Raw genomic sequence first — 72,089 nt, 5'->3', positions numbered from 1 at the left:
TAATCAGGAGGTTTTTGAAACAATATTTCAGAAGGTGTTTTCCAATCTATGACAGGTGAAGGCATCAAATTTATAAGGAAAGTTGCTGTGAGTAAACAATCACCCCAAAACTTAGTAGGTAAGCTGGCTTGGATTTTTAGAGATCTGGCTACCTCTAACAAGTGTCTATGTTTCCTCTCTACACGACCATTTTGCTGTGGTCTTCCTATTATGCTAGTTTGGTTGATGATACCCTTGTTTTGGAAGAGGTTAAGACATTGATCTTGAATGATTTCAGTACCATTGTCAGATCTTACAATCTTGACTTTTGTATTAAACTGAGTTTCAACTTGTAGTATGAAAGCAGATATGGTTCTGTAAATTTGCATTTTGTTGTGTAAAAGATAGGTCCATGTACACCTACTATGGTCATCAAGAATGGTTAGAAAATAGGAGGCTCCTGACATGGTTTTAGACTTATAAGGACCCCATAGATCTATGTGGATTAAAGCAAAACAATGAGATGCTCTACTTAAGCTTCTTGAAAATGGAGTTTTATGATGTTTGGCAAAAACACAGACTTCACAAAAATATTCATTTAGATGATCACAAGAGCAGACATGTTTCATTTTGGATAGAGAGATGTGACCTAATCTTGCATGTAGTAAATCAATTTCTGCCTTTGTGAGATGTTTATGCTTTGAAGAAGTAGTGTTCACAGGAATAGAATTTACTACTGCTGTATTAGTGGCTTTAATAGGCAAGGAATAGTTATGAATATAATTGGTAGATGATGAACTGAGAATGTATAGACCTTTGTGTTTAGATCCTATAGCTAGAATTTTGGAAGAAAAATTGTTATCATAGAAAACACACTTGTTTGCATAGAATCTGACTTCAATATTAGAATGAGCTGTCAATTTTCCTATGGAAAGCAGATTATGTTTAAAAGTAGGCACATACAACACATCTTCAAGAATCAAATGATCATTAATCTTCACACTACCAATTTCAGTCACATAAGAACAACTTCCATCAGGAAGTCCAATTTCCACCATATTATGTAACTTATTTTTATGCACAAGAAGACTATCATCAAAAACCGTGGTCAGTTGCACCTGAGTCCACAATCCACATACTAAAACATAAAGCTGAATTAGAATTAGTACCTGCATAGTTAGCATATGAACATCCAGGACTGTTGGAAGATTCTCCAACAACCTGCTTCCCTTTCATAGCTCTCATAACTTCTTGTATTATTGATTGCATCATCATTGAATCAGAAGTACCAACACCTTCATGTGACTGAGAAGGACCAGCTATATTATGTTCAAGAGGATTATCATCAATGTAATCTATTGTATCAACAGATACATGTGCAGCAAGCTTCCCATTGCCAGGCTTTTTAGTAAACCAATCTGGATATCCTTTAAGCTTGAAACAGATATCCTTAGTGTGACCATGTTTCTTGCAATAGTCACAGAATTTTTCTTGCAAGTCTTTCTTCCAATCTTTCTTATATTTGTCCCTAACATAATGAGACTGTTTTTGAACTGCAAAAGCATTCATCTCATGGCTTCCTGGTCCAGCATTCAATCCACTAACCTCCTTCTGTTTCTCCATTTGCTGAGCTAGATAGAATGCCCTACTAAGAGAAGGTAGAGGATCCATAGCCAAAATACTACTAATAGCATTATCAAATCCACTATTCAAGCCTAAGAAGAATTGCATCAATTTTTCTTCTAATTCAAAATCAGATACTCGCTTCAGGAAATTGCAGCTGCATTTGGATAGAATGCCACATGTGCATGAAGGAAAACTTCTCAAATTTTGTAGTTCATCCCAACACCTCTTCAATTTTCCATAATAGTTCATAATAGTTTGATTCTCTTGTCTGAGATTATCTAATTCACGTTTCAATTGATAAATCTGTGGTCCATTACATTGACCATAACATTCACAAATCTCACGCCACAATTGAGCAAAAGATTCAACAAAAGTGAAATTCTCACTAATTTCTTCACTCATAGAATTTACTAACCAACATGTTAGTAAATAATCACATCTCATCCAATGATTGTAATCTTTATCAGATTCATCAGGTTTAGGAATAGTTCCATCAAGAAATCCTAATTTGTTTTTAGCAATCAAAGCTCTCTTAACATTTCGTTTCCAGCTAATGAAATTATATCCAGTAAGATTTATAGCAACAAGCTTGTTCATAGTTTGATCTGAACTAGTTATGAAATAAGGATCATTGTAAGCAACACTTACATTGTGATTATTCGAAGTTCATAAATTAGATTGATTATCAAATAGTATACACTTTTCTGAATAGTAAACCTTATAAGTTGTTACTATATTGAGCACCACATTTTCCTTTAACATTACGAAAATGAAGATCTTTTTCATCCAATTCACTACCTTGTATACGATAAACTGGAATTCCATATGAAAGTATATACCGAATGAGTAATGACATAGCAATATACCGAAAAGTAAGCACACCAAGTTCGTAACATATTATAATTTAACATAAGTCATTTGTATCTTCGGCACAAGAGATGTGTCCAGCCCGCCAGGGGCGGATTTACTATGGGTTCATTGGGTTCAGGTGAACCCAGTGATTTTTGGAAAAAAATTGCCCGATTTTTTTTTTAAATTAAAAATATTTTAGATATTAGATATATACTATATGCGTACATGAAAGAAGCATGTGTCCCAGTGGTTTTGTGTCTCATGGGCCGCGGGATTTGAACTTTAAGGTCTGGGGTTCGAAACCTCAACCAACCTTTTTTTTTTAAACGTTTTCATTTCTTTTCCCCCACACCCCAGCCAACATTTTTCGTTTTCCTCCCAACCCAAAACCCTAACTACTAACTCCCTAGCAGCGACCCAAAGTCACGTCTGCCGACTGACCATCCGTCAGCGACGCTGCGACGACGGCTTACGGCCAGTCCCCACCGCGACGACGACCAGCAGGTAGTTCGCAGAAACTTTTCCGGCCGTTTGAAAGGTAAAGCCCGAACCTAGTTTTTTGTTTTTCAATTTTAATTATGAATTTTACTATTTCAGATTTTAGTCTTTTACACATTAGATGATTAAAATTTAAAATATGTAATTGTAGTTATGTAATTTTGTTAATCATTTAAATGTTGTGATTGTCTTTATTGAATATGAATACTTGAATGAATGAATGTGGATTGTAGAATGTTGAATGAATCATGAATGAATGTGGACTTTGGAGTTTGGATTGTGAAATTGTTACTTGTTAGTATTACTTAGCACTTAGCCACTTACTCAATATTCAATTACTCATAAAATGATTTTGTTGCTTTATGAATTTTAGATTTAAATGTTTAATGAATGAATGTGAATTGTGGACTTTGCAGTTTGGATTGTGATTTGTGAATGTTGAATAAATTTTCAATGAATGAATGTGGATTGTGGATTGTGGTCTTGTGGATGAATGAATGATTAACTATTATGTGAAAAACAAATTGCGGAATAGTATGGGTGATCAACTATTGAATGATAGCTTAGTCACATTTCTTGAGAGAGATCTTTTTGTTCAAGTTAGTGATGATGATGTATTAAAATGTTTCCAAAGTATGAAAACTCGTAGGATGCTTTTGTAATTTTTTTTATTGATGTAATGTAATGAATTAACATTCTATTTAGCTATTGTAGTTTGATATTTGAATTAATGTATTAAACTTTGATTGAATGTATTTTTTTTTTACCGGAATCCTGGATACGCCACTGCAGCCCGCCCCACTTAAAGTCTTACCCCCAAACAAACATCAACCAATGACCTAGTATTAAATATAGGTGTGTCACGCACCTTAAAAAAATATAACAATCCTCCAAACTATGTAGTAGGATAAATCAGGTTCGATCCCACTGAGAGAAAGTTATTCTATAATTAGCTCTTAACTAGTGGTAAAACTAAAGAAAATTAATATCAATAATAGTCGAATCACTAATCAATATATAAATAAAATAATCTAGAGTTAAGTATCCCACTAGCATGAATAGTACAAAAATAATTCCTACGTACCCCGAACTACTTAATCAATTAAATGTTCACAAGGAAAAGTACATACTATAAAATAACATAAACCTCTCGCGAGTATCTATGACTTCCCTAGAGGTGTCAATCTGGGTCACTGGCTGGGTTTGGGTTGACCCAAGCTGGGTCGGAATGATTTGGGTCGGAATAATCTGGGTGAGAGTGTGTCATGGGTCGGAACTGGGTGGGTCGGGTGAAATTGGGTCGGGTTCAACTGGGTGAGGGGCTCTCGGAACTAGGTCGGAACTGGGTCGGCTGAGACTGGGTCGGCCGGTATCTGGGTTGGGTGAATTTGGGTCGGAATGGAATAAGGTGAAGTCGGCCCAAATCGGCTTTCGAAGTAACTTGGGTCAGAAAAAATCGGCTTTCGGAATGACTTGGGTCGGAAGAAATCGGCTTTCGGAATAATTGGGTCGGAAGAAATCGGCTTTCGGAATACTTGGGTCGGAAGAAATCGGTTTTTGGATTACTTGGGTCGGAAAAAATCGGCTTTCGGAATGACTTGGGTCGGAAGAAATCGGCTTTCGGAATGACTTGGGTCGGCTGAAGCCTCAAAATCGGTGGCGTATTGACTTGGGTTTGAAAAAATCGGCCCTTGGAATGACTTGGGTCAGAATGAATGTCTCTCGGAACAAGGCGACATCGGGTGCGATTGGGTCGGCTTAGGGCCTTAAGCTGACTTTTAGAATAACTTAGGTGGAGTTTGTTTGGATGTAGCCGTCTTTCGGGCGGACTTAGACTTTTGGAGAGCGTAATGTTTACAATTGTCGTTTTGGCGTTTTCATATATTATATTATATTATATATAAAAATTAAGTTACGAAGTCGAAAGTGACTTCCCTAATATGCACCTCAAGCCTACTCCCGTGGAATCATGCAAATTAAAGACATCAAACACGACACTCTAACTTCATAACAATCCATTCTATCTAATCTTGTGGAGAACTTTATATCTTTAATTGAAATACTCAAATCCGTCAAAATCCAACTCACGTTGTGATCAAGACATTGGAATGACAGCAATACTAATTATCCCTAATCTAGAATTAAAAATCATACAATCAATTAAGCAAGAAAAAATAAACAACTAATTTAGGAATTTAAAAGAATACACACTAGTAGAATAAATGATTATTGTTGCGGTCATTAAGTGGCCTATTGTGGCGGTTTTGGCCGTGCAGCAATTAAGGGGGCAGCAATAGGTAATAAATATATTGTTGCGGTTTAAAACCGCAGCAATATTTGAACATATTGTTGCGGTTTCTAGGAAAAACCGTAGCAATATTAGTATTTTATATCAGAATAGTACAACATATTGCTGCAGTATATAGTGAAAACCGCAGCAATATGCCGTATTTAATAATAAAAAATACGCATATTGCTGCGGCTTTTACCTAAAACCGCGGCAATAGACGCTAGGCATATAAAAAAAATACAAATTTCTCGAGGCGTAAATATTTTGTGATTATAGTAACATTATAATATGTTACAGATCTACAACAATCCACTGTTACAAACACTAAATACAAAAGAGAAACTACAAAATTAAGAAACTTAATGAAAAGACGAAGAAACCTTAAAATATGAAAATCAAAAAAAAAAAAATGTGAAAAAACTACATCACTATACAGTAATGAAACTGTAACTATAACATTAAGAAACTGTAACTAAAAAACTACAAAAAAAACAAAAAAAATATATTACAAACAAAAATCTGAAAATCGAAAAAATAAAAAATAAAAAACATCACCAAACTACTGTCAAGGCTCATCTTCAGAACATGAGGAACACACGACAAAGCAAGTCGAGCGAACGACGAAGGAGGTCGAGCGAACGACTAAAGAAGGTCGAGCGACGAAGGGCCGACGAACGAGCGAGAAGTCGAGCGACGAATGATGGCCGACGACACTACAAGAAATGCAATCAAAGAGGGCAATTTATTTGAATAATACAGGGCAACTAGTTGATTGCCTTATTTAATAGTATCAAGGAAGACAAAACTATTTTCCCCTTTTTGATATTAACTAAGAAGACAATTATATTATTTTGCCCTCTTTGCTATCACTTAAGAAAACAATTTCAAAATTGCCCTGTTTGATACCAATTAAGAAGACGGTTTTTCAATTTCGCCCTCTTTGATATTAACCTAAAACAACAATTTAAAGTTTCGCCCTCTTTCATATTAACCTAAAACAACAATTTAAAGTTTTGCCCTCTTTAATATTTACCTAAAACAACAATTTTAAGTTTTGCTCTCTTTAATAACCTGAAGGAAAAAAACAAAAAAGGATTAAAATGACAAAGTATGAATAATTTTTGTTAAAAACGTTCTATTCGATTTCCCGCAGACAACAAAGTGTTCTACAAAATCTTCAATCTCACTAACATAGTAACATGTTCTACAAAATCTTCAATCTCCTGTGATTTTGGCAGAAATCTTCAATCATAATCTTCAATCGAACATTGAAAGGGACCAGTTGTTGGAACATTTATAGGGTAATGGGTTTGAAACTCATATGGGTATGTACTAGAAGAGGAGGAGGTCTAGTATGCAAAAGGCTAGAGTGCATCAAGTGGCAAAACGCATTGATAAACCAAGGGAGACAGAAGACTGGCCGCGAGTCGCGACAACCGTCGCGAGTCGCGACCAGTGGCCCGTCGCGAGTCGCGACAGGCGTCGCGGGTCGCGACCAGCGCCTCGCGACTCGCGAGCTTCTTCGCGAGTCGCGACGTGTCTTCTGCCTTGGAATGCGAAAAGATGCCTTGACGGTTTTATGTCCGTTGTGATGTTATGGCTCATTTTAATGACCTTTAAGGTCCTTAAATCAGTGATTAAAGGCCTTTGATGGGTGATTAAAATGGGGGTTATGGGTTTAACTACTCTAGTCAATGAAAGGTTTATTTTTCCTATATAAACCTTGGGATTCCTATGAGTGAGGGTTAGAAGAAAATCAGAATTTTCTATACTCTCAAAACTTCTTGCTTTGCTTAAGAGAAACTTGCAATCTTCTCTTGAGTGTTCTTCACAAACACAAAAACACAAGTTCTTGTTGATTCACTTAGAAGATCATCTAAGTGGATTGTTTCTCTCCATTGTATCTCATTAGTTATTTCGTGTTAACCCGGTGATCCTAGAGGGGCGAAATTAAACTAATAGGAAAGCGTAGTTTCCGTGCCTTGGAGTGGATATCCGGTTCTCTCATTGATCACTCACTAACAATCTATTAGTTTAATTTTCTCTTTTCGGATATGGCTCAACACTCAAGGACATGACTATGAACTTCCAAAAGTTGGATAAGTTTGAGGGGGTGGGCTATCGAGGTGGCAAAAGAAGATGCACTTCTTGTTGACCGCCTTGAATGTGGTGTATGTTTTATCAACTCCTATGCCACCACTCCCGGAAGATGGAGAGGAAGAGCCTCTTGAGACTACTAGGAAGAGGATAAAGTGGGAGAATGATGACTACATTTGTCGTGGTCATATTCTCAACTCTCTCACCGACCCGTTGTTTGATCTCTACCAAAATGTGGAGAGTGCAAAGGAACTTTGGGATGCTCTTGAGGCCAAGTACATTTCGGAAGATGCTTCAAGTAAGAAATTCCTTGTTAGTAATTTTAATTCTTTTAAAATGACTAATGATCGGCCTATTATGGAGCAATTCCATGAGGTTCATCATATTTTGAACCAAATAAGATCACATGGTATGGTGATGGATGAGGCAATTGCGGTTGCCTCAATCATTGACAAATTACCAAATTCTTGGAAAGATACAAAACATCTTTTAAAACATAAAAAGGAAGACATGTCCATGGAGCAATTAGGAACTCATCTTCGTATTGAAGAGGGGATCCGGGCTCAAGATGGGGTTAAGGATACTACTCCTAGTATTCCTAAATCTACCGTTAATTTGGTAGAGGTTGGTGGGTCTAGTAAGACCAAGAAATCCAACAACAACACAACAACAACAACATAACAAAACCAATGTTGCAAACAAGAAGAGGAAGACCCTCTCTTGTTGGATATGCAATGGTCCTCATCTTAAGAGGGATTGTCCTTCTAACAACAAGAAGAAGACAAAGAACACACAACCTAGTGTTGTTCAAAACCAAGGTAACAATGCACATGTTAATGTAATTGAAGAAATGCATTTTGTTGCTATGATTTCTGAAATTATGTGTGTGCAGGTTGATGATTCTTGGTGGATAGATTCGGGAGCCTCTAGACATGTGTGCAATAACAAGGATTTCTTCAAGTCTTTGAAAGATTTGGATGATGGTCCAATCTTGTATATGGGGAATGATTCTACGGTAAAGGCTAGAGGAATAGGCCAAGTAGAATTGTTGTTAACCTCGGGAAAGACTTTAACTCTCCGGGATGTTGTGTATGTACCGGAAGTTAGGAAGAATCTTGTGTCAGGAGGTCTCTTGAATAAGTATGGTTTTAAAGTTGTTTTTGAGTCGGATAAATTTGTACTTTCCAAGGGTGGTATTTTTGTTGGACAAGGTTTCTTTTGTAATGGAATGTTTAAATTTAGTATTGATAATAAAATTGGTACTAGTTCTATTTACATGCTTGATGTTTCTTCTCTATGGCACAATCGTTTATGTCATGTGAATTATCGTAGATTATATGACATGTCTAAAATGGGGTTGATACCTCCTTTCGATTTAAAGTTAGAGAAGTGTCACACTTGCTGCTAAATAAAATTACAAAAATCCTTATCCTAGTGTGACTAGACAAACGGTATTGCTTGAATTGGTGCATAGTGACTTGTGTGACTTTCATAGTTCACCTTCTTTAGGAAATAAAAATATATTGTAACTTTTATTGATGATTTTTCAAGGTTTTGTTACATATATTTATTATTTACTAAAGATGAAGCACTAGAAAAGTTTAAGACCTTTAAAATCGAAGTGGAACTCCAACTTAATCAAAAGATTAAAAGACTTCGAACGGATAGGGGTGGTGAATATTATAATCCAAGTTATTTTAGTTCCATTGGTGTAATTCATGAAACAACCGCCCCATACTCACCTCAAAGTAATGGTATAGCGGAAAGGAAAAATAGGGTCCTAAAAGAAATGGTTAATACCATGCTTTCTAATTCGGGTCTTAATGACGGTTTTTGGGGTGATGCAATTTTAACTGCATGTTACATTTAAATCGAGTTCCTAATAAAAGGAATAAGACTACCCCTTATGAACTTTGGTGTAATAAAAAGCCTAATCTCAATTACCTTAAGGTATGGGGTTGTAGGGCAATTGTCAAATTGACGGAACCTAAAAGGAAAACTTTAGGTGAAAAAGGAATTGATTGCATTTTTATAGGCTATGCGGTACATAGCAAAGCCTATAGGTTTTATGTCATTGAGCCCAATGACTTTGTCTCTATTCACTCCGTGATAGAGTCAAGGGATGCAATATTTGATGAGACTAGATTCTCATCGATTCCAAGACCAAAGGACATGATACCTAGTACTAGTTCCAATGTTGTAGATGACATTTCAAATGATCATGATACTACAACACCGGAAATTAGGAAAAGTAAAGAATTAGAAAAGAGAAATCTTTTGGACCGGATTTTCAACTATATTTAGTTGAAGGGTCAAGGGAGTCAATTTCGACTCAAATTTCATATTGTTACAATATGGAGGAGGATCCTAGGTCCTTTGATGAGGCTATGAAGTCTCATGATTCTGCTTTCTGGAAAGAGGCAGTGAATGATGAAATGGATTCTATAATGGGTAATCACACTTGGATTTTAGCTAATTTACCTCCCGGTTGCAAACCCCTAGGTTGTAAATGGATTTTTGTAAGGAAAAAGAAAATCGATGGAACCATACTAAAACATAAGGCCCGGTTAGTGGTCCAAGGTTTTAGGCAAAGATATGGTATCGATTACTTTGATACTTATGCTCCAGTAGCTAGAATAGCTACTATTAGACTATTGATAGCATTAGCTGCGATTCATGGTCTAGTAATTCACCAAATGGATGTAAAAACTGCTTTTCTTAATGGTGAATTGGAGGAGGAAGTGTACATGAATCAACCTGAAGGGTTTGTGGTTAAAGGTCAAGAAACTAAAGTTTGCAAATTAGTTAGATCTTTGTATGGTCTTAAACAAGCACCTAAGCAATGGCATCAAAAATTTGATGAAGTTGTGTTGTCTAGTGGGTTCAAAATAAATCAGTCCGATAAGTGTGTATATAGCAAATTTGATAATAACGGTAAAGGAGTTATAATTTGCTTATATGTTGATGATATGCTTATTTTTGGGACTGATTTGGAACAAGTGGAAAAGACCAAAGTCTTCCTTTCCTCTAGCTTCTCCATGAAAGATTTGGGTGAAGCGGATGTTATTCTAGGTATTAGAATAATAAGAGGGAAAGGGTCGTTTTCTTTATCACAATCTCATTATATTGAGAAAGTGGTCAAGAGGTATAATGAGTCAAATTCGACTCATTTTGCTACTCCTATGGATCCTAGTATTCACTTGGTTCCGAGTAGTGGTACTCCAATTTCACAATTGGAGTATGCAAGCTTAATTGGAAGCTTGATGTATGCTATGACTAGCACTCGGCCGGATATAGCCTTTGCTATTGGCAAGCTCAGTAGGTATACTAGTAATCCTAGTATGTTGCATTGGCAAGCATTGAGAAGAGTGTTAAGGTACTTGAATAAGACCTTGGATTATGTCATAACATACAATAGAGAACCTTCTATCTTAGAAGGTTACTCGGATGCTAGTTGGATTTCGAATAAGGAAGATTATTCATCCACTAGTGGTTGGGTGTTTCTTCTTGGAGGAGGTGCCATTTCATGGGCATCCAAGAAGCAAACATGTATAACGGATTCCACTATGGCATCGGAATTCATTGCTTTGGCTTCTTGTTGCCAAGAAGCGGAATGGCTAAGGAATGTGTTGAGTGAGGTGGACTTATGGGTGAAACCATGTCACCTCTTGCTATCCATTGTGATAGTGCATCAACCATAGCTAAAGCATATAGTGAAGTCTACAATGGCAAGTCAAGGCACATTGGAGTTAGACATAGCTATGTGCGGGAAATGATAAGGAATAGTTGTATAACTATTAATTTTGTTCGGTCTAGTTTGAACTTGGCGGATACGTTTACAAAACCGTTGTCAAGGGAACTAGTGAACAAAATGAACAAAGGGATGGGTCTTAAGCCTATTGATCAACCTATGGTGAAGGAAAACTCTATTTGATGTCTAATACAACGTTAGATCTCAAATTCAAGGAGGATAGTACTTCTCTAAGAGGTTGGGAGCACTTGTTTAATACATCCCGAGGTTAGTGCTTGTTGCTACAATGATAAAGAGGTTGAATTTTATTCTTAATAAATCTTTGATAAGGTGCTCAATTGTAGGAGCATGTCCGGAAAGATTTACCTATGTAAGCTAGAAGTTTGGCCGCTTCATCAAGTCTAGGCTTGACTTGGAATGCTTATGAATGGATATGGACACCAAGGCTTCATAGGTGTCGGAGGTTTTAAGAACCTAGTTTATGTTTGTGTGTATTAGTAACTTCAATAATTTGTAATGGTTATATGATTCAAAGCTTTGTCTATCATTATGATCTAAATTATTGTAAAGATTACTTTTACTAAATGGAAATTCAATCGTTAGATATTTCCATGATGCATGAACATGTGTGTTTGCGATTTATAGCAAGTTGAAAAACTTTTCAACATTACCCTATAAATGGGAGGAGGATTGTTGGAACATTTATAGGGTAATGGGTTTGAAACTCATAGGGGTATGTACTAGAAGAGGAGGAGGTCTAGTATGCAAAAGGCTAGAGTGCATCAAGTGGCAAAACGCATTGATAAACCAAGGGAGACAGAAGACTGGCCGCGAGTCGCGACAACCGTCGCGAGTCGCGACCAGTGGCCCGTCGCGAGTCGCGACAGGCGTCGCGGGTCGCGACGTGTCTTCTGCCTTGGAATGCGAAAAGATGCCTTGACGGTTTTATGTCCGTTGTGATGTTATGGTCTCATTTTAATGACCTTTAAGGTCCTTAAATCAGTAGATTAAAGGCCTTTGATGGGTGATTAAAATGGGGGTTATGGGTTTAACTACTCTAGTCAATGAAAGGTTTATTTTTCCTATATAAACCTTGGGATTCCTATGAGTGAGGGGTTAGAAGAAAATCAGATTTTCTATACTCTCAAAAACCTTCTTGCTTTGCTTAAGAGAAACCTTGCAATCTTCTCTTGAGTGTTCTTCACAAACACAAAAACACAAGTTCTTGTTGATTCACTTAGAAAATCATCTAAGTGGATTGTTTCTTCTCCATTGTATCTCATTAGTTATTTCGTGTTAACCCGGTGATCCTAGAGGGGCGAAATTAAACTAATAGGAAAGCGTAGTTTCCGTGCCTTGGAGTGGATATCCGGTTCTCTCATTGATCACTCACCTAACACCAGTTCTCCTTATCAATTCATCTTCACTACAAGTTTTAGGGATTGCAACGAATCTCGTCAAAATTAATTCAGTTTTTGAAACCTTCGAATTCTAGCGACTTTGGACGTTTCTCGCAGATTTTCTTAGCAATTTCCCAATTCGATCGCATCTTCAGGTAAATCATTCAATTCCTCTTTTTAAATTATATGTATGGATGATTGTTTAAGCATTTTTGTCAATTAGGGTTGCTTAACTTTTTCCACAAAATCAGACGAATTTAATTAGGTCTAGTGATTTGATAATGATTTTTTATGAATTGAGTTCCTTGATTAAGCAACTGAGATGTTACAACAATCTTCTACAAACATAGTGTTATCGTACTGCAGACATATACAGCTCCGCAATGTGTTAGAAGCTTTGTTCACCTTTCAGATGCCATAGGAAAGAAATCATAAATATTCATTTTCAAAGAGAAAATGTCTGAACCTCCAAGTTGCAATTCTCTCTTTCTAGCTACATACTTCTTGTAAAACAACTTTTTGACAAATTATGCTTTCGTGGGACTAGTCATCTACTTCATTTTATGTTGTCATTATGTGCGTTTATTGCCAACCAAAACGTCCCTTTATGGTTGTTTTCATAAATGTCACTATTGCTCTTATCTTTGGAATGGTGATTGTGGTTGAAACTGTTTAACGAGATTCAGTCCAAATAGCGAGAAATAGGAGATTTAATTATGGCTGTTTTGATAAATGCTTGGTTTGTAGAATGTTGGAGTTTAGAAAAGTTAAACATTGGACTCTAGAATGCTTCCTGTTTGGCCTAAGGTGGAGTTGTTTGAGTGGAATGCCTGTATGGTTGTATCTCAGTCGAGCAATTAGAATATGTGACTTTTTACTCTCATGGTCATCCCTTTGCCTCTCCCTGTGCTACCCCCCAAAGAAAAGAAAAAGGTAACACTAATGGTAATGTAAAAAGGTGGCAGACGTAATAAGCATTGAACCTCTGCTTACTATGCTTTATATAGTATGTAATTATACCAAATCTGTAATAGAGCTATTGTCTAAATGTTTTGACTATCTGCTTTGTTCAGATAATGGAGGTGTTTTGGTTTATGACTGTTGGTGCTATTTGATTGGCATAAAGTCCTTGAAATATGTTTGATATCCTTGTTGTTTTTGTACAGTTCAAAAGTTTTAGAAGAATAGGTTGCAGTTGTTTCTTTGACAGTTGAAGTAAATTCTGACAAAGAGAACATATCATACTTAGTATATTAGACATGTTCTGTTCTGTTAATGTTAATACTCGGTAGATTCTTATAAACAAAAATATGACTAATATAAATGACTTGTTATGTAATGTTCTGTGATCAGTAGACATGTTCTGTTCTGTTCTGTTATATCATCATCTTATATTTCAAATAATCCACATTTTTACTATCATCATGAATTTTTTGATGGATCATCGAAGGCATAAAGATGGTAGTTTTGATGAAGAGGGTGAAGCAAAGTTCAACGAATTTAAAAAGTTACACGAGAAAGAAATTCAAGAGAATGGCATTGATAATATTTCCATAGACGAGGCTTACATGATGGTGCTTGGCCATTATTCGGGGTATGCCCGGGGTCTTGGTAAAGGACATCCGGTGGTGGACAAGGGTGGGAAGAAAGGCAAAGCAGAATTGGAGGCTGAGATTCAACAACTAAGAGGTAATAACAATGCAATGCAAGCTGAAATAGATTTCCTAAAAGCTGAAAGTCAGAGAAAGGAAAAGGAGGCTAAATAAAGAGAGGAAAGACTGGAAAAGAAGATTGAGGTCATTATGACTTCACTTGGAATTTGATCAGGTAATGTCTCCAATTCATGAACTCTTTTCTTATTACAGTAGAATAGAAGCGATTTCGTCATTCGGTTGTCATACTTGCATTGTGATGAAATTTAAGGAGTTGCTAGAACCTTTGTTGTCTTGCTCTGTTCCCCTGTTCAAGCTAAGCTACTAAGAACTTAGGTTCAATCTTAATCTTAAACTCCAGAAGCTTGATGTTAATATGATCAGATTAGATCACTTGGATGTGTAGCTATGTTTTTGTAACTGAAAAGGGCAGCTTCACGTTTCACATCAGAATTCTAGAATCCAACAGATTTCACAGTACTAGAACAATTTGAGATTCACGAGAATGTCATTTTTTCTAGTTTTTATCTAATACCATCTGTAATCTAGTTTAACCCTAAAATACAAGCACTAGATATAGTTAAATATATGTTGAATTTTCTTATTAATATATGATAATGAATGTAAATTTTCATTCTTATTTAAGCATGCTGCAGAATTCCTTGAGTAATGTATCCTGCTTTTTCTTTGTTATAGGTGCCATGTGCCATGGAGGTACTAATGTGATCAAATCTCCTTCGACATATCTCTTTGTTCTGCAGTTTATCAGCACATGACAACTTTGGCTCGAAACCAGTGCGGAATTGTTATCAAATGATTGTAGAAATGTTAGTTCACTTGAGCATTTTCGATGAGTTCACTTTTGATCCTTTTATTTCCTTTTCTTTACATGTGTTTAGATGAATGAATTGTTTTAGTATATGTTGTTGCACTATCTCAAGTAAACATTATGTGAATATGATTTTGTTAAAACTTTAGTAAATCAATATAATAATATTTTTTTCCCTTGGTATTACCATGGTGTTATGTAGAATAATGTACGAGGTTTATCTCTCAACTTATATTAGATTGATCTTCGATGCATAATGGTTTTTAGATAATGACTAGCAGTGCTTGACAAAGTAAAAAGAAGGCAACATCTTATTTTTGCCCTGCTTGATAAAGTACAAAGAAGGCAATATCTTATTTTGCCCCGTTGATAAAGTACAAAGACATTGGCAATATCTTATTTTTGCCCTATTTGTTGTAGACCAAATAAGACAATTGTGTTTGTCTTCCTTGTTTTTGAGCAAAGAGGGCAAAAGTATTGCCCTTTCTGATGATCATAGAGGGGAACTTTATTTGCCTTAGTTGATGAAGCAAAGAGGGCAAAAATTTTTGCCCTTTTTTTATTGGATCAAAGAGGGCAAAAACATGAGTTTTGCCCTTGAAACCTAATACAACGGGGCTACAAGGGCAACGGAAGGGCAATTTTAAAATTGCCCTCGTAGCCTATGAAGGCAAATTTTGTATGAAAGAGGGCAATTTTAATTGCCCTCCTTGAAGCCGTTTGTTGTAGTGCGAACGAGCGAGGAGAGGCTACAAGGGTCAGAGAAAAATACCCAGGCAAAATACCGGTCATTGTGGAGAAGGCAGAGAGAAGTGATATTCCGAATATAAACAAGAAAAAATACCTAGTACCAGCTGACTTGACTGTTGGACAGTTTGTTTACGTAATCCGCAAAAGGATCAAGCTGAGTGCAGATAAAGCAATCTTCATCTTTGTGGATAATGTTCTTCCTTCTACTGGAGCAATCATGTCTGCTACATACGAGGAGAAGAAAGATGAAGACGGGTTCCTTTATGTTACTTACAGCGGTGAGAACACATTCGGGTATCTTGCTGTGGAGTAGTATGAATCACTTGATGGATTCTTACGGAGTTGAAGATTGGAATAATCGTTCTTTGAGTTTCATAGTTATTGGCGAAGGATGGCCGGCGAAGGAGGAAAAAGGAGAGTAGGAAGAGCAAGAGGAGAGAGAGAGGAAGAGGAGAGGAGGAAAAGCGGTTGTTCATGTGTGTTTAAAAGACTAAGGGGAAACCCTACTGTCGCGCGTTTTATATGAAAAAGAAAAATTCTATTGTTGCTGGTGTTTAAGGAACCGCAACAATAGGCTTATGAAATTAACGGCGATATTAAAATATTATTTTTTTTAATAATATTTTAATATATTGCTGCGGTTTTTGCTAGAAACTGCAGCAATATGTCTGGTTAATTATAGCTAGGGTTTGCTTAACACCTAGGTTAGAAAACTAATCACATATAATAATCCAATAGACTAAATAAAATATACGGGTATTTCACCATATACCCCTGACAAATTTTTTTTAAACCATATACCCTTTCAACTTTCCAAAGTCACCATATACCACTCACTTTTCAAAAAATACATTCACTTACCCTTAATGAATAACTTCGAGAAACTTCGTTAGTCATTAACCCCTAATCCTCCCTCTAATTCTAATTAAGTAACCTAACCCTAACCCTAACCCTAATATCTTAACCCTAACCCCCACCCCTGCAGTCCTCCTCCCCACCACCCTCGAAGCCCTCCTTCCCCACCACACAGTCCCCCTCCCCCCTTCCGCCACCCTGCAGCACCGCAACCCCCTCCCCTCTTCCGTCACCCCTACAGTCCCCCTCCCCACCACCCCCGAAAAATAGCTCAACCCCCCTCCCCTTGCAAAATCGCGCTAATTTACAATTCAAGTTTCCGGTGATTGCGAGGAAGGTAAGGAGAGTAGGGTGGTTGGAAGCGCAAAGAACAGGAGAGAGATTGGGAGATAGGGGGGATCAAGAGAGCAGCGATGAAGGTGAGGGGAGTAGGGTGGTTGGAAGCGCGAAGAACAGGACAGAGTTTGGGAGAGAAGGGGACTCGAGAGAGCAGCAATGAAGGTGAGGGGAGTAGGGTGGTTGGTCGGAGGTGGGAGTAGCATGAAGACGACAGTCAGTAGATGGAGAAGTGGTGGTGGTTGTTGTCGGAGTTCAAGCTCGTCGATGCGCCTGAGTTATCGGTGCGAGCAGGCCTGAGCTACGGCGAACGAAGGGGAGGGTGAAGGGGGAGTCAGCGGGGGAAGGGGGGGCGGTGGTGAGGAGGTGGTGGTGGTGAGGGGGTGATGGCGGTAGTGGGGGTAAAGGGTGGTTAGGGTTAGAGTCCAAGTTAGTGTATTAGATTAGGGTTAGGGTTAGGATTAGGGTTAGGGTTAGGTTAGTTAATTAGGGATTAGGGGAGGATTAGGACCTAATGACTAATAGAAGTCTAACACCATCAGTCAAAAGGGTAAGTGAGTGTATTTTTTGAAAAGTGGAGGGTATATGACGAATTTGGAAAGTTGAAAGGGTATATAGTGCAAAAAAAATTTTGTCAGGGGTATATGGTGAAAAAATCGTAAACTATAAAAGAAAGCATAACTAATCATCAATAATATAAAATAAAGGAGAATACATGAATTGATGATGGAAAGTTGAAGTCTTGAATAATTCTTCTAGAAAGTGAAACAAACGCTTTCATTATTGTGTCACATTCTAAAAGAGAAAATAAGACGTCTAACTTGAATATGAAAAGAATATCTTAACCTATTTAGAAAATCCCTAATATATAATTATATCTCTTAACATTTGTAGGAAACTAAGTTACAAGATAAGGAAAGCCAATTGAATCATTAATAGGCCGATTTAGCTAGTCCGAGCGCGTAGGAAGATCATCAAAACAGGGCCAACTTACGAAGCCCATATCTCCTAAATATAACTTGCCTTGGGTCGTGCAACTTATCATTGGAAACCTGTTCAAGCCTAGTTTCCAATGCCGCTAAATCATCTAACTTTCAATATCAAATCAAAAGTTATGGGTAAAAGACTAACACCGACTCAATTTCCACAATTCTTTCATTAAATTCCAATTTCATTATGGCTCCAAATTGCACCCAGAAATATCCACAATGATCCTTATTAGAGTATCTTCTTTCCAATTGCTCATAAATACTCAAGTTTGTCCAATCATACTCCAATTACGTTCTAAACACCTTAAATTCACCAAAGAACATTGAAAACACGCAAAAAGGAGTAACATCTCACAACTTATGTAATTATATGCAATTACGAACTAAAATGCACCTAAATGATCCTAAAATGCAACCTAAATGCATCTAAAAACTATAAAAAAAAAGGAGATACATCAATTAACTAGTATGCACTGACATACAAGGTCAAGACAAATAACTTCATTTAGTATGCATTAAGAAGTCACTTAGACTCCGTTTGGTAGGGTGTAAAACATTTTCCTAGAAAAATATTTTCCTCTATTTTCAATTTTACATTGTTTAGTTTGTAAAAGAGCATAAAACCATTTTTCATAGAAGGAAATTTTATCTCCCAATGATGTAAAATAATTTTCCCTTCAAAATGAACATTTTCCATTTAGTCAAAGTTATGGACTTCAACATTGTCAAACATGCGATTATATAGATCATGAACAATTATTTTGCCAGAAGAGTAGCACAACATTCTAAATATATTTTTTTAAATTTTTTAGAAAATAATGGGTAGTCAATCAATCAAAATATTTGCCATTTTAAAAAACTAAAATTCGAATAACTTAAAAAATTTAGGTTTGCAATAAAGAGGAAATACTAAAAAAATTTACAAAAAAAAAAAACAAAGATAACAATTTCATATAAGAATATCAAAATCTTCCTATCAAAAAGAAAAATTGTCAAAATAAAAATCGACAATATACATCCACAACATTATAGTCATGTAAGGAAATGATCATTTTAATGGGCTTATATATAATTTAAATTTGTGTAAGTCAATTACATAGAGGACAATAAGATTTGATCCAGACAACGTACTACATTTGAAGTTTTAACTATTGTATTAATGATAGATAAATAAGAGTTAGAATTAAAAATAGTTCACAACTAAATCAAAATTCGAAATAATACAAAAGAAAAACACAAAGATATGAAGGTAATCTTTGCAATTATGGAGAACATGAATTTAAATCAAATTTGGAAATAGAAAAGGAAAAAATAGATTAGAAAGATCCTTTTTTATTTGATTTTCACGAATAAATAAAGATAAATATATTTGCAATTATGAACTAATTTGCTAATCAAATTAAATAAACTTAACAAAAGAGGTGATTATGCATGTAGTATTCTTATGGACATTTTGTTAGTACTATCTTTAAAATATTAATTGTAAGTGCATGCTTTTTTAACTACTTTAGTCTCGTTTTATCCAATTTATTTTTGCGTATCTTAAATTCTTAACTAATTTGAAAGGGAGCCTAAAAAAGTAGAATAGAAACAATCGGATGCCTTCAACTATAAAAAACCCTTTCCCCCCTTTTTTTGAGTCATACACCCTTCTTTTTCTTTATTTTAATTTTGCTTGAGTATATAGGGCTTGAGTATATTTGTTGATTACTCTTTTTAACAAAACTTAGTTTGAGCCAAAGATATTCTTAAACCAAAGATTAAATCCCAAACAACTATGCCTGATATCTTAAAAACATATCCAAAAGAGTTAGCTAGTTAATATAAAATCACCTAGTTAAAAACAAACCCCAATATATAATATCCACCCATATTCGAAAATTATTTCCAAAAAACTCCCAGTCAATATAAAATCGAAAAAGATATTTGATATCATTTTGAACATCTACCCATTGGGTGGATTGCCTACTCCTAATATATCTTTAAAAATAATTGATGATTTTTGAGTTTGATTATGCCTTTCATTAAATTCCATTAGTAGAGAGTAATTTACCCACTAGATCAACTAAATTTTATCCCTTCATATTTATAAGAAAACACACAAAGATTATAATATCTTTCCTCAGGAAAATCAGACCTTTATGTTTTCCTTTCCCTAAAGACCATGGTAGGTCGTATCCCGTAGGTGGACATGAGAAATATTTCAAGTAATTACATTGGTCACTTTCAATTTATCTGAACCGTGTAAACTCAACTAATAATCCAATATATTGTTTCATCATCCAAAATATAAACTCTTCCATTTCCGGTTTGCTAAAGCACCCATTAAATATTAATATCTTTTTTGTTGGATAAAATTAAATAACTAACAAAAAGATTAACTTCCATCAATTAAACTAAATGATAGAAAAGATTTCATTCACCTTAATTTCAAAACTCGATTCGCCAACATCTCAAGTCGAGTTCGAGCTTGAGTCGAGCTCACTCGAGTCGAGTTCTCACTCGAGTCGATCTTGAGTAGCTCGCTAATTGTCTCGTCTCCTTTACACCCCTAGGCCATAGTTATACACCATTAATTATCTATCTCTATTATATAAGGGAAGGGGAGCAACGGTGTCCTCTTTTGAACGGACTATTTTGCCCCCTTTCTTTTCCAAATTACAAAAGGAATCTCAATACCAACATGGGCGTCAAACAAAGCCACCGAAAATTAATTTTCAACAATCACTCAAAAATCACTTATATGAGGAAACTTTACAAATCACTCATATAATTGAGAAAATCACATTGTAAAAATCACGCAAATCACTCAAATGATCAGGAAACTTTACAAAAACTAAAAATTAACTTACAAACTAAAACTAATATACTAGGACGTCAATACATACAAAAACATTCACAAAATTCACTTACAAATCATTGTTCTCAATAACCATTCACAATTACATACTCACAAAAATTACCTATAAACACAAATCTGAGAAAAACATAAGATTTTGACAGTGATATCACACATTTGTCCATCGGCGATTTGCGAACTTTCAAATAGGTACATAATTCTTTTAATCTTCAAAGTTATTTCACATTAGTCGACTGTTATGTAGTTGGAAAAATGGAGATAATAGTAATTAGTTGAAGAGGGGTTTTATATAATTAGACTTAAATTTGATTCATTTTCATATAAAATCAGAAAACAAGATGTGTATGAAATTTGATTCATTTAAGAAACTGATGAAAAGGTTAAATATTTAGTTCTTTTTTTTTAAAACTTCCAATATAAAATTTTTACCCAAAATTTTTGCAAAATATCCATGTTCAGAAATAAATTTTGAAAAAAAAAACAATATCAAACCTTTTTGCGAACAACTTTTGCAAAAATTCATTTTCAGAAAAAAAAATTACATTAATTTGCGAAAACCATTTCATGTGAAATCCGATTGTGTATGAAAATTTTAAAATTTCATTTCAGATATAATTGAAACTCAAAGCGTTAAAATTTAGAAAAGGGAAAAAATTAAAAATGCCCATTTCATGCGAAATAAGACTGTGTATGTAAAACTTAAAATTTCATTACAAATATAATTGAAACTCAAAGTGTTAAAATTTAGAAAAGGAGAAAAATTAAAATGACCATTTTATGCAAAATCAAATTGTGTATGAAAAATTTAAAATTTCATTTCAAATATAATTGAAACTCAAAGTGTGAACATTTAGAAAAGGAGAAAAATTACTCTGATCACCGATTTAAGTGGCAAATAAGTATATGGACAAACTGTTCCCGGTTAACAAGCAAGATTTTTTTTAAAAAATCCTCCTAAATTAAATCAGACAGGCAGTGTACAAGTTTTATTGCTCAAAATAAAAATAACCCAAACCAACCCATCATGATTCATTTGGATGTAATATCCTCGCATGCATCGCGTGCACAAAAGGCTAGTACTAATATATTAAAAGGCGTGCGTAAACCAGGATCGGTGCCACGTGGCGCTCTCCCTAGGGAGTTTTAGTTCATGTAATCCATGTACAATAAAAAAAATTAGAAATTGCATGGTATAAGGTCTTGATCCCGTGACCTCAAGTTCATGTATTAAAGTTTTAACCACTAGACCAAGTTGTAATTAGTGATATCATATCACAGTACAATATTAATAAATGAAATTTTTCTTACCCGAGGCATAGCCCGGGCCTAATAACTAGTTAATTATTAATATCTATTTCTAATGGATAGATTACATGTGGATAGACAAAGTTTTTATCTCTATAGTTTATAGGGCAACAAAATAAAATTTAATTTCTTTCCTTAATCTTTATGATTTTGTCAGTTTTATTTCATCCCACTATCAGTTTGCCACCTTTTGTCATACAAAACAATACCGTAAAATGGATTCTTCCATATCAAATATGAAATCACAGTGATCACACTATCAAATACTCCTAATATGATACTATCAATACCTCTTACCATTTTAGAAACAAAAACATCATCATTAAGTAAATAATAATCACCAAAATTTTCAGATCCAATATACAACTACTTACTACTATTATAAGTTGCTTCCATATGAAGTGAAAAACTCCCCCATCTAAACAACCACCACAACCACAACAACAAACAACATTTCATCAAAAACGACCATTTTCATTTCTCATCCTTAATTTTTTCAATTAAACAACTTCCCACAAAAAACTCAAATATCTCCCCTCTGCAAAATCGGACCTTTATTTTCTCTCTCTCCCCCTAAAAACCATGGCAGGTGGACTACATGCTCCCTTAAGACCATCTTCATCTTCTTCATCAAATCATTCTTTCACTGCAAAACTTCTTCTTCTTCTAACTCTTCTTCCTTTTACTCTTGCTGCTTTTGCTTTCATTCTTCAATGGCGTGGTGGTGTAACAGACCCTTCTACTCGTTACTCTTCAGAAGATCACAAATTCCCAGGCATGGATAGTTCTCCTCCTACAACTACTACTACAACTACCCATCATTCTAAGTCTGATTGTGGGCCTCTTTTGAGCCATCTCTCTCCTACTTTTCCCTATTATCGTGATTGGAAGTTCCATTATCAAACCGATCTTAAGCCTAAGGTGGGGTTAATTCATCTTCTTTTGGTTTAAAGTTTGTAAATTTCGGATTTTTTTGAATGATCTGATTCTGGGTTGTGTTTGTTTTGATTGGTTTTTAATTGGGTATTGCTTGATTTTTTTGATTGATGAGGTTTTTGGATTTTTGGGTTGTGTTTGTTTTGATTGATTTTGAATTGGGTATTGCTTGATTTGGTTAATTGATGGGGTTTTATGGGGCATTGACCTAATCATTTGAGTTTTTGGTTGTTTTAAATCAATGAGTTTTGGATTGCATGTTTTTGTGTAGTTTCAGCTGAATTGTGTGATTTGATTGTTGATGGATCGGTTCTAAGTTTGAATTGCATGATTTTATTTATTTTTCTATTTGGATGCTGATTTGATTGTTAACGGGTCATTTTTTAAGTTCAGATTGTATGATTTTCTTTAATTTCATGATTTGATTGTTAATGGATCGATTTTGAATCTGGAATGTGGGATGAATCCGACGCACTGGAATAGTAAAATCTATTACAAAAATTTATGTTCTGCAGCAATGTAATTTGTATATATGCGCATTTCATGCTATTGTTAGAATTCGATGATGTTTGAGAAGATTTTACTTGGTCTGTCTCAAATTTGTAAAGTAGGGGCAGTTACTATCGAACAACTTAAAAACAATTGTCCTTCAAATTTATAAGTTGAAAACTGTTCTGATGTTATTGCTGTGTCATTATCTGAACTAAAGACCTTAATTTTGCCGTTTTAGATTGCCATCACAACAAGTACCTCAGCAAGCTTGGAGCAGATTCTTCCATGGATGTTCTTTCACAAGGTTATTGGGGTCACTACATTTTACCTTTTTGTGGAAGGAAAGGCTGCATCTCCAGAAGTCTCAAGAGTCCTGGAATCTATTCCGGTGAGCTTTAAATTCTGTCCTTTGAGTATCCCCATTGCTACTTTTAAGAGATTTTGGTTGCATTGCTCTCTTCGAATACTTCTGAGAAAAATACTATATTTTCTATTGCAGGGTGTAAAAGTAATTTATAGAACAAAAGAGCTAGAGGAGAAACAGGCGAAAAGGTGAGCTAATCTTGCAATAAGAGAATTTGAATGTATAAGTGGCAGCTGTTAGCAAGCATTTTTTTGGCCTCATTGTTTAGGAAAATTATTTCTTCTGTCATTCATCTAATTTTTGCCCAACTCCCAACTATAAAGGAGAAGGTTGTTTGAGCCTGGTTGAAGCAAGTTCTTTCCTTTGGATGCTATGTCTCCAACTTCCGTCAAGTGGGTTAAAAAGCTTTGCTGGTCTCTTGGTTGATTTTTATTATTGGGATGTAAGATGTATGATTCTCTCGCAAAATCCCTCGTGGCTACCCTTGTAGCTTTACATTAATTCTAGGTGTTCTGGTCTTGCTTTCTGCTGTTAATTAGTGTGAGTGGCTTATACTGTTGACAGATCTTACCTAAAAAACACCTGATTCTTCGTCTGACTCTGAGGCTTGTAATATTGTGGTTTGGTATGAAACTTTTTCATGTTCAATTGAATATACTTTTCCTTTTCTGTCTGTAGCCGGATTTGGAATGAGACATGGCTAGCGAGTTTCTTTTACAAGCCGTGCAATTATGAGCTATTTGTCAAGCAGTCTCTTAACATGGAGATGGCAATCATCATGGCTAGGGTAGGACATTTTTTTTGTTGAGCTCTTGATAGCTTGTGTAACACTGTATTTCCTGATTCCTGATGATCTCGTTAATTTAGAATGATGGTGCGGAATGGATTCTTCACCTTGATACTGATGAACTAATACACCCGGCTGGTACTCGGGAGTATTCATTGAGGCAACTGCTGCTTGATGTTCCTAAGAATGTGGATATGGTTGTTTTTCCCAACTATGTAAGTAAATTTGCGTTGAGACAGCATTTACCTTCTGGTGATACTTGTTCCACTAGATGTGTTTTCTTGTACTTATTGTTGCTGTTGCTCATTTATTTATCATTCTTTTGTTTAGGAAAGCAGTGTGGAGCGCGATGATATCCAAGATCCTTTCAGTGAGGTAAGCTTCTTTGGTTGGAGATCTTCGATAAGAGTTTTGTCAGTAGTTGCTCTGTGCCTCTGTTTAGTCAAATCCGTTATGGATGCTTGTCTTTGTTGCTCCATGTAATTGATCTGATAGGAGGTAACCTATTGATGCTGATATGCTTGTGCTCAGTGGTTGTGGTTTTGTAAATATGGCATCTGAGACTTGAAAGTTTGTTCAGTGGTGGAAGTAAATCGAGCTTTTAGCACTTCCTAGTACATTTGGAATTGACTTTTACTATCAAGTTACCATAGACGCTTTATACTTTAGGTGTATATACATTGATTTAGATTTTAGTATCCTCTTTTGTGTAACTTGATACCTCATAGGCTAGAATTAATATTGAGCACAGTTTGGGAGGTGTTATGCAGCACTTTCTTAGCTTTCATTTTAGGCTAAGTGCTACCAAGATTATAATTGGTCAACATCATACCAAAAGAATTGAACAGTAGGATGTTTGGAAATAATTTACCGAATTGCCATTTGTTTTTCGCCTTTTCGGTTAATAGCGCTTGAATCTTTCCTTTTATCAGTGTCAACTGTCATATGATTGAGAACATATCAGTTTACAAATCCTTTTGCATTCATATTTTGTGCAACTCATAGCATTGTTTTTCATGCGACAGATATCTATGTTTAAGAAGAACTATGATCATCTCCCGAAGGATACATACTTTGGCATGTACAAGGAAGCTACTCGTGGAAATCCTAATTACTTCTTGACCTATGGCAATGGAAAATCTATTGCTCGAATCCAAGATCACCTTCGTCCTAATGGTGCTCATCGGTGGCACAATTATATGAAGACTCCAAAGTAAGGCAATATTTTCCTTTTCCTTTCTTTCCCTTGGTTTTAGCTTTTAATGTGTATATTGGTAGTCTAAGCCTTTGAAGCAAAGGATAAGATAGGATGTCTGTTAGAAGATAGTAGAAAAATCTTGTACCAACTCCATATATTTTGTTTTGAAGGTGTATTTAACTTATAGTGGTACTAGTTAGGGTTGATCTCCCCCCTTAGATTTAACTTGAACAGTAAAGATCCTTGCCAGTTTAGCAAGACGCCCATTACTAGGGAACAAGAGTACGCAGGGAAAATAAGTAAAGTTGACTAAATTTTGAATATGAATAAAAGTGGTTAGCATGCCTTATATTTAAAAACAGAGGGATTATATGCTTTTAGAGGGGGCGAAGTGCAGAAGAATATTATGGAGCTATTCTGGAATAGTTTAGGGCATGAATTGGATAGGGAGGGATTGCTAAAGCCATAGCATCGAAAAAATGTTTCTGTCAAAGCAAGGCACTTGAAGAGTTTTTAGTAATTCTTAGATATCAGAGCTAAGGATGAGCAGTTTCGCTGCAGGCCCTAGGAAAGGAGAGGGACCAAAGTTGTCCTTGGAGAGGGGGGGGGGGGGAGGCGATGGTTGTGCTATTATGTTGAATGTTATGAGAGCATGGGTTAGATATCTAGTGTTTGCTTTAGCAAGAGAATAGGATTATATTTTGCCTCTAAATTTCTGATGCCCTCACTTCCCTAGTTATGTTTTTACGCAGTATTTATCTATCTCATTTCCTTGATTGATGTTTTATCTATTTTGTCATTTGCCACTTTTGTTTTTGTAGTGAGATCAAATTCGAAGAAGCTGCTGTTCTGCATTATACATATTCAAAATTTTCAGATTTGACTTCTAGACGTGATCGGTGTGGATGCAAGCCCACGAAAGAGGATGTTAAGAGATGCTTCATGTTGGAATTCGATAGAGCAGTAAGTTTTATCAGTTTTCAGCTTCTTTCTGGTTCATTCTGTATTCATTTCCTTCCTTTCCAAGTCACACGAAGTGCTTTGCTAAGTGAGCTTATCTTGTTCTCTTATTTATTTGCCATATGACTAAGGTCTTACTAGTTATACGAGAAATTGTAGTTCTAGAACTCAAATCATGTTTCCTATGTTTACTAGTTACTACTTATTCAGTTAAACCCTTCTTCCAATAGCTGGAGTTAACACCTGAAATCCTTTTTCGTAACTCAGTTCTGGAGCTCTGTTACTGAACAAACTATGAAAAACCAGATTAATGTCAAAAAGGGGATTTGTTGCAGTCCACAATCCACTCAAGCAATAACCCGATTTTGTATGTGGCATCTATTTGGGTGTGGTTTTATTAAGATATATGTGAGTGCTCAAACGCAAGAAATTATCCATGAATATTAGTCTCTGCATTTCGAGTAACATATGTTGCCAATGGAATTGAGCTTTAAGATTGCTTTGTCAAACCAAGTGTATCCTTTGTAGTTGACTATGACATTTTCTATGTAAGATAATCTGGGAGGAGAGGCTTTGGGTGCTTACCTTTATGAATATGTAGATGAGAATCTTAAGAACCTCTACTTTGCTTAGTATGGAGAATACGGGCTTATTATGATTCTCTAACTAGTTGGTGCATCACAATATGTAGAAATTAGAATCTATCTTGAGGAACTCATGATCTATTACGAAAATATCATCTACTTCCAGGGAAATGGGTAAGGAATCTTGGGATGGGAACATGAATAAGTAATTGGAATATATATATTAAATTATTTTGGTTCCCTTAATAAACCGCAACTTTATTAAAATACCCTTACCAAATGTGAACACTCTCCCTTATCTTTGATAGCAAAGGGTCATTCTGTTTTGCAATTGCAATTCTCTTTCCTTTGCTGGTAATCGAACCATGGGAATAGACCTCTATCATTCTCAATCCCATGTCTTATTCCCTATCCCACGAAACAGACTTGGGAGCTTAAACTTCCATTTGTCCTTTTCTGATCCAAGCAAACATCCAATTAATGTGATATTGACTCATAACGATATGGTTACAATAAGAGTTGACAAACCGATTGTGCTGGATAGAAAGAAGTGTTGATGGTGATAAACAAGTTGAAAATCCCTTTTCTTTTTCTGGCCTTACTCAGAATTGAATAGGTTGCCTGAACTTGATCAAATAAAGCAAAAAGAAGGTTTGTATTTTCTTTAGATTTAAGCCTATGATTTGGTCCAAAAATGAAGAAATAAATTGAATATAAAAAGCATACGCGTGTAGAGTTTTTATTGCAGTGATTCAATATGAGATTTTCTTGTTACTTTTAGCTAATCTTCAGATTCAGTTATGATATTATTTTGTGTGTTAGAACTTAGAAATGTCAACTGCAATCAATAATTTAATGGGCTGTTAATTAATGTCAACCTGTTCATAAATGGGAAAAACTTTGGATCTAAAGCGCTTCTATATTTGTGCTTGATTTGGGTTGAAGACGATCATTGCCAAGTGGATGGCGTTCGGAAATGACACCTTGTTACTACTTTCTACCATCTGACTATACTCTAGCTTTGTAGTGTCTTGGCAGCTAATTTTGCAAGATATAATTGATTTCCCATGATATGAGATTGTAGCTTGTTCTTTCATTGTACCTTCTTATAGATATGTTTCATTTTACCTTCTTATAGATATGTTTCATTTTACCTTCTTATTGATATGTTTTACATTGTCGATTGACAACCATTTACTGATGCCAGGCATTCATAATTGCTTCAACTGCAACCGAGGAAGAAATGCGGAAATGGTGAGTTTGTGAGCCATATAGGTGATGTTGTCTATAACTAGTACTAAAAGTGCCACTTAAATGATGGATTGGATAAATTGTTAGTGTTTACTGTGGCGTCTACTGATTTTAGGTATCAAGAGCATGTTGTATGGGGTGACAAAGCACTGAACCTGAAACTCTTGAGGAAGGGCATTCTAACTCGTGTATATGCTCCAATGGTAAGTGTGGTATCTCTTCCATATGAATTCAACCGTTGATATATTAATGTACGTGGCTCCGGTCTAAAGTTGAATCTCATTCAATATTCCAATCATATAGATAGTATGATTTTGTTATGTTATTTGTGCCCATTCTCTCCTGTTTGCTACAACAATTGTTCTTATATGCTTTTGTCCACTTATCAGGTCATTGTTCAGGGTTTGAGAGAGTCTGGTATTTTCACTTCTATTATTGAATCTGCTTCAAAGTCTCTCTCAAAGGATAAATTTTTATCTTCAATTGAGAGTTCTAATTCGACGAGACCTCATGACTCCATTGGTTCCTCGAGAAAGATGGGTAAAATCACCGAGTCTCAGGCAACTGTGAGAAGGGTTCTGCAGTTTACTGATGCAGCCACTAATGAAGTTGCCGTTCCACCATTACCAGCACCTGGTGCGGATGACAAACAGGTGCTTGAATGGTGATATATCTGACATATTCATTTGATTTTACACATTACAGCTTCCTATTCTTCTGCCCATTAGTTAGCCACACAACTGAAACACTGATTTAGAGAGTTTGGTAAGCAATGGGATGAAGCAGGAGGGAAGAGGTTTTTACCTTTGTGGTTTCTTCCCGATCGTTGCCCAAGCGCTTTGTACACAGAGAGAGAGAGAGAGAGAGAGAGAGAGAGAGGGGGGGGGTGAGAGTGGGTAATAGCAAAGTATTTTTTGGTCCATTCTTATTCTAGTCCCGGCCGCTATGGCCGGGTATAGAAGCGAGGTCTCATATTATGTACAGAAACCAGTGGTTGATATGATGAGAGGCAATTGTTTTACTACTAAAGATTCAAATAGTAGCATAGAGCTAGTGTAGGCATCTTTGATACTCATTCTTTGAATGAATATGTTATTTTTCTTTCAAGTCATTTCTAGTGCTTTCGTTTTGGTCGTCTTACCATATTAGAAGCCATGTTAGGCTAATTCAATTACTAGTAGAACTTCGAAAGATGTAGTTGGCGTTGAAGAAGATCATCAGTGGTTATGAGTATGATTGAACAACAGACTTTTTCGTAGCCAAACAAGAGAGGGGATAAATAGTTTGGTAATAAATAGTTTGTTGTTTAGCCTTACTCTCAGGTAAAATGTTATTGCACAGACTATTGGCTTCCTTTGCTCACAAAACATAATCATACTTCCTCTGTGCTACACTGATTTCATCAATATTAATGTACCTTATAAATTATGAATTTTTTCCTCAAATAATGCTAATTTAAAAATGAATTCCCAATTTACACCAAGTTTGAAATTTTTTCTGGAACTACCGTTCACGTAAGATAGGAAGATACAAAAATAATTTTTTAATTGCCATAGCAGGAAACCACTAATGTGAATAGCGGTTGGATAAGGTCGAAACGCTACTTAAGAAAATTATGAGTGTTTGGTGAGGTAGTGGTTGGAGTAGATTATGGATAGCGGTTGTAGAACGTTAATACAAGTAATGTCATTTATGTATTTTACAATTTCAACAACTACTTTTGCCAAACACTTCTTATTAAACAATTACTTTAAACGCTAATCTCTAATAGCTACTAGTAGACAGCTACCAGCTACCCCAACAGTTACAGCTAATTCAACAGCTACCAGCTACTAGAATCGCTAGTTTTGCAAAACAGGCCCTTAAACGATTGAGTCAATTGCACCGCTACTCACAGCAGCGGTTTAATAAAAAAAATTGGAAGAACACAACCGCATCATACAATATCAATGATTTGAATCTCAATGCAAACCTTATCTCTACCATCTTCACCCACCGTTACTTCATCTGAGTCCATCACAAATCTCTCTCCAAACCACCCCTCTCACAAAGAGTCTACAGTCCCTCCCACCTACAAACACCCAAGCTGCAATTCTCGTCAAACTTTGCACCTCCATTAAAGAACTCCACCAAATCATTCCTCTTATAATTATATACAAACATAACTTATACCATGAACAACGCTTTCGAACTAAGCTTGTTAGTCTCTTCTACAAATTCCAATCTTTGGAGTCAATTGAGTATGGTGATAATTCAGATATCCGGCGAGGGAGGGAGATGCAGGGGCACTTGATTGTTAGTGGGTTTGGGTTGAAGTTGTAAGCAATGACTGGAATTATGAATATGCATGCTAAATATAGGGAGGTTGCGGATGCCTATAAGATGTTTGATAGAATGCCTCAGAAAGATGTCGCTTCTTGGAAAGCCCTTATTCCTGGTTATGCTAAGATTGCTTTGGAATTGTTTATGAGAATGCAGGAGAAGTCCACATCTTTAGGAAAATTTCAATCATTGACCCAGAAAAAACCAATGGTGAAATTTAGCAAATTTAAGAGGAAAGATAACAAAAAATAGAGCAAAGTAGAGGCAAGAATTAAAGAGATAGATGTAAAAAATCAAGAACTATTCGCGTGGTGTTGTGACGACGGATGGTAGAGGAGGCTATCGATGGTTGGCCGAGGCGAAGAAGGTTGTTGATGGGTACAATGGTCGCAATGGAGATTGAGAGAGAGACAAAGAGGGGAGAGTGTTATTTTCTTTGGGATGCCGGATGTGTAAAGAGTAAGAGACAAAAAGTAGACTTGGTTCATCAACAAACTGCTAGCGCCATTAGAGCAACTACAATAGCAAACTATAATCACTTGTAGCTTTGTGTGCCAAATCAAATTTCCAAACTAAAACGTTCCCAAACTACAACGTCTCCCAATAGAAAGCAACAACCACTTGTAGTTTTTGAGGTCCCAATAAAAAGCTATAACCAATAAAAAGTGAAAAGTAGGGACACAAAAAATAGAAAAAAGCAAGTAGTTTTGGGGAGCTACTTGGCTTCCCCAAGCAATAACATGCTTTTCACTCCAACAAGCAAACAACTAGCTCCAACGTTCTCATATTTACAAGCTGGGATCACAAATGGTCCGCTGGAGTTGCTCTTAGCGGTTTCGATAAACGAACCACTACTCGTGTTAGCAATTATACTTTGAGGTTTTTTTAAAAAAAAGTTATTTTCTGCATATATTCTATATGGACAATAGTTCCGGAATTAATTTTAGACTTGGTGTAAATTAAAAATTAATTTTTAAGCTAGTATTATTTGGGAAAAAATTTCTATAAATTTAAGAGAGAATCATAGCTTATACTTTATAGCATGTGCTTTATCTTCCTAAAGCTAATGCATAAAGCATATTGGTGGACATATATGGGAAAATGCCATGTTCCATGATAGTTAGAATACTTAAAAATATTTGGTATGTCGGGTTTGGAAACTTAAGTGATGTATAAAAAAATCAATCATCTAACACAATGATGGTTGCTCACTTGCTTCTAAACATTATATTAAATTACGATTTGATAGGAAATAACAATTCCCCAATAACAAGAAATAAGAATTAAGTAAGACTTGACCTATTAATAAAGATTTAATTTTATTACTTGAAGGTCATGGGATCAAATTCGACTAGGAGTTTTTTCAAAGGTGAGATTTTCCTTACCAGTTACCAATTACTGCTCCCCCTTTCTTTCATGAAGTCTGACATACAAACTTGATTGGTTAAACCTGAACGAGATGCCAATTTAGTAGGGTCGTTCATCTTACTTATTTGAAAAAAAAATATTATTTGAAAAAAAATACAAGAATAATTAAGAATAAAATGGGATAGAATAACATAGAAGGTAACTATTGGCGAATTTTGCACTGAAAACGTACCACAAACCGGTGGGCCAACGATGATGATTCTGAGAACTTCTTACGTAAATCACAATGTCGGAGCACTTCACCAATAATAGAACCCACATAATTGAACCATGGCAAAACACTCATTGTCTTTCCAATATGGCCATATGGGACAAGAGCTTTTCACATATCCACAACCAAAAGAGAAAAAAATCCTTTAAAACTTATTTCCAGTATACCTATGCATTGATACCAATGTTTGCATTCCAAATTACTTTAGCCTACATCCACCTTAGGAGAGAAAGCACTAAAAATTACATTAGGGTTTTGTCTCTCGAAGTGTTGGAAGAACTTGGTCTCTAATTTGACTCTTATTAAGATCATGTCAATGTTTTTAATTGTCAGTTACACTTTATATTGATTGTCTTTATCGGATTTTTATCTTATGTTATTTGGCATTCCATGTTAGTGATTAACTAGATACCATTAGATGGAAAATTTGGTGTAGTATGACAATATTTTTGTCGTTTGTGTATCTAGCATGGGTCTGTGTGAACCATACAAATGGTATTTCTTTTTTTTTTTCTAGAAAAGAAAATAATCGATCCTTAATTCGAGGCCAAACTAAAACATCCTTACGGATAAGTAGAGAAAAATCAACATCAAAAATAGGAAAGCAATATCAAAACGAAACCGATGAATGGCATTTGTGGCCACGAAGACCACCGCATGATTAGCTTCCCTAAAGCAATGGCCCACCTGAACAGAACTAAACTTCATTAACTCCTTCCATGCATCATAAGAATTGTATGGCAACAAGGATCCAAGTCTATCCTTAGTAGAAATTTCATAGTAGAAATTTTCCTTATGTGTTATTCAAGTCTTTCAAATTGCTCTTTCTTAGCTCCAAGGACCAAGAGGAACCTTTCTAAGCATATTCAATTTAAGTGTTGGAAGAACTTGGTCTCTAATTTGGCTCTTATTATGATCCATGTCAATATTTTTAATTGTGGGTTATACTTTATATTGATTGTCTTTAGCGGGATTTTATCTTACGTTATTTGGCATTCTACATTCGTGATTAACTAGATACCATTAGATGAAAAATTTGGTGTAGTATGACAATATATGTCTCGTTTGTGTATCTTGCATGGGTTTGTGTGAACCATACAAATTGTATTTCTTTTTTTTTTTCTTGAAAAGAAAAGAATCGACGCTTAATTCGGGGTCAACCTAAAACATCCTTACGAATGAAGAGATAAAAATCAACATCAAAAGGAGGAAAGCAACATCAAAAAGAAACCGTTAAATGGCATTTGTAGGCCACGAAGTCCACTATACATGATTAACTTCCCTAAAGCAATGGCCCACCTGAACAGAACTAAACTTCATCAACTCCTTCCATGCATCATAAGAATTGTATGGCAACAAGGATCCAAGTCTATCCTTAGTAGAAATTTCGTAGTAATATAATTTTTCCTTATGTGTTATTCTGAAGTCTTTCGAATTGCTTTTTCTTTGCTCCAAGAACCAAGTGGAACCTTTCTAAGCGTTTAATTTAAGTCTTCCAAATCTATCCTCAAAACTCAAATTGTTGTTGAAAAGGTAACGTTCAGGACCGATTAATCTTATTGATGCTACAAACCTACAAAGTACAACCCCCCAAAATTTAATATCAATATTACCAAATTTCCTAAATTCCCTGAACTGTAGTTTGGAAAAAAGTAATTTATTACATATAAATGGTATACTTTTGGGCCACATTAATAAATTAGGTAGCAAATTGCGTTCACGTTTACGTTTTTGTATCATTAATCAGATAACACTGATCAACATGTTAAAAATTATAGATTTTGCTCATAATTTAAACGATCTTCAAAACCAAGAGTTGCATATGCACCTTGTTTAGCGAATACACTCCACTGCGTTACAACATTAGCGCGTAGTCAACATGATATATCAATGGTTCTTGGCTTTTCACTAATTGAGTTATTATTTTCTAAGAATATATATATATAACGAGACAAGATGAATGATTTGAAATAATATAAGATCAACACAATAAAATATTCAATTCTATTAACAATTCTTAATGGATTAATTACACCAAAACTCTTGTTATTACATCCTAAACATTAAGGTAAAATTAAACTCAACACCTTAAAATCATACAGGAACAAACATCAACAAAAAAAAAAATGAATGAAAGAATTAATGAAAAAAAAATCTGTAACACACACTCAATTTTCAAAGCAATGGACAATCTCAAAAAATAAAGACCATTGTTTGTTGTATCAACCAAAAATAATCACCCAAAAAAAAAAAAATCTTGCTTACAAATCAAACTTGTTCATCCTTGATATCCTTAGAAACCCACCAAACTCTAAGGCTTTTATCAAGACTTCCACTATACAGCATAAACCCACCTCCTACACAATTAGATGATGATTGTAAGCACTTAATTGGACCTTCATGTCCTCTTATCACACCAACCTTGCATAACTCCCCTCTTAATCCATCATTTAGAAGCTCTCTCCTCCATAAACAAATACTCTTATCAGCTGATCCACTACATAATATATCTCCCATAAAACTCAAACATAAAACAGCTAATTGATGTGCTTTTACCTCAACTACCAACTTCCATTCCCTCTCTTTTTCCTTCTCCCACCCCATCAAATACCCATCTGATTCCCCTCCATACACTCTTTCATTCTCATTGATCTCTTCAGAAACGACGATGGCGTTCATCGAAACATCCTTATGACCCTCTAAAACTCCCTCTAACCTATGCAAACTCGAGTTCGAGCTCGAGTTTTTGGTTCTTTCCCTTTCCCATACCTTGATTTTGCCATCGGCTGAGGCAGAGTAAACAATGCCATTCCTAGAGATTAACCCATTAATAGCATCATCATGAGCTTTAATTGACTCCAAACACCTTAAATCCGATAACCTCCATACCTTTAATGTCTTATCCCAAGAACCTGAGTAAATTAAACCATTTTCAACCGCCAAACAAGATATACTATCAGCATGTTCAATCCATAACTTCTTATGATGCCGTCTTATTTGCACATAATTACTCTGTTTCATACACTTTCCTAGATAATCTTTCGTCGTAGGGAGCGTATCAACAAGTCGAAACACGTTCTCCGATCTCCGGGAGACCTTCCAGACTCTAATCCGGCTATCTTGATGCGCAGTAAAAATCTTGTTACCCACGGTAACAAGTGCTTTAACTGACCCTTCCCCTGCACCAAACTTGGTAAATTGTTTTAAATCAGGTTGTTGCCATACAATAATATCCTTTCCTTGGGATGCACTCAACACAAATTCACCACATAAGGCTAAACATGAAATGGCTCCTACGTGACCTGATATTACATCTAGGAGTTTGTATGATTTTGATCCTCCTCCTAGCATCTTTACGTCTTTGATCTCGAATCGAGTCGATAAACATAATGGATTATACTCCAATACCTCGCCGTTGCTGCTGCTGCCGCTTTCGCTAGCGCTGCTAGACGGGTAAAGAAGTGGGGTTGATAGTGATCTTTTTGGGTTACGAAGGATGGAACACATATTGGATTTTGTCAAATGTAACGCTTTTTTTAGTAGTTTCTAATAATTGATAGAAAATATATGTAGGATTTAGAAAGTATATGAAAGAAGCTAGGGGAATTGAGAATTGTTTGGTGGAGGAGCGGAAGAATGTGTGAGGGAATTAAAGAAGAGCGGATTACTTTGTTGAAGGGGAGAATTATTTAAATGTTATGATTTGTGAGGGGAGGGTGCAACTGCAACGGCTATTTTTGAATATTAAGACAAAGTCACAAAAAAGGTAAGGGTGGTTTCATGAAAATGATATGTATAGTATTATTTTTAATATATGAATATGATAGCTCTTGGTTTTTATTGGTAACTTTTGGGTCCAAAAGAGGGACGAGGAATGGCTTTTCCATTTTATTGGCTGTAATTCATTTTTTAATATTTCATCCGTTTTTTCTTTTTACATGTTACACTTTTTATTTTATGAAGTTTTAAATTAAATGTTACATTTTTATTTTGCGTAATCACTTTTCTCTATCTCTTTCTTATTACATGTTCACATAAGACTTTTTTGTTTCCTTTCTCTCTATCTCTCTCCTCTCCAAAAATTACCTAGGAATTCATGATTTAAAAAGTGTGATATGTAAAAAAAACGAAGCAAGTATAATTATATTCTTTTGTGTTAGAATGTTTTGTAGGAAGGTTTCTAGTTTGTCTTAATGGTTGACAGTAGACTTGTTTGGCATCAAGTTTTGCTTGTTCCAGAGTTCTTTTGTAATGGTCCTAGATGAAAATTTGTATTATAATGCACCTTTTGTAGTCTTTTGATTTTTTTAGTGGGTCTTAGCCTAATTTGTTGATGGCTCTTGGTTCCTTGCTTGCCGGCCGTCGTATTTTTGTTCCTAGTTGTGGGTAGCAAGTACTTTTATAGCAAGTTTTTATTTGGATGAAAAAAGAGTTGTTAATGCCGCCCACTTTATTTTACAATTGCTTGTGCTAAGTATTTGAAAATTTCTTTGTGCCTAAATTTCTTTACTTAACCCTTGACACATGTAGATGCGTAAATTACTACTACATCTATATTAATTATTAATTGTAAAGTTTCTTTTATTTGTAGTTTTTATATTAATTGCGACATGAACTTTATTTGGTAGAGGCGTAAAGCTGTCAGTTTTCCACAGAAAAATTGCTCGAAACTGATGTGCGTTAGACCTGATCATAACCCGGGAAGTGTGATCCGAAATTGAACATACAAACGCAACTTGCAACATGATATGGCCTGATAGTATAGACACCCACCCGATTTGTGCCTGATCCGAAACCAACTAGCCATGCTATTAACCTAACCTGATTACAATTCACCCATTATTAATCCGACTCATTACAACTCAAAATCGTTTCAACTCGATAAATAACTTAAGTAATCTGATCGAGCACGACTCGTAAATCGAACATGTTTTTAACCCGACATGTGATTGACTCGACATGTTTTCAACCGTGACATGTTATTAACCTGATCTGTTTTCAACCCGACCTATTATGAACCAGACTTATTATTGACCCTTTTACTTTTTAAGAACATATATTACATCTATACATTAGTATAAGTGTATAAGTATACAAGTACTCATCTCGTATAGACTCGTAGCATATTAGTGTTTATTGTTTCAGAACATAATAAGTTTCCAATAATAAACAACTTTGTAATTATAAAGTTATATAATTAATCATGTCGCAAAGAAATAAAGGGAGTGTTATGAAATATAATATGGATGCCCATTATACCCCCGTTAATATATCCGGGATATTCTAGGGTTTTGTTCTCCAAGTAAAACCCTAACTATTGTATTGTATATATATATATACAACACGATTCTCTATTCTCTCTTCTGTTTATTTACAACACGTTATCAGCACCTGCCTATATTTTTTTAAAGCATGGTCCCCTCCCCATTAGTATGAGTCTTGGCCCCTTGTGTTATATGTGAGTCCAAAATCTTCCTGAAATCTATGCTAGTGTTGTATGAGTTCCACGCACCTGCCTATATTTTTTTAAAGCATGGTCCCCTCCCCATTATGATTAGCCTTCAAAGGAATAAAACAGATGATGTATTTCGTGATGCGAAAAAAAAAAAAATATTTGGACTTTATTGGTTTTATTTATTTATTTTTTTTTGTTTGTTTTATTCTTGCGTCTAAAACATGTATCATATTATACTGGATGTATAACAATATTATAGTAACATTAGTTATTCGAATTATATTCTTACATTACCTACTATATGAACCCCTTAAACTACAATATTGAATTACAATTTTATATGAAGTCCTAATTTCGCAATATTCACTTGTATATAGTATACTATGTCGAACCTTACAAAGCTTGAATTTGCGGCCCTTGATATTACTGGAAAGAACTATTTGTCTTGGGTGTTAGACGCTGAAATTCACCTAGATGCAAAAGACCTTGGTGATACAATCAAAGCAGGCAATAAAGCCACAAGTCAAAACAAAGCTAAGGCTATGATATTTCTTCACCACCACCTCCATGAAGGTCTTAAGATTGAGTACTTGACTGTGAAAGATCCACAAGTCCTTTGGAGTAATCTAAAGGAAAGGTATGACCACCAGAAAACTGTAATACTACCCAAAGCTCGTTATGACTGGTTACATTTAAGACTACAAGACTTTAAGTCTGTAAGTGAATATAACTCAGCTATGTTCAGAGTTACTTCACAGTTGAAATTATGTGGAGAGAAAATCACTGATGCAGAAATGCTAGAGAAAACATACACTACCTTTCATGCGAATAATGTTGTCCTGCAGACACAATACCGTAAAAAGGAATTTAAGAAATATTCTGAACTTATATCTTGTCTCCTTGTGGCTGAGCAAAATAATGAGCTACTGATGAAAAATCATGAATCACGTCCAACTGGTTCTGCTCCATTTCCTGAAGCGAATGCGACATCCCATAATGGGAAAGAAAATATCATGCCAACAATAGTGGTCGTGGTCACATGGATATGGACATGGTCGAGGTCGTGGACGTGGACGTGGATACGGATATGGTCGAGGTCGAGGCCAAGGTGGTTATTTCCAGAATTCATATTCCCACCAGAAGGGGACAATAAAGATGATAACAAACAAGAGAAAGATAAAAATGAGAACGTGACCAATGTATGTTACAGATGTGGAGGAAAAGGTCATTGGTCTCGTACGTGTCGTACACCAAAACACTTGGTTGACCTCTATCAACAATCATTGAAGCAAAAGGGAAAGAAAGTAAAACAAATCTTGTGTACGAAGATGGCGAAGGTGATTTTGATTGTGGCAATACAACTCACCTGGAAGTTGCTGATTTCTTCACCACCCCTGAAGGGAATAATTAATCCTTAGATTAGATTATGGTCTTTTAAAGAATAAAACTTCGTTTTGGTTTATTAAGTTATTACTATGGATTTTTGTTTGGATTATGTTATTTTATTTTAGATTTTATTTGTCAGTATTATGAATTTATATGATATTTTTAAATTTTGGTTATTTAGTTATTCTTATATATTATTGTTATTTCATTTATTTGAAGAATATGAATTAATGCCCCTCAAGTTCAGTTAGCAATGAATGGTGAAGATTTATGCCTAGCAGACAGTGCAACTACTCATACCATACTAAAAAGCAAGAGATATTTCTCTTATTTGACAATGAAAGAAACTAGTGTGAGTACTATATCAGGTAGCACAAAGATAATTGAAGGCTCCGGAAGAGCAAATATATTATTGCCTATGGGAACAAAATTTGAAATCATTGATGCACTATATTCTCCCAAATCTCAAAGAAATTTATTGAGCTTTAAAGATATTCGCCATAATGGATATCATATTGAGACAATAAGTGAAGGAAATGTTGAATACCTTCATATCACGAATATTACCCAAGGCACTAAGAATATTTTGGAGAAATTACCTGCATTTTCCACTGGTCTGTACTATACTAAAATCAATACAATTGAAACATATGCCATAGTAAACAGGAAGTTTGCAGATAATTTCACTATTTGGCATGACCGGTTGGGCCACCCTGGTTCAATAATGATGCGAAAAATAATTGAAAATTCATGTGGACATTCATTGAAGAACCAGAAGATTCTTCCCAATGATTTCTCATGTGCTGCTTGCTCACAAGGCAAGTTGATAATACGACCTTCACCAACCAAAATAGATTTTGAATCTATCAATTTTTTGGAACGTATACAGGGAGATATTTGTGGGCCAATTCACCCACCATGTGGAACATTTAGATATTTTATGGTTTTAATTGACGCATCGAGTAGATGGTCACATGTATCCTTTTATCAACTCGCAACCTGGCGTTTGCGAGACTACTTGCTCAATTGATTAGATTACGAGCAATTTTCCAGATTTCCCTATGAAGGCAATCCGCCTTGATAATGCTGGTGAATTCACTTCTCAAGCCTTTGATGATTATTGCATGTCTATTGGGATAAGTGTTGAACATCCTGTAGCACATGTTCACACACAAAATGGTCTAGCTGAATCATTAATAAAGCGTCTCCAGTTAATTGCTAGACCACTACTTATGAAGTCCAAACTCCCAATCTCTGCTTGGGGACATGCTATATTACATGCAGCAGCATTAATTCGCATGAGGCCAACGAGTAATCAAAAGTTCTCCCCATCACAATTGGTTTTTGGTCAGGAACCAAATATTTCCCATCTAAAAGTTTTTGGATGTGCTGTATATGTTCCAATTGCTCCACCACATCGTTCTAAGATGGGTCCTCAAAGGAGGTTAGGAATATATGTTGGATATGAATCTCCATCAATAATTAAATATCTAGAGCCATCCACAGGGAATCTATTTAAGGCTCGTTTTGCAGACTGTCATTTTAATGAGTCAGTTTTTCCAACATTAGGGGGAGAGAATAAACAGCTGGAGAAGGAAATCAGTTGGAATGAATTATCATTATTCTCATCTTGATCCTCGTAATAAACAATGTGAATTAGAAGTCCAAAAGATAATTCATTTACAAAGCTTAGCAAATCGATTGCCAGACGCATTTACTGACCCAAATAGAGTAACTAAGTCGCATATACCAGCTGTGAATGCTCCAATTAAAATTGATGCCCCCGAAGGAAAACATCAAACTGCTAGTGAGTCTATAGCACGCCAGAAGCGTGGTAGACCTATTGGTTCCAAAGATAAGAATCCTCGGAAAAGAAAAGGAGCAGGAATTGATAATGGCCAGACCGAGAAAGCAAAGAATTTTGAAGGATCTCCAGGAGAGACTTTAGACATGGCAAAGGAAGAAATTCAGGTACCTGACAATGAAGAGATCTCAACTGATTATGTCATGTCTGGAATAAAATGGAATCGAAATCAAATCGACGTCGATGAAATTTTTGCATGCAATGTAGCAGTTGATGTTATGGAAGAAAATGAGGATCATGAACCAAAGTCTATTGAAGAGTGTGCACAAAGAGATGATTGGCCAAAATGGAAGGAAGCAATTGAGGCAGAATTAAAATCTCTTGCAAAGAGAGAAGTATTTGGACCAGTAGTCCGTACACCTAAAGGTGTAAAACCAGTGGGACATAAATGGGTTTTTGTGCGAAAGAAGAATGAAGATGGTGAAATTGTGAGATACAAAGCACGTTTAGTTGCACAAGGATTCTCACAAAGACCTGGATTGATTATGAAGAAACATACTCCCCTGTGGTGGATGCAACTACTTTCAGATTTCTTATCAGTCTGGCAATAAGAGAAGGACTTGATTTACGTTTAATGGATGTAGTCACAGCCTACTTATATGGGCCACTGGATAATGACATTTATATGAAAGTCCCAGAAGGATTTAAACTGCCAGAAGCAGCTAATTCTAATTCTCGAGAACATTACTGCATAAAATTAAATAGATCTCTATATGGATTGAAGCAATCAGGGCGTATGTGGTATAATCGCCTCAGTGAGTACTTATTAAGTGAAGGCTATAAGAATGACCCTATCAGTCCATGCATTTTTATAAAGAGATTTGGGGCAGGATTTGTAATAATTGCAGTGTATGTTGATGATTTAAATATTATTGGGACCCCAGAAGAGATTTCACACACTGTGGAATATTTGAAGAAAGAATTTGAGATGAAAGATCTTGGAAAGACAAAATTTTGCTTGGGGCTACAAATTGAGCATCTAAAGAATGGAATCCTTGTACATCAAACAACATATACGGAAAAGGTGTTAAAAAGGTTTTGTTTGGATCAAGCACATCCGTTGAGTAGCCCAATGGTTGTAAGATCACTTGATGTTGATAAAGACCCCTTCCGTCCTCGAGAAATCAATGAAGAAATCCTTGGTCCCGAAGTACCATACTTAAGTGCAATAGGGGCATTGATGTATCTTGCTAGCCATACGAGACCTGACATATCATTTCCTGTGAACTTGCTAGCAAGGTTTAGCTCATGTCCAACTCGAAGGCATTGGAATGGAATAAAACATGTACTTCGTTACCTCCAAGGAACAAAAGATATGGGTTTATTCTTTTCTAACCAACCCAAAGAAGACTTAATTGGTTTTGCAGATGCAGGGTATTTGTCTGATCCCCATAATGCTCGATCACAAACAGGATATGTGTTCACAAGTGGTGGTACTGCCATTTCTTGGCGTTCAATGAAGCAAACCATTGCAGCCACTTCTTCCAACCATGCAGAGATTTTAGCTATCCACGAAGCTAGTCGTGAATGTGTATGGTTAAGGTCCGTAATTCAACATATACGAGAAGATTGTGGCATATCTATAGGGAAAGAAGCTCCAACAGTTATGTATGAGGATAATGCAGCATGCATTGCACTACTCAAGGAAGGATACATCAAGGGTGATAGAACAAAACACATTTTACCAAAATTTTTCTTCACCCATGAACTGCAAAAGAATGGTGATGTATAGGTTCTACATATTCGTTCAAGTGAAAATTTGGCAGACCTGTTCACCAAGGCACTTCCCACCGCTACTTTCAAGAAATTAGTTTACCGTATTGGATTACGTCGTCTCAAAGATCTCAAGTTATGTAATCATGAGGGGGAGTAGATGCGCGCTGCACTCTTTTTCCCTTAACCATGGTTTTTCCCACTGGGTTTTCCTGGTAAGGTTTTTAATGAGGCAGCATCTTACGCGCATTAGAAAATATTTTATTTTAAGAGAGAACTTTTATTTTGTATAATGGACATCCAAGGGGGAGTGTTATGAAATATAATATGGATGCCCATTATACCCCCGTTAATATATCCGGGATATTCTAGGGTTTTGTTCTCCAAGTAAAACCCTAACTATTGTATTGTATATATATATACCAGACTACATGGAATAAGATATATAACACGATTCACTCTTCTCTCTTCTGTTTATTTACAACAGGGAGTAGATTATTAGTGTCTCAAACTATATTTTGTATATATATTACTCCCTCTGCTTTTATTTATTTGCTACATTTTTCAAAAAGGGTTGCTTTTTTTTTATTTGCTACATTTCCTTATAAGGAGATTTGGCCCACTAAAAAATAATAGTAATTTGTTTCCCCTCTTCTTCCACCAAAAAGTACTACTTTTTTCCCTTTTCCCACCCTATTTAATGCTAAAGGGGTCAAAAAGTATACTAAAAAAGAATGAAAATGACATCTCCTAAATTCTTGTGTAAACCAAAATGTAGCAAATAAATAAAAGCGGAGAGAGTATGATTTATTGGAATTTAAACTTGCTTATAATTTCAAACACGTGTTGATGAAGAACAAGCTAAGTTTAGGAGGATAATCAGTTTCTGAATAATTAACTACTTTGTGATTATAAGTTTATGTAATTAATCATCTTGTAAACAAACGGAGATAGTATATTATTGTTTTATATATATTTTTGTATATATAACTATCGTACATGAACTAGTTAGTTCTCATTGAAATTATAATTTTAATTACTAAATTTAACCTTATTGAAACACATTTTAATAAAGAATAAGTCGGCCTAGGTACTATTGGAGCCCAGTCCTGAATTCAATCGAAATAAAAAAGACTCGATCCAAGATAACTCGATATAAATGTGATCTGACTTGAAGTCAAATCAAACAAGACAATGACTGAGTTTCGAGAATGATATGATCTGGTTCGATATGATCCAAACCCGACCAAAAGGGCTAGATCCAAATTTCAACTGAAATCAAAATTAAAGTGACTTGACTCAAGACAACCCAAAATTGATTATATTCTGGCCCATATTCAATTTAATTGATAGTTTGTCTTCTATCTGTCTCTCTCCACATGGGTATCACCTTTTATCAATCTCAATCTCAATCTCTCTACTTTTCACATGACTTTCTTAAAATATGTACCTACCTAGAGGTTATGTTACAACATTAATGAAATGGAGGAAGTACGAGTGAGTATTACGTTTGTATGATGTATAATATGATAAAGGATGGCAACCAGATTCGCGCCTGATCTGACGTGTCTGAAAAAATTGGATCCAGATCCAAAGATCGTGGTTCCTACAGATCCGGGTCCAAAATGAATCATAGATTCGTCCGTGATTTAGTCTATTAACCTACTTTTTCATAATTCACCAACTCCAACACAAATTCGAATCAACAAATTACCACAAATAATTCAGCGAAACAAGCACTTCCTCTTCATTGGACAAAAGGACCTAGAACTACATAAGTTTTATGTCGACTTCCGGAAGTAAAGATTCTAGCCCCCCTCTTTTTCAATTCTCCCCCCTTCCCCTTATGTTCAAGAGGGGGTGTAATCTCCCGTAAATTTATGAATTTTATAAATATTTTTTCATCTATATTTATATATAATTAAGTATATTTTGGTATTTAAACGATTTAATTTTTGAATAGTTGACTATTTGAAAGTCACAGGAATTATTTTAATAATTTTAAAAGTCAAACATTTTAGTTAGTTATACTTAGAAATATATTTGAAAAACTTAAAACACTTTTTGGGTTGTCAAAAGGATTTTAAATTGGGTATGAGGAAACCAACCACTCAAATCATCAACCATTAAATATTCGTTTTGGCTCAATCACTTTTTCCTAATTCCAAAAGGAAAACCTATATAAACCCATAAAAATCCCAAATTCCCACACACTTATTTTCTCTCTCCTCTTTTTTCCTCACTTTTTCAGCCCTCCCCTATTCTTTCTCTCTTACTCTCTCTTCCTTCGATCCTCCTCTTCCTTCCGTGCTCGACCGAACCGCCGCCACGATCTGACCACCACCGGCAGCAACAAGCCACCGACAACAACCAGTCGGTCTTCCTCTCCAGCGTCCTTCACTCTCCCGCTCTCTTGTTTGGTTATTTCTTCCTCTTCAAGTTTTATTTTAATGCAAAGTTTGTATTTTTAAGGGTTTGTTTTAATATGTTTATGTTTAAAAGTTATAGTCTGATGTTTTAATTATGAATCTAAGCATATATAATATATGTAATGAAGTAATTAAATTTCAGATTTACTTATTATGTTTAAATTGGAATTTTAATTATCAAAGCATTGATTTTCATGGTTTAATGGGTTGAAAAATCATAGTAGTATACTATAGTTTATGAAATTGAGTTATTTTATAATTTTAAGTATGGTTAAGTATGTTTTAAAAGGGTTTAATTATATTATATGTTGTTGGAAATTTAAAACGGATGTTGATGGAGTTTTTATTTTTTAAATATATGTTCTTAAGGGTTTTGAACATCTAGTGTAGTGGTACTATATATACTAGGAGGTTTTACTAATTAAGTTTTAATGGTTGGAAAGGTTTTTACATACTCTTAAGAAGGGTTTAAAGTAATTTATTATTGTTAAAAGTACTGATTGTGGATTATATTGGTTATTTTTAGGCGGATTTTAAAGTTGTGAAAGGGGCCTCTCGATTTGTCTACATAAGGTACGTACATATATACCTATATGTTGATTGGATTAGTATCTTGTCCTAAGGATGAGAATCATGTATAGGAAATTATTTTTAGTTCATATGCGATTTCTATTAAGTTGGAATTGCATGTTTTATGTCGTTCTGTGAAGCATGTTGGTTATGATATTTATATTATGTTTGTATGGAAGATTAATGCAAGCATAGGGGATTCGGGAACTTTATTTTATTAATTCACACGAGGGTTTAATATTTATGTTGGTTTGGATCATGATTGAATCATGTTGTTCCCTATGGATTATTTAATTACTTTATAAGGACTGAGGGCCTTATTTAGTAAGTTGATTATTACACCTATGAAAAGTTGGTTAGTTGTTTACTTGGTTCAACGAATTAAGGAAGGTTATGGATTAAAAGTCGGAATTAATCTTGGGTTGTAAGTTGATGGTCGCCTTATCTAGTTCTAAGATAAAAATGGAAGTTTATGATTGTTTGTTGATTATATTATTTGTTGTACTTGTGAGTCATAACAAGTGAATAAATTATTAATCATCTAAAATGACACGTAAATAGTAATAGCTTTAGACTTGTGCACGTCTAAAGTGTTGGTCAAGTATGAGTTGGAGTACATAGTGGTAGCCCATGGCTTTTCTCGGGACAAGATTGATCACCATGTCCTATTTTTATTTTGTGAAAGTATTGGGTCAGACCGTCTGACCCAATATTTTCGTCAGACGGGCTGAGCCCAGTTCTCTCCTCTCATCTTGCTACTTACTTTTTTTTTTTTACGGGCATCCTGCTACTACCTTACTCCCACCATCAATTCAATTTCATGGCAATTACGCAACTCCTTCGCAATCTTCATTACTCCTCTCAGTCTCACCCATCATCTTTCTCTCTCCTCTTTAAACATCTCTTTGCAATCGTTCTCATAGGTGAAGGTCGGTGTTTGTTATCATTGATTCTTTCTGTATCATATTTAATAAAAAATGACGGAGTTATGTGCGTCATGGTTGAATGCTAAGGTCATTGAGATGTAGATAGGTCAAGGAAAAAGAAGAAGAAAGGAGGCCCATTTTATGAAAGTACTGCACCCCTTGTAAGCCCTATACACCCATCAAATTAATGCTTCCTACAGATTTTGTGTGTGTTATGTTTAGTATACGTAAATCAGATCTGTAGCACAAAGATCACACAGCAGTGGGTCTTGTGTACATGATATACAGCACAAAGAAGATGTAGATATGAGTTTTACTGATGTGGATTGTGTCGTGAGAGTAGTTGCGAGGCAACTTCATTAGAGTAATAATTTAGATCACTTCATCTTTTGGAAGTTCTCATGGGACGCGTCGAATACTCAGACCAACAGACGATGATAGATGAAAGTGGAGTGAGCATATGAAAACACTAAATTTGGAGGAAAATCAGGGCTTTGAATTTTTTCAGTTCTAAGAGGAATGAAGAAGAAGGAGAAAGTGAGAGAAAGCAGAGGTTAGTGTTTTGTTTTCTTTTCAGTTGGTCTTTATTTTCTTTCAGTTGGACTTTCTTTTCTTTCAGTTGGACTTTCTTTTCTTTCAGTTGGACTTTCTTTTCTTCCAGTTAGACTTTCTTTTCTTTCAGTTGGACCAACTGAAAGAAATAATGGGCCAACTGAAAGAAATAATGGACTAACTGAAACAAAATGAAGACTACCTGAAGAAAAATGTAGACTACCTGAAAAAGAATAAAGACCAACTGAAACCCAAGTAAGTCTAACTGAAGCACAAAAACCCACTGAAAAACAAAGAAGACTAACTGAAAACAAAATGAAGACTACCTGAAAAAAATTGGAACCACCTGAAAAAAAATGAAGACTACCTGAAAAAAAATTGGAACCACCTGAAAGTCGTCCGACCAAGATTATGGTCGGACGAGTCCGACACAATACGTTCTCTTTTATTTTAAAGGTTACTTGATATCGTAGGTCAGGGGAATACGGAGTCACGCCCGTACTTCGTCTTCTAGATTGAAGACTGGTTTTGGTTTACTCCACACAACTTTGCAAATAAATTTGCTATTCTAATACTTTGTAAAAAATACTAAACTCTACGCAACTTTGGAAAACTCTACACCAACTAGGTCTTTCTTATTGTAAAAAAAATTATTTTAATAGTTATATTTGTTTTAATAATTAATATTGTGACCAGTATAATATTGTAATAAAATGTTCACCAATAATACCAATAGTGGAGAATAACTAACCATATAATTATCAAAGTGTATATTATTGAAAAATAATAAAATAAAAAAATATAATTGATTGACATATGGAATCCATACAAGCAATAAGGTATTGTAGCTTACCATTAGGAGACTATGTAGCTAGAAAGCAATGTTACTTGAAAAGATGACGTGGCAAGTCAAGCTACAAGGTGTTACCATAATACCATTGGAGTGAGTAGCTAGAAGGCAATGTTACTAGAAAGCAATGTTAGAGCAACTCCAATGGTGAACATTAGGGACTTGCTAGCAAATAAATAAAAAGTTAAGCAATTAGCCCAACCATTGGAGTGAGTAGCTATAATTTCATTTGCTAGCCAATGTAGCTTAATTTAAGCCAATTGGCTTGAGCTAAAATTGTGGGCCCGTGTGGGAATTTTGGTGAACAATTTCTATACTCTTTTCTAAAAAAAAACTATCTTACTTCAAGTGGGACCTACTCATATAGGCTAACCATTGGGGGGAGTTTTGGCTTAAAATGAAGTTTGCTAGAAAAATCTATGTGTTACTCTAAGCCAATTTTCATTTTGCTCTACATTGGAGTTGCTCTTATAGCTTACCATTGGAGTTGCTCTTAGAGCAAATCAAATGGTGACCATTAGGGACTTGCTAGCAAATAAAAAAAATTTAAGCAATTACCCCAACCATTATAGCTAAAATTTTATTTGCTAGCCAATCTAGCTTAACTAAGAGCATCTCCAATGGCAAGCAACAACCCCTTGTTGCTTGCCTTGCCATGTCATACTTACAAGCTATCTCATTGTTAAGCGATAATGTTCTCTAATGGCAAGCAACACCCAATGTAGCTTGAAGGATCCCACTTGCTACTCAACATTTATTATTTTTCAACTCTTTACTTTATATTAACTAAATGATATTACATAAGCTAAATAAATCAAATTGTGGGGATGTATTTTTGGCAAAGTTATTCTATTAAAATTAAAAAAAATGACAAAAATATATTTTTTAAAAGACATAATTATAATTTTTAATATAATAATTATAATAATTGTTGCAACCTGATAAAAAACGTTACGAACTGAATGAAATTACATAAGTAGTTCAATAATAAAATTAGCTAGACAATGATCAATGTGGGTCTTCGCTTCCAAAACGTGTCCAAATGTGCTCCACCAAATCCACCTTGAACTGATGATGCATATTTCTGTCTCGGATTGTTGCATCTGTTGCAAGATATGCTTGGAAGTTTGGAACATGCCCTTGTTGGATATCACCAACAACTTGTGGAACAAATTCGTTGTCTTGAAAGTTCCTCGAGTATGTGTATCGCTCATCTTTTAACAATCATATTATGCAAAATGATACAAGTTTCCATAATGTCATGGATTTTACTTTTATGCCAACATCTCACAGGTCCTTTTACTATCGTAAAGCCGGCTTGGAGTACTCCAAATGCTCGCTCGACATCTTTTCTTGCGCTTTCATGCCTTCGCTTGAAACATAAACGCTTGGGATCTTGGGGATGTGGGAAACTTTTGACAAATGCAGCCCACTCAGGATATATACTATCCATGAGGTAGTATCCCATGGTATATTGACTACCATTCACAGTGAAATCTACCTCTGGAGCATTTCCTTGTAATTTTTCTCGAAACAAATTTGATTTACTCAATACATTAAGGTCATTGTTTGATACTGCAACACAGAAATACGCATGCCAGATCCAAAGATCTATAGAGGCAACTGATTCAAGGATTATTGTTGGATGACCATAATCACCTCTGGTGTATTGCCCTTTCCATGCAGTTGGGCAATTCTTCCAAGGCCAATGCATGTAATCAAGACTTCCGAGCATGCTAAGAAAATCATGATACTCCTCGTGCATCTAAAGCAATCGTTGGACATCAGCATTAGTAGGCCTTCTCAGGTACACCCCTCCAAATGGATCCATAACTGCACAACAAAATCTGAATACACATTCTATCGCCGTGCTCTCACCTATTTTGATATATTCATTAATAATATCAGCAGAAGTACCATATGCTAATATGCGAATAGTAGCGGTGCACTTTTGTAATGTGGACAAACCCATTCTTTTTGCAGCATCAAATCTTTGTTGGAAATATTTCGATAGGATTCCAACAACATCTACGAAGGAACAATTCCCTTCTCATACGGAACCGTCGACGGAACATGTTATCAGGATAAACCGGTTGGGATGCAAAATAGTCTAGATAAAGACGTTCTGCACCACCTTCACGATCATGAGGAACACAATCTCTCAATGGATTTTGAGATAGTTTTCAAGGAGATAAGTTCCTATTTCTTCATCAGTGTCATCCCAAAATTCTTCATCCCAAAATTATTTATCCTTCTCTTTCATCCAATCGACGTTGGTTGATGAACTAGAATTTTGAGACATTTTTTTTATAATATGATGAGGTTAATAGATGGATGTTGAAGGCCTATAGAACACAACAAGAATGTTAGGCTTTAGCGTCCGACAAAATCGGACGGTAAAAATGCTGGATCGGACGCTAAATAAATTAGCGTCCGCCAACGGACGCTAAAGAGCTGATGCAAAACCCCTGGTCGCTAATGGCTGGATTAGCGTCCGCTAGACGGACGCTAAACATTAGTGTCCGCTTTTTCATAATTAACGTCCGCTCTCATGCCTGACGCCAACCAGCGTCCGTTGGGAGGCAGACGCTAATTAGCGTCCGTTCAGGCGGACGCAAGTTAGCGTCTGACAGCTAGGCGGACGCTACTTGGCGTCTGCCTATTCGGACGCTAAAATACAAAAACGGTCGCTAATTTCTCGACCTCTTGCATGGTTCAAATTACTTTTAGCGGACGTTAACTTCATATGCGGACGCTAATTTCCTTTTTTTTTTAATTACAATGCTAATTGTATTTGAATAGTTTTTAACCTGTTTCGTTTTCTAACAAAATATATACTCAAGCTGTCCGCTAATGCGTCGAATTCTGCACTAATGACTTGTTTGCATTAAATATAAATTCATAAATACACTAATATAAATTCATACATAAACATAAGTTAACGATTTTAACTAAATTATATGTTTTCACGTCCCGAAATATAAACAAGATAGATAGTGTAAGCTAATGTAGGATCCTAAGTCGCACACGCATCACCACTGCCGGTGGGGGGGTCTCGAGGCCCGGTAAAGGGGAATGAACCACCACACTGGCTCATCATCTGGCTGTATGTCTCCATAGTCGCCCTCATCTGCGCCAGGTACTCATCATACACCCTGTGATCCTCCTTTCTCTCCTTTTGCCTGGCGATGCGTTCCTCTTCTCTCTCCTTCTGCATCCGCTCACGTTCTCTTTGCATCTCGGCTCTCTCTTCCTCGAACTTCGCAGACAACTGAGAAAACATGGAAGGAGTGCAACTGGAGGACGAACTACCTCCTCCCTCGAAGACCTCTCAAAATAGAGGTCTGCACTCGTCCCAAACCAGGAACCCACCCTTTCTTTCTGTCACCAACAGTCTCAAAGAAAATCTGGTTCGGGGCCTTGGTTTCACCTCTTTCTTCACATTGAGCAAGAGTTTTGTCATAACTTTCCTGCAAGAATGGATTAAGCAAGTTTAAGACACTTAGCCAATGAAAATGAGAGAAACTAAGCCATTTCGGGCCCTTTTTTGGGATTCATGTTCCTATAATCCTACCTCTATGCCTATTTCAAGTTCTAATGGCTCATGCAAGTCCTAGAATACTCATTTAAACTTTCTACTACTTGGTTGTATGATTCTAAGCAAGTTTAAGACACTAAGCCAATGAAAATGAGAGAAACTAAGCCATTTCGAGCCCTTTTTTGGGTTTCATGTTCCTATAATCCTACCTTTATGAAAATGTATGATCCTATATTATTTCAATTACCTTGATTTTTTGGACTTTGTCGTTGATCGGCCCTTTTTTTTCAAGACTCATCCCTCATGTGTGTGTCCATGAACAAGGCCAAAGCGGAAGGCAGCACCCCTCCACGCTGTGCGGCCTGCACGTTCAAAGACATTAATTAAATCAAATTTCTGGATTAAATGTATTCAAACAAGTTACACTTACCAATCTCTTGGCGCGCTCTGCTGAGGAAATGGAGCCCTGGACATGAGAAGGAGGTACGCTGCTGGTCAAGTCACCTCCTCGCTGGTTCTTGCTAGCCTTCTAGATCGTGCTTTGAACTCCTTGTCTTGAGCATTCTTCATCATCTGCTCGTGAATGCTAGAGACAACCATGTCGGACAAACACCACCCTTCTTCTTTACTGCCGAGTGGTGATTATCTTTCAACCTTTTGGCCATTTTCCTGTCGAATGTAGACCTCACTTGGGATTGAAGCTCCTCCCTCCATTTATATTGCCCTACATGCATATAAGAAACCAATCACAAAGGGTTAGTTTACATATTATAAACTTAAGTTTAAAGGGTTAGTTTACATATATAAGAAAACTAATCACAACAAGTTAATATTTTACATATTATAAACTTAACAAATAGATTTCACCTTGAAAATAGAGAACCAAAGGTTTTTTGTATCGTCATCAACCTGCGAATAGTTCCTCCATGGATGATGGAAATGTTGCTTGAAGCATTTAGTCATGTCGCGAATGACTCCATTGTCTTCAAACCTGATAAAAAGCAATTAAAACCAAGTGAACAACACCAATAAAATCTATTAAAAGTAATAAAGTATTACGCTCATAATATAACTTACCAAAGTCCATTGGGATCCAACTCCTTTTTCTTGTCACCTACCCCAGCCTCATGATTATCCTCGTCCCTCTCCAACTCGCCATCACGCTCAGGCTGAGGCTCACGCCTCTCTGCCACTACCCCATCACGAGGACCACCTCCGGATCCGGTACCTGATGACATCTGCAAAAGCTTGAAAGTAATCACATATTATAATCAATAAACTATGAAATTAATCATAAACAAATTATAAAACCGTAGTACAAAATATTGAAAATCACATAATTAATCAATTTGGAAAAAGCTTCAAATTAAAAACATATTAAATGACTAAAACACATATAATAGAAAGAAATAATATGTCTTACACATAGAGGTCTGCACTAGCGATAAAATGACAAACATATTGTCTTACAACAAAAGCAAACTACATAAGGTAACAAAATACACTAAACGTCATCAAACAAATCATCCTCGTCATCATCATCGTGTCATCACCAGTCTCGTCGCTGCTTTCATATTCACTTGGTTCTCCTTGTTCATTCGGCGCCTCAAATTCCATGATCTCATCATTATTGTTGTCGTCACCAGCATCATAATCTGGTATCTCATCCGGAGCACAAAGAACTGCAGCGGTATCAACTCTTTCCTCCTGGAGAACATCCAAATCAACCGGGGCATCAACTTCGGACCTTGCCTTCGTTTTAAACACGCCCACCATTGCACTTTATCCCTCCTAAGACTGGGATACGGCGCGTAGTATACTTGGCTAACTTGGTACGACAATACAAACGGATCATATTTTGGGTATTTCTTGGTGTGATTGACTTCCACAAGTTTGTACTGTTCATGAATGTTCATACCTTGTCCGAGTCCATCCAATTGCACTTGAACAAAATTGTCTTATAAACAGCCAAATTACCATGGTACACCAGTTCAATAACCTCCTCCAAAATGCCAAAGTAATCAGCTCTATCAGCAGCTTGTACACATACACCATAGTTCATAGTTGACTTATTCTTGCCATATTCCTGTGTATGAAAGTTATATCCATTCACAAAGAACTGATTCCACATTCTCACTTGTCTGGAAGGACCCATAGCAAGAGCTCGAGTGACATCGTCACTTTCATGGCACCAAGGACCTGATTTTAGGGACTAAGTTAGTTCATGAAGGAATCTCAATGGTTATAACAAATAATGTACGAAACTCACATTTGTCTTGAACCAACTAGGGAACTCGGCTTCGCATTTGCTCCACACATCATCCTTAGCAATGTTCGGTCTTGAATTGACAATATAATCCTCGAATCGCCTTGAGTAAGTAATGTCACACACGTTAGGCAAAGGACAAGTAGAATGTAACACAATGGGTCTACAACTTCTCACCAAATTACCTTTCATAATCACTTAAGATGCCACTGTTTGCAAGTACGTAAAGATGTGCTCGATCGTACTCCTTGTCTTGCAACCATCGCAAACGTCCATCTGTTCCCGGTCGACCGCAGTCTTCCCTGAACAACTCGGGGACACCAAGACCATGTGTGCTAGCGACATCAGGATTGACATTTCTTCCTAAGTCCCTTGATTTTGTGTCAACCCCGGGCTGAAAGTAGTTGGAGCAGAAGTTCGCTGTCTCCTCAGTTAGGTAGGCATTGCATATTGAACCTTCAACACGTGCTTTGTTTCCCACTTTACGTTTTAAGTGGTTAAGCAACCTGTCAGTAAGGTGAGGATTAGCACTTTATGTATGAATTCAGTATTATATGACACTTAAAACAAATCCAGTTACCTTTCGAAAGGGTACATCCACCTATACTGGACGGGGCCACCAACTTTTGCTTCATAAGGCAAGTGAACCGGCAAGTGCTCCATTGAATTAAAAAATGATGGAGGAAAGATTTTTTCCAACTTGCATAAGATCTCAGCGATGTTGTTCTCTAAGCGCTTCATCTCACTGACTTTGATTGTGGACGCACACAAGTCTCGAAAGAATTGACTTATTTCGGTTATCGCCTTCCAAACATGCAAAGGAAGCAATTCTTTTAGACCAACCGGCAACAACCTCTCCATGAATACATGACAGTCATGACTCTTCAATCCTTGCAATTTACTAAACTAAGATCCACGCATCTACTCAAGTTCGATGCAAAGCCATCTGGAAACTTCAAGTCACGTACCCACTCACAAAATACCTTTTTCTGAGCCTTGTCGAGTGTGTAAGGTGCTTTAGGCTTGGCCAAATTCCCCACACCATCATCAACAAGCTCCAGTTCCCAGCGTTTGCAAACACGTGCCATGTCCTTTCTTGCACTAAGGGTGTCTGAAGTTTGACCCTTCACATCCATCACAGTGTTAATGAGTTGGTCGAAAAAATTCTTCTCAACATGCATGACATCTAAGTTGTGACGGATAATCAAATCTTTCCAATATGGAAGCTCCCACAATATATTTTGTTTCAACCAACCTTTTTTTATGCTTCTTCAATCGGTTCAGCGCCTCAGGACCATCAGTTGCTTTAGGTAAGTCTTTCACGCACTGCCACAGTTCCTCTCCAGACATTATGTGAGGAGCTACGCCATTCTCAACCCTATTCTTACAAAAAGCAGTCTTATTCTTTCGAAATGGGTGGTCAGAATGAAGAAATTGTCGATGACAATCGAACCATGTCACTTTACCCCCATGTTCAAGCCAGAATGCCTTACTTTTATCCATGCAATAAGGCATGCCTTCTTTCCAGCAGTAGACCATCCGGACAACATACCATACGCAGGAAAGTCACTAATTGTCCAAAGCAGCGCTGCTCGAAGGTTGAAATTTTGCTTCCTTGAAACATCATAGGTCATAGCCCCAATATGCCACAACTGCTTCAACTCTTCAACTAGAGGTTGCATAAACACATCCAAGTTTGCTTTGGGATTTTTAGGCTCCGGAACGAGCAAAGAAAGAAACATGAATGGTTTCTTCATGCACATGGATGGAGGCAAATTGTATGGTGTGAGGATAACTGGCCAGCATGAATATTGCCCTCCGAACTTACCATATGGAGAAAATCCGTCGGTGCACAGCCCGAGTCTAACATTTCGAGCCTCAGCGGCGAAATCGGGAAAGGTTCTATCAAAGTGTTTCCATGCTTCACTGTCACTTGGATGTGCTAAGGTACCTTGCATTCGAGGATTGTCGGCATGCCATGTCATTTCCTGAGAGATGTTCTTAGTTGCAAACAACCTCTGCAACCTCGGTGTGATTGGAAAGTAGATTAACACTTTTGCAGGAATAAGCTTGCCCTTAGAAGTTTTCTTGTACCGATCACTACCGCATACACTACATTATCTAAGTGAGCATCGCCCTTCCAAAACAACATACAACCTTTAGGACATGCATGTATCCTCTTCATGAGAGCTCCAAACCCTTTAGAACTTTCTTTGTCTCGTAGAAAGTTTTTCCATGTTGTTGCTCTGGGGTATCACCTCATTCAATAAACAAGAAACCCATCAACACACCTGTGTGGTAGGTTATACTCACACTTTAAACTTATGATTCTAGAAGCCATCTCCAGCACGGACATCTTGCTCCCTTCATACAAGGGATTCTCGGCCGCCTTGAGAAGGTCGAAAAACTTCTTTGCTTCACCATTCGGTTCTTCTTCAACTGAGTTTGAACCGGCAAGCATAGCATGATCTTCAGTATTCCCTAAAGCATCCACAACCATATCCATATACGGATTTGACTGAGCGGAAGATGAGGAGGACCCCGTAACGCTTCACCATGACATAACCAGTCAAAGTAATTCGGTTTAAAACCCTTACTGTACAAATGTACTTTGACCGTGTCCACATCCAATAACGCAAGTTATTACACCTCATGCATGGACATTTTATCTTTCTCACCGTCATTTAAATGTGGATGTTGTAAACAAAACTCAATGAACTTGTCAACTCCTTTCACAAACTCAGTTCTAAGGGAACACTCATCAAGTCTGTTATACATCCAGCTACGTATAATTTAAAACTCTACATACAACTAGAAAATATCAATTCACTATATTCACTACTTGTTAATAGAAATACGTAAGATATGTAGTAGACAAGTTGATGAACAACACCAATACTAAACATGTTCTTTTATCAACAACACCAATACTAAACATGTTCTTTTATCAACAACACTTAACATATTCAATTATCAACAACAACACTTAACATATTTAATTATCAACAACAACACTTAACATATTTAATTATCAACAACAACAATACTTAACATATTTAATTATCAACAACAATAATACTTAACATGTTCAATCATCAACAACAAATTCACTTAACAACAACAACAAATTCACTAAACAACAACAACAATACAACTAACAACAACAACAACAAATTCACTAAACAACAACAATACAATTAAAAACAACAACAACAAATTCACGAAACAACAACAACAATACAATTAAAAACAACAACAACAAATTTACTAAACAACAACAACAATACAATTAAATAAAAACAACAACAACAACAATCATCACACACAACAACAACCACTATCAACAACAACAACTATACATCAAAAATGCCAAAAACCCCAATTAACAACAAGAAATTCAAGCCAAAAATCAACAAAACTAAAGTATAAATCCATACCTTAAACAACTGTAGAAGAAAGAGGAAAGCTGGCGGCGATGAGCACAGCGGCGGGGCGCCGACGATGGGCTTCAATAGGCCACGTGAAGAGAGAGAGAAAGCAACCGTAGGCCACGTGAAGAGAGAGAGAAAGCAGCGGCGCCACGTGACGACGAGTGCGGCAGCGTCGCGAGTCCGGCAGTGTCGCGATTCCGGCAGCGGTGGGAGTATCCGGCGATAGGAGGGAGAGATTCGCCGGCGAAATATGGAGGTTAGGTTTTTCGTAGCAGCGATTTGGTGAAGGTGTGGTCGAAAAATTCTAGGAAGGGTCGGAGAATTCTTAGTATATCCGCGAAATTAGCGTCCGCCAAAGGACTTTGGCGTCCGCCTAACGGACGCTAATTTACGTATGCCCCACAAGCAGACGCTAATGTCCTTAAGCAGATGCTAAGTGGCGTCTGATATTTAAACGGACGGTAAATCGGACGCTATTTACCGTCTGATTGTAATTCGGACGGTATTGCGACCTATACCGTCTGCTTTGTTAGACGGACGCTAAAGGTAGACGCTAAATACACGCATTCTTGTTGTGGAAGAGACCACTGAGATGATGTGAGAGTATATGAATTTTGAGTTGTGAGGATTCTCAAACGACATTGAACTCAATATATAGAAGAATTTGCAAACAAACACTTTATAACGGCTACTTTTGCATTGGTACTGTCCAACGGCTAGTTTATTATTGCTACTTTCCAACGCCTAGTTTAGGAAAGGTACTTTTATATGTTAAAATTTCTGATACATAACTATGATTACATTACATTAATACGATTACCGGTACAAAATTAAAACATCCTAAGATATATGAATATTAAAACAACATAATATGAAGCCTTTCCCACTTCTCAGATGCCTCATTAGTTTTCTTCTTATTAGAATAACATAGTAATTTTACGATAGCCCATGCTTAGCCTTAAGAAATTCACAAACTTGTATGTGATTTTTGCGAAGTTCTTTCATCCATGTTCGAGGTATCCTTGCAAAGAAGCTCAAACTCTTGAAGTCGAATGCGCTCCTCGAATAAAGATAATTTTTTCATTTGTATATCTTGAAACTTTTCCCACTTGTCAGAGACCTCACCAGTTTTCTTCTTATTCACATTCCCCTTACCTTTTGCTTCTGCTTTTGCTGCCTTTTGTCATGGTGGTCGATCATCCATGTTTTGTACACTTCTACTAGACTCACTTACATCTGGATTTGACGATGACGAAGTGTAGGCACCCGCAGCAGAAACTTTTGTTCTCTTTTTGATGAACCACCATCCTTTTTTACAAACTCTTGCCACTTTGGTTGATCTCGAAGAATTTCCCAAGAATGTGGGTATGGGAACTTTCTTTTTTTGTTACGGCTGCTCCAAAGGTCCTTTGCCAAATTGATAACAAGTGTGTAATTATGACCGCTTGGATGGCTATCCTTAATTTGTATATAGCACCCATTAAATTTGGAAACATCGGCCCTCATTTTGTACCAATGATTAGAAGTCGTCTGAATGGTCACAGACGGACCCTCCTTTCTCCATTCATTGTAATAGTAATTAACAATTTTTTTCCCGAAAATTGTTCATTGATTGGTCAGTTCCCGTGACACCATCAGTTCAAATTGTTAACCAACTCTTGCATAAATCTACGTCTTGTGCTATGCTCCACTTGAACTTGTCTGAGTTTCCTTGATCTTGAATATTTTCTTGTTGTTCCTCATCTTCAAGAACTTCAGTTTGAGACTCGTTACCCATTGTTGGAGGTGGTTGATGCATACCAGATGAATCAAGAGTTTCCCTTCTTGTATTTTCGTGAGGATAATAAGATGGACAGAGTAATAGTTCGGCCTAATCGGACGATTGCCTTGCCCAACAGGAGGCGAGCAGTAATAGGTAGGGTGGTAATACATATGAGCATTGGGGGGATATTGTATATTTGGTATAGACATGTTTCTTACATGATAATTGTGGGGAGTTGGGCGAATTGGAGAAACTTGGGAACTTGACAAATTTTGGGTTGGAATTTGATAAGTTTGATTTTCTATGTTTGGAGAATTTTCTAAGTAGGAATAATATTGACTATATTAATCTTCAGAATTATCCATTGTAAGAAAATACTTGTAAGAAGTTGTTGGTAATTTTATTGGGTAATATGAGAAGTGTGGTAACTAAAAAAATTACTGCTATTTATAGACAATTTGTAAGTATTAAAATTTAAAATCTTTAGTTTTTGAAAAAAAAATTTACAAAAAAAATAGACGTTCAAAGTATCCATTATTTTTACAAACTTGTATTTGTTGAACAGGATTTTGATGGAAAAAAACCACCAGAATATAGTTGTTGGAGAGTGAAAACTTTTAGGGCCCACATAATTTTTACTCGAAAATTGCAAAGAAGAGAAGTGAGTTTCACGCATGATTGTCATTCATGCGTGTAGTTCAACCAGAAACTTTTCTCTTTCTCCAACTATTCTTCCTTTTTGCTCCAGCTATATTGCCAAAACAAGCAAGTAGCTTAAACTAAGCTAACTGCTTCCTTCATCTCCAATGGTCCAGCATGTCACTCAGCAAAGTAAAATTCTCAAGCGACATCAGAAAGAAGACCGTTGGAGATGCTCTAAGCCAATTTGCTTGAGTTAAAGTTGTGGGCCCATGTGAAAATTTTGGTGAATAATTTATATATTCTTCTCTATGAAAAAAAAAACTATCTCATTTCAAGTGGGACCGTTACTCAAGCAACAAGTATATTGGCTAACCATTGTGGGAGTTTTGGCTTAAAGTTGAGTTAGCTAGAAAAACCTAGGTGGCAGAGATATATAATTGCTCTAAGCCAACTTACATTTTGCTCTACCATTGGAGTTGCTCTTAGTAGCTTCTATTTTCAGAACCCCAGTTGTATTTTGCACTATAAATACCACGTTTTCACTTGTGAGATTTCTCACGGACTTCACATAAGCTTCAATATATAATACAACTCAAAAACCTCTCAACAATATTCATTCTTATTTTTTCACTATCAAAACATACATTCGAACTACTCAAACACATTCAATCTCAAGAAACACCATCCTTCCTTCTTCGAATTTTCATTCAAGAACTCACTTTCTCAAGGATAAAGATTGATTCCTCCAACGTCTATACAGTCAGGCATAGGCGATAAAGGTAAAATTTTATGCTCAATTCCAATTTAATTCCTTTTATACTAACGATTTCATTTTCATGATGTAGGGATTATATCATTAAAAATGTAATCTTGTAAATATAGTTGTATATTCTTTCTGATCTCTCTTCTCATAATTATTTATTTATTTTCATGAACATTTATATGATTTGATTAGTTATTTTATGCCTTTTTTACTTGCAAATGCCTGATCACTAATATATTATTATTTGCTAAATCAAACCTGCAAACTAGTTAAATCATGCCTTATAAGATAATTTTGAACAACTGATCTTCGTACCTATTTATCTTGTCATTTAATCAAGTGATTACCAAAATAAGATCTTATATGTTAGAAAAAACAACCTTTAAAATGTTTGTCTTTTTATGTAATTAATCGAATTATGTGCATGTATTTCAATATTTCATTGAATAAGTAAGGAAACTCATCCCAAACTTTGTTTTAGTGAATTTTATTAAACATTAAATGACAACTCTATTTCGAGCCAAAACATCACTAAAATTATATGGGGTAAAACATGATAATCACATGCCTACAATAACTGTTGGTTGTGGGTAAGAGAGAGTGGAGGAGTGAGTGTGAGAGCGAGAGAGAAGGAGAGGGTGTTGAGTGCGTTGTTGGTGGTTTACTTGGTCGGATCTCGATGCTGGTGGTGGAGGAGAGATACAGAAGGGGCGGGTGAGAGAGAGGGACAAAGGGGCAGAGTGTTGGACAAGAGAGACTGTAAGGGGTGTGTCGTGGGTAAAGGTTTTTATTTTAACTTATATTTTTCATTTTAATTAAAAGTTCAAAACTAGCCCAACCCCTTTTCAAAAAAAAAAAAAAGGGATCAATCCATTCGAGTCCATATCTTGGGATCAGATTTCAATCTACATTCTGGCCATAGGATACAAAAACTGACTCGAATTCACTAGGTCTACAATTTTGGGATCCAAATTTGGAAATACGAATCTTGATCCACAGATCTGGTTCGGGTCCAAGATGCATTGTCATCCCTAAGTATGATCATGACTATGAAGTAGAATATTCTTTATCGCTTCTTGAATTTATATGCGTTTTTTTTGTTTAAATTATAAATGAGTCAAGAAGATACATGCTGCAAGTTTATGTGGTTTATCAATCCAATAAAAATGTTCAGATAGACTCCCAAAACATAATTATTCATAGTAGCATTTGGTCTCGGTATCACAATAAAGAGAATGCACAATAATTGAGAGAATTAACATGATGAAATCATAAGTAGAACCATGAAGGCCAATTTTGATTTATTATTCTATGGAGTATGATAAAGCTAATACATTTATTGCAGTTCTCTAATTTAGAAATTAAAAGATAATTAGGTGGACAACCTTAATCATCCTAACTTGTGGAAGTAGAGACGCACTGTCAATTGTGATAGTAAAGACATCAAGACTACTAGACTAGAGTACGATAAACGAATCGTTTAGCATAGGCTCAAAGCCTCAAACTTCATCCCTGGTACTTAGTAATAATAACGGTACATATTAGAACATCTGATGACATACTACCGCAGTATCGCTGCCATTAATTGTGTAGCGTCCGGTGCTCATGGAATTGTGTAGCCTGTCAAAAAGAAGAGGTAAAGGTTAGTAGAAATTCTCGGAGCTCCAAGCCTAGAACCTACCAGTTCACCTATTTTGGATGAGAAAGCACAACACGAAGCATGAATTTTGGCATAAAAAAAGTTGGGTCTTACGCTAGGCACTACTCGACGAATTAATGGACCGATGGGCCGTTTTATGCCTAGACCTAACTTTTTGCTCTAACTAAGTTGACATGGCACGGGCACGAGATTATCATGTCGTGTCTTGGCCAAGCTACCAACAAACGTCATTTCTAGTTTATTTTCTTCTTTTCAAACCGAATTTCATCTCCTTAAACTCGGATCCAATATATTATTTGCATAGGTTATATAATAAGATGAATAATTGTAGTCGTGTGGGTCATTTATAGGCTCATGATTCCTATCACAAATATAAAGGCTAAAATTAAACCACCATTTATTAATACTTCCTCCGTTTTAAAATAGATGCCACATTGTTATTAAAACGGTTTCCTAGGCAAAATTTCCTAAGCATGTTTAAGTAGTATAAAGTGAAGTAGATTAATTGTAGTGGTCCCCATGTGAAAAGAGGGAAAATAAAAAACTGTTGGGGACCACATATAAAGTGAAGTAGATTAGTGTACTTAAAACAAGTTAGTAAGGGTAAAATGGTAAAAGTATAAGGCAAAAGTTACTAAATAAGGGGAAAAAAACATTATTGCATCTATTTTGAAACACCTAAAAATGTACAATGTGACATCTATTTTGAAACGGAGGAAGTACAAATTTGATGGGAATCCCGTCCTATATCCATTATCCACGACTTACATGTGTCCATTAATTGTCAAAAACTCAAAATGTGCATCTTATACTAAGGTGTATTTATGTTTTTCTCTTAGAGCATATATACACACTGGTTGAGTAACATGGAAGTATGTGACCATTAAAAAAGAAATTAGGAAGGCCAAAGATTAAATCTTCAGTTTTAAATGTTAGAACCTCTAAGGATTATGCTACAACTTATACACGTATATATAATAAAGCACCAAAAAAAATACCCCCTAAAAAAAAGCACCAAAAATATAGTAATATATTAGACAAATATATTCATTACTCCCTTCGTCCCAAAATATAGTTCCCATTTCTATTTTGGGAGTCAAATTTTAAAAACTTTGACCAAATATTCTTACTAATGTATACAAAAAAACATATTCATGAGAGGTCTTGTTAGATTCGTCTCAATGTGTAAATTCGTAATATCAACTTTTTATATTTTTTACTAATAAGAAATAGAAGATATCGTAGGTCAAATGTACGTCTTGGAGACTGTGCACAATGAAATGGGAATTATATTTTGGGACGGAGGGAGTAATACTTAGGCTATGTTTAGTTCACCTGAAATTTTCTGATCTGAACTTATCTGATCTAATCTGAACTTATTTTTTCTGATCTGATCTGATTTGAACTTATTTTTTCTGATTACAAGATCTTATCTTTTAGATTTTTCTCAATATATAAGAAAAAATATAGTCATGTGGGGTCTTGTTTCATTCGTCTCAATGAGTACTTTATTAATATTCAATTATTGTAATTTTTACTAATATGTAATGAAAGATATAATGATTTTTAAATATAAGCATGATCTGAACTGATCTGATCTGAACTTATTTTTTCTGATCTGATCTGATCTGATCTGATTAGATCTGAAATAAGCAAAAATAAGGTGAACTAAACATAGCCTTAATAGATAAAATTAAAAAAAGGTTATCCAATAATGAGAATCATGTGGGAGCTTAATGGTTAGAGCTCCCACCTCCCAATTTTATAGTCGGGAGTTCGACTCTCATCATTCCCATATTTGGGGTATCTGTGTGGCTATTTGTTTCTGGGTATAAATCCCACTTTCCAGTCTCTGGAAGTTTCCTTATGGGTTTGGTTTCCTTTTTTTACCCCCTAACTCATGAAGACTGAGCCTGTTTGGACCAATAAATTACAGAATTAAAAAAAAAACTCCAATAATGGGCTTATTGGACCCCCATGGATTAGAGCGAATATTCCAAGATTGTCATAATGATTCCTAACATTCCTTACAAATCCATGGCTACCGACAATGCTCGAGCAATGAGCCCATCTCTATTATATAAGGCAACACTTGGGGGACACCAAAAAATAGAAAAAGAAAAAAAAAGAAAAAAAAATAGAGGATAACTTACTGTTTCATTTGAATGAAAAAAGAGGTGGAAAGTAGGACATTTGAAATATTAGTTTTTTGAGAAAATAAAATGTAAAACAGTTTTTCTACCCAATTAATTTTATTTTTTACTTCATTTGTTATCATACATTATTGCACGCATTGCGTGCATGTAAGACTAGTATATCAATATATGATCTGTTCTTCCATCAAGCTTAACTTTTCTTTATTCCACTGCCGAGTACCAACATAATGTGTAGAATTATTACCCACATATAGACAAAACACGATTGATCCCCACTCCACATCTATCCAATATTTTCCATTTACTTTATTTTTGACAAACCTAATATTGTTCAATTTATTTTTTCTTAACCAAAACTAATTTAATTGAAATTAACTTATTTTTACTCAACATAGCTTAATAAATTAAACTTACTTTTTTTTGTCTACTCAACAAAACTCATGTTTATGAAATTTATATATATTATTAAGTTGAGAAGAGCGAAGTCTTATAGATCATGCCATCAAAGTAGTAACATAAATGATTTTCCAAAAAAGACTCATTGAATCTTAATTACGAACTGTTTATGGCAAAAAGGAACTTGGATGGTAAGCATATACATTACACAACATGATTTGCAATAATAAGAGATTCTGAACTTGTATTAGAATTGTTAATAAATATCCATTTCACATAATCTGAATCTTCAAGTTGGATCCGGGTTTGATCTAGACCCATTTGGTTCTAGATCCAAACCATGTATCTTATGAAAATGCGCTATATGTAGTTATACATTTTTTTAAAAGGTAAGGAAGAAGACTCCCTAACTGGACCGGAACCTTGCACGAGTCAATCCAACCTAGGTTTATAGGCAAGGCCCTTTCGGAGTAGGGGAGAATGGTAAGGGGAAATCCCCACCCCCAAAGTGCCTCTAGTGGGGTTTGATCCCACAATCTCAAAATTGTGATCTGAGATACAAACCAAACCACTAGACCAAGTACTACAATGATACTACTATACTTTTATAATAGTAAAGAAAAGTAGTATTATTGATGTTGGAAAAGTAAAATTAGCTATTATTTTCACTATAAACTAAAGTATTAATCTACAATATTTTTCTTTACGTGTAACAAGGTCCTGATCTATGAACCCACTTGACCTGTAGGAGGAGATGAAATTGGATAGAAAAATAAAAATCAACTAAGGAGGAGCTAGAAAAGAGTTTAGAGACACTTACTTCCACATTTAGAGCCATGTTGAAAAGCAACACCACAATATTGAGCAATATAGACAGCCTTATCAACGCTAACATATTGCTCAATATCCTTAGTAATGTACTTGCATAAGCAAGGAACATTGGCCTTCTTAGCCACGGCACAACATTGTCTAGAGGGTGGGATTTTAGGGCCTGTCACACGCGCATACTTAGCACATTGGCTAACTATGCTTGAGATACTCCCTTCGCATTGCCCGTATGCCATGAAGTTATTATTATTGCCAATAATAGCAACAACACAAACCATGGCAAGGATTGTGATTGCTGTGAAACGCATTGTTGGTGTTGTTACTACCATTCTCACTTTCTTTTTGTTTCTCTTTTATTGTTTGATTTTGTGGAGAAAGGAGTAATAATTGAGGAGAGTTATATAGGGAAGTTTAGGAGGGGGGGTCCATGTTGTCAAGGAATGTCGTTAAACGTATTGTAAGGTTCATTATTTTGATAGAGAAATGTGGGAGAAGATCGACCACATATTTGTTCTACTAATGGGACAAGTGATCATATATAGTGAAAGTACCAGTGTATTTTCATGTCTATAGGAGTGTATATTAATAATAAGCTTGTGACCTAACTCCTAACCAACAAGCTAAAAAACTCGTTTGGTGAACAAGTGAAGCTCAAATAAGTTGATAGTGTTCCGACTCCTTAAAAATCGTGCCTAAATATCTTGTTGGAAAGTTTGGGATAATTGGTCTAAACTTGGAAAGTAAATATATGAATTTCACTTTCTTTTGTATCGTCTCACATTGAATTGGTGGTGGACAACCATTTGCTCCATTTTATATAGTGGATTTCTCCATATTGTCTTGCATTGTATAAGTTAAGCTGGGATTGTTAAACATCGCCCTGAGACTATTTTATTGGATTGTTTTACCCTTTTCCTATTTTTACATCCTGCCACCCGCCATCACCTACATCCTCCTGCCACCCGCCATCACCTACATCCTCCTGCCACCCGCTACCTCGACCACCACCAATCTACTAACAAAATCGAATTTTTTTTGGGACCATAGGGGCGAACGTCCTGCCTGGACGTTCCACCCATGGTCCCAAAAAAATTCGAGATTTATGCAAAGAAAGATATGGCCATGGTGTTCGATTGATCTGTGCAAAGAAAGATCTGGTCATGGTGTTTTATTGATGTGCGCAAAGAAAGATCTGGCCATGGTGTTCGAAGAAGCGATACGACGAGTTGAGTTGGATTGGCGATGGTGGTGAGAGAAAGGCCGACGAATACGACGATGGTGCATGGTGAGGGAAACAGACTCAGATCTGAAATTTGAGGTGAGAGAGGGGGCTGCTGGTGGGGGTGGGGGTGGTGGGGTCTGCTAGTTTGAGGTGATGGTGGCGGCCTGGCAGGAGGCGGATTGCGGTGGTGGCAGCCTGGCAGGAGGCGGATTGCAGTGGTGGCAGCCTGGTAGGAGGTGGGTGGTGGTGGTGGCAGCCTGGCAAGAGGTGGGTGGTGGTGGTGGCAGCCTGGCAGGAGGTGGGTGGTGGTGGTGATTTAAGGAAAAAAAAGGTTATTTGGGGCGATATTCAGTAATTTTGGGGTGACGAATAGAAGTTCGGTAAATTAAGAATGAGATAATAGACAATTTTCCACATGTCGCCTTCAATTAGTACGTTAACCATAAGTTATTTTGATTTTCTGCCACTAGCTAGCTAGTTCCAACACGTCTCGTTTGTTTTATTTATCCTAATTTCAGTAACCTTCATTTTCTATATTACCTCTTTAACATTAGCATCAATCTAAACAATACCTTAATTTTCCTCTAAAATTGATCTTAAATTTTCACTAAACAAAATGGGGTAGGATCAACGTAGGAACTAGAAGTTGGTGGACTGACGAGTCAACAATTTAAAGCTTGATCATGCAATAGCTAGTCAACGATCAACTACCACATATCTCTCAGAAATTTACCATAAATTCATAATTATGGCCTTAAATATGACCATCTTTTTTTTATCAAACTTAAATATAACCATCTGATATATGTATTAATGTATGGAAAATGTATACAATGATTTTTAGGGTAGGCAAGCCACTAGAAAATGAGAGGAAGAAAATCACAATCCATGAAAATTGCCGTTCAATATTTAACTATATTTGGGAGCCACTATTGATTGCTGGGTAGATTCTAGGCAAATTTTTTGCATTAATTCTGGTGGCGTTTTAATTTCTCTGTTAATACACCAAAACATTCCACCAAACAATAATGTCCATGGCACCCACCATGCAAGAAGACAAATGTTGTAATTTGAAATTTCTGCACCCAGGTGTCTCATTCTTCGGTCTGGCTTCACTTTTCTTCTTCTCTTACTTCATATATGTGTAATTATTTGATGCTAGACTTTCTGGTATTCTAATAACAATTTCATGGTAAACAGACTAAAATGATATATTTCTCTTTACTTCTTTTTAAACTAGTGATGGAAATCTTGAATGCACAAAAGAATTATGACGGATGTACAAAACAAGCACGATGAATGTACATTAAAATAAGTTTTTAATAAGTAAGAAGAAATCTTCTGGACTACCCTCATACATAACACCTACCGAGATGCTCATTACAATCATACACTTTCAACCTCCAACCCCGACCCTCTTGTATCCCAAACAAATTTGTGGATGTACGTACATGCATGAATGAATTTAATTTGTATGAAATAGGTAAAGTTGGATGTACATACAAAGAATGTTAGATGTACAAAACAAAATAGTGGATGTACAAACAAGATAATGATTTGGATTAGCACAATTTTAGATGTACAAATATGCAGCCATGTGGAAAATGTTTGATCATGGTGATTTGGTTCTTGGAAGTTTTCTCCATATTTGTTATCTATTGTTTTAGATGTGCTAAACTAACCATTAACCAATCAAATAATTTTAGAATCTTCTTTTTATCTAACCTAATTCCTAAAAAATCCTTTACTTTTCGAGCTTTGAAGGAGTTGTATTACCACGTGACATAATCAGTACAAGTCAAATTTGTAAGACCAAAAAATACTTAGCGTAGTTGATATATAGTAGGAGTTTTATTTTGTTGTAACCTTGAGGTCATACGTTTAATTCTTACCAATTTTTCTTGAGTATGGAGATTTTCTTTATCTTTTCCGGCTTAAACACTTAGCCGGTATAACTTGACTAAATTTAGTTTTTTTTTTTTTGGTAAGAATAGGTGGCCCGAATCTCGCTCGGGTCTTAATGGGCCAGACACTTGAGAGTAAAGGGGAAGGGTAAGGGGAATCCCTAATTTCAAGGTGCCTCCAGTGGGAATTGAACCTCCAACTTTGAGGTTATAAGAGTGCTCTCTTTACCTCTATACCAAGTACTACTTGATACTTTATTAAATTTAATAACAATAAATTTTCTTTTAAATGTTACACTTTCTATTTTAGTAAGTTTCAAATTAGATGTTATATTTTTTATTCTGAATAATAACTTCTCTCTATCTCTTTTCTATCACATGTTCACATGAGATCCTTTTATTTTATTTATCTTTATCTCTATCTCTCTCCTCTTTAAAAATTATATACAAATTCGTAATTAAAAAACATAAGTGCTGTATACAGCAAAGAAAAAGGCTAAATACAGCATTTAAAATTATGTCTAACTTAACCATGGTTAATTTTAATTTTTTTAATAAAAAAAAATCTTGTACGCAGGGGTGTAGTAATGCAGCAAAATACGTTACCATAAGTACTTGTGCACACAAGCCAGCATGTCACATTTATTTATAAAATTGGATGCGTTAGGGGTATGGCAGGAATGGGATTATATAGGGGGTCATTTGTCGTAGATGATCCCCCAAAAGGGGGTCATTTGTTGTAGATGACCCCCCTAAAGGGGGGTCATTTGTCATAGATGACCCCCCTCAAAAGGGGGTCATTTGTCGTAGATGACCCCCTTGTCATTTGTCATAGATGACCCCCAAAGAATAGGTTAGTCTTTTAATATATTTTGCTGTATTTAGCCTTTTTTTGCTTTATATAGCACGCCCCTTTAAAAAATATAAGATGTAAAAAAAAAAAAAAAGGAAGTTCTTAGAGTAATTCCTATTTTACGCGTTTTGCTTTGGGTCAGTAACCCAGAAAACTAGAAAAGTCTGGTGAGTTTTCACTATCTAATGATTTATGAAGTCCGTGAGACTATATTACCATTTTGAAAAGTCTATGGTGTTACTGTGTACAGGACCATGAAATGGCAAAGTTTCACTACCGATTACCGAACAATCAAATTCAAAGCCCATGACTCATCAGACTAAAATAGTAAAATGCAATGCGCGAAGGTACTTAGTTTCTTCCCTCTAACTCTACCTCTATTTTGTCCTGAATCCTAAGAGGACCCACACGGTGTTAATAGATTTGCTTCCAAAGGAATTTAACCAGACAACCGGTGCTTGATTATTCATCTAAGGCCTTATTTGATTGTATATAGGAAGTCATACTTTTTAGGAAGTTATTTTTTCCATGTATTTGAAATTGCTAGGAACTGTAAAATTGTGTTTGGTTGATAATGGGAAGTAGAATTTCATATGGGAAGCTCTACTTACCTAGGGGGACCGACGTAAGTAACTTCCTCCATTTGGACAAAGTAGAACTTCCTAAGAAGTGCAAATTCTCATAATTTTGCCAACCAAACAACTTCATATACTTCTACTTCCTAGGAATTTGCACTTCCCGTAATTTGTTTTGTCAAGCAAACAAGGCCTAAAATTGTTATGTGAGCCATAGACGATTTATCGACTTCATAATAATCTTTACTAATAAAAAGCAAGGTATAAAACGAAAGGCTAATAATGTCAAAATCTGTCAATAGGTTGATACTATAATATGGCTAACTTAGATTGATAAGAGTTAGTGATTAATAAGTAATAACTGTCACACTTAGCTTATAATTCCTCTTCGTTTAGCTTTAAGAATCATCCGCATAAAATTCTATCAATCTTAACACAAATTAGAAACCAAACACGAAATTAATATATGAAACAAACTAAAACAAGAAAAAGCAAAGTTGATTATTACTAAGATGATTATACAAAGTTCGAAACACTTACTTCCACATTTAGCTCCATGTTGAAAGGGAACACCACAGTATTGAGCAATGAAAACAGCTTTATCAACGCTAACAAACTTCTCAATACCGTTGGTAACATACTTGCATAAGCAAAGAACATTAGCATTCCTAGCCACACCACAACATTGTGAAGAAGGCGGTGTTTTCGGCCCCGCCTTCCGCACATACTTGGCACATTGGCGCACAAGGCTTGGGATATCTCCTGCGCATGACTGCCCGTAAGCCATGAAATTGTGGCTACCAAAGACATACGCTATGATAATGATAGCAACAGCGGTATAACGCACTGTAGGAGATGCCATTATTGTCGCTTAGTGATAAACTTTGGCATGAAAAATTTGATGGTTGAGGCTAAAATTGGATTATGTTATTGAATATATGTATATGGTCTCTATGAGAAGAAAGACTATTGTTTATTTACTTGGATATATATATATATATATGATCAAGTGAATTGCAAAGAATTGTTCAAAGCATGAGTCATTAGATCAAATGTAAATGTTGACTGTTTGACGAATATGGTTCGTTGCACTGTATTGACAAGCATTGACTTGCTTTTTCTAAAGTTGGACATTTTCTAAGATGATATCATGATGGAAGTAATATCATAATTCTTTCCCCCTTTTTTTTTCTTTGGAAACTGGCAATGGGCCATCTAATTTTTTGGATACGGGCCAGCCCGAGTCGTACATACTGTGGATGTATATTGTTCAAGGAGATTGACGAGTTATAGGCTTATAGCATTTACGCACGCGATGCGTGCCTCATTTTAAAAAAAAACAAATTCTACGTTTTTTGGACATTAGCAAGGGTTAAATTTGATCCATGATCCCAAAATTGTAACCGAAAAGTATAAACTAATTTCAGTTTTTTTTCCTTGTCTAACTTCTAACTTCTGTTTTCACACATTAAAATTTAAAATTTTCATCATTTTAAATCTTGTCCTTTTCTAAATTTTAACACTTTGAGCTTCAATTATATTTGAAATGAAATTTTAAATTTTTCATACACAATTTGATATTGTAATTTTTTTTTAGAAAAACAAAAATCATTACTTTTCGGAAATTAATGTAGTTTTTTTTTCTGAAAATGGATTTTTGCAAAAGTTCGATATTGTTTTTTATTTTTCAAAATTTATTTCTGAACATGGATTTTTTGCGGGCAAAAATTTTAATATTGGCATTTT

At 35.8% G+C, this 72,089-nt stretch overlaps 5 protein-coding genes across 6 annotated transcripts; 2 read left to right on the top strand and 3 right to left on the bottom strand.

Annotated features, from left to right (window-relative positions):
* Window positions 1-22,393: 22,393 nt before the first annotated feature.
* LOC104906331 (glycosyltransferase-like KOBITO 1) lies at window positions 22,394-29,748 on the top strand. The gene is made up of 11 exons (XM_010695069.4): window positions 22,394-22,990; window positions 23,736-23,885; window positions 23,997-24,049; window positions 24,540-24,648; window positions 24,729-24,863; window positions 24,979-25,023; window positions 25,674-25,861; window positions 26,668-26,809; window positions 28,598-28,644; window positions 28,757-28,844; window positions 29,031-29,748. Exons 1-11 carry the CDS (start codon window positions 22,652-22,654, stop codon window positions 29,307-29,309), a joined length of 1,575 nt encoding a protein of 524 aa, XP_010693371.2. The 5' UTR covers window positions 22,394-22,651; the 3' UTR covers window positions 29,310-29,748.
* Window positions 29,749-34,585: 4,837 nt separating this feature from the next.
* Window positions 34,586-36,306, bottom strand: LOC104906333 (protein JINGUBANG). Its single transcript, XM_010695070.4, has one exon. It carries the CDS (start codon window positions 36,107-36,109, stop codon window positions 34,871-34,873), a length of 1,239 nt encoding a protein of 412 aa, XP_010693372.2. The 5' UTR covers window positions 36,110-36,306; the 3' UTR covers window positions 34,586-34,870.
* Window positions 36,307-38,440: 2,134 nt separating this feature from the next.
* LOC125494673 (uncharacterized) lies at window positions 38,441-39,475 on the top strand. Its single transcript, XM_048638357.2, has one exon. The coding sequence runs from the start codon at window positions 38,441-38,443 to the stop codon at window positions 39,473-39,475; it is 1,035 nt and encodes a 344-aa protein (XP_048494314.2).
* A 9,880-nt stretch (window positions 39,476-49,355) lies between these two features.
* On the bottom strand, window positions 49,356-52,485 carry LOC104900436 (uncharacterized). The gene is made up of 4 exons (XM_048638355.2): window positions 52,390-52,485; window positions 50,007-50,112; window positions 49,632-49,922; window positions 49,356-49,561 (listed from the first exon to the last, which is right to left on the bottom strand). The coding sequence occupies exons 1-4, from the start codon at window positions 52,483-52,485 to the stop codon at window positions 49,356-49,358; spliced, it is 699 nt and encodes a 232-aa protein (XP_048494312.2).
* A 9,533-nt stretch (window positions 52,486-62,018) lies between these two features.
* Window positions 62,019-71,336, bottom strand: LOC104906334 (uncharacterized). Of its 2 annotated transcripts, none has more exons than XM_048638253.2 (2): window positions 70,884-71,336; window positions 62,019-62,369 (listed from the first exon to the last, which is right to left on the bottom strand). In XM_048638253.2, exons 1-2 carry the CDS (start codon window positions 71,203-71,205, stop codon window positions 62,353-62,355), a joined length of 339 nt encoding a protein of 112 aa, XP_048494210.1. In that variant the 5' UTR covers window positions 71,206-71,336; the 3' UTR covers window positions 62,019-62,352. The 2 variants fall into 2 exon arrangements, with proteins under 2 accessions (XP_048494210.1, XP_010693373.2); XM_010695071.4 differs by lacking the exon at window positions 70,884-71,336 and adding an exon at window positions 65,782-66,170.
* Window positions 71,337-72,089: the final 753 nt, after the last annotated feature.

This window comes from Beta vulgaris, chromosome 2 (assembly GCF_026745355.1).
Source record: "Beta vulgaris subsp. vulgaris cultivar EL10 chromosome 2, EL10.2, whole genome shotgun sequence".
NCBI lineage: Eukaryota > Viridiplantae > Streptophyta > Magnoliopsida > Caryophyllales > Amaranthaceae > Beta > Beta vulgaris.
This window is presented reverse-complemented; position numbering and strand designations above follow the sequence as displayed.

Coding starts and splice junctions, on each gene's coding strand:
- LOC104906331 (XM_010695069.4), top strand. CDS start 22,652: ATGGCAGGTGGACTACATGCTCCCTTAAGACCATCTTCATCTTCTTCA. Junction 23,886..23,996: donor GAGTCCTGGAATCTATTCCG/GTGAGCTTTAAA, acceptor TTTCTATTGCAG/GGTGTAAAAGTAATTTATAG. Junction 24,864..24,978: donor TGGTTGTTTTTCCCAACTAT/GTAAGTAAATTT, acceptor TCTTTTGTTTAG/GAAAGCAGTGTGGAGCGCGA.
- LOC104906333 (XM_010695070.4), bottom strand. CDS start 36,109: ATGTGTTCCATCCTTCGTAACCCAAAAAGATCACTATCAACCCCACTT.
- LOC125494673 (XM_048638357.2), top strand. CDS start 38,441: ATGTCGAACCTTACAAAGCTTGAATTTGCGGCCCTTGATATTACTGGA.
- LOC104900436 (XM_048638355.2), bottom strand. CDS start 52,485: ATGGTTGTCTCTAGCATTCACGAGCAGATGATGAAGAATGCTCAAGAC. Junction 50,113..52,389: donor TAGCAAGAACCAGCGAGGAG/GTGACTTGACCA, acceptor CGATTGCTTTAG/ATGCACGAGGAGTATCATGA. Junction 49,562..49,631: donor AGTAAAAGGACCTGTGAGAT/GTTGGCATAAAA, acceptor GATTGTTAAAAG/ATGAGCGATACACATACTCG.
- LOC104906334 (XM_010695071.4), bottom strand. CDS start 66,118: ATGGTAGTAACAACACCAACAATGCGTTTCACAGCAATCACAATCCTT.